The sequence below is a fragment of the Malus sylvestris genome, chromosome 2 (genome assembly GCF_916048215.2).
Source record: "Malus sylvestris chromosome 2, drMalSylv7.2, whole genome shotgun sequence".
In the NCBI taxonomy this organism is placed as follows: Eukaryota; Viridiplantae; Streptophyta; class Magnoliopsida; order Rosales; family Rosaceae; genus Malus; species Malus sylvestris.
In genome coordinates, this window is record NC_062261.1 from 14,737,758 (window position 1) to 14,809,846 (window position 72,089).

General features: G+C 37.9%; 4 protein-coding genes, 2 long non-coding RNA genes and 1 pseudogene across 7 annotated transcripts; 3 read left to right on the forward strand and 4 right to left on the reverse strand.

Annotated features, from left to right (window-relative positions):
• Window positions 1–3,752: 3,752 nt before the first annotated feature.
• Window positions 3,753–4,731, reverse strand: LOC126613717 (uncharacterized). The gene is made up of 2 exons (XR_007620175.1): window positions 4,348–4,731; window positions 3,753–4,102 (listed from the first exon to the last, which is right to left on the reverse strand). It is a non-coding gene; the product is annotated as an uncharacterized LOC126613717 (long non-coding RNA).
• A 6,243-nt stretch (window positions 4,732–10,974) lies between these two features.
• On the forward strand, window positions 10,975–13,996 carry LOC126598512 (cysteine proteinase COT44-like). Its single transcript, XM_050264882.1, has 3 exons — window positions 10,975–11,498; window positions 13,007–13,242; window positions 13,343–13,996. The coding sequence occupies exons 1-3, from the start codon at window positions 11,054–11,056 to the stop codon at window positions 13,760–13,762; spliced, it is 1,101 nt and encodes a 366-aa protein (XP_050120839.1). The 5' UTR covers window positions 10,975–11,053; the 3' UTR covers window positions 13,763–13,996.
• A 5,263-nt stretch (window positions 13,997–19,259) lies between these two features.
• LOC126603842 (UPF0481 protein At3g47200-like) lies at window positions 19,260–21,753 on the forward strand (annotated as a pseudogene).
• A 501-nt stretch (window positions 21,754–22,254) lies between these two features.
• Window positions 22,255–27,419, forward strand: LOC126603828 (phosphatidylinositol 3,4,5-trisphosphate 3-phosphatase and protein-tyrosine-phosphatase PTEN2A-like). Of its 2 annotated transcripts, none has more exons than XM_050270805.1 (13): window positions 22,255–22,409; window positions 22,829–23,119; window positions 23,434–23,535; window positions 23,624–23,680; window positions 23,899–23,964; window positions 24,549–24,725; window positions 24,861–24,947; window positions 25,044–25,108; window positions 25,378–25,454; window positions 25,922–25,968; window positions 26,087–26,217; window positions 26,586–26,652; window positions 26,786–27,419. In XM_050270805.1, exons 2-13 carry the CDS (start codon window positions 22,883–22,885, stop codon window positions 27,257–27,259), a joined length of 1,587 nt encoding a protein of 528 aa, XP_050126762.1. In that variant the 5' UTR covers window positions 22,255–22,409; window positions 22,829–22,882; the 3' UTR covers window positions 27,260–27,419. The 2 variants fall into 2 exon arrangements, with proteins under 2 accessions (XP_050126762.1, XP_050126773.1); XM_050270816.1 differs by lacking the exon at window positions 22,255–22,409 and adding an exon at window positions 22,416–22,561.
• LOC126603834 (small RNA degrading nuclease 3-like) lies at window positions 27,379–31,843 on the reverse strand. Its single transcript, XM_050270827.1, has 12 exons — window positions 31,678–31,843; window positions 31,223–31,405; window positions 31,046–31,135; window positions 30,832–30,900; window positions 30,249–30,389; window positions 30,031–30,147; window positions 29,858–29,927; window positions 29,584–29,684; window positions 28,936–29,070; window positions 28,733–28,840; window positions 28,395–28,502; window positions 27,379–28,155 (listed from the first exon to the last, which is right to left on the reverse strand). The coding sequence occupies exons 1-12, from the start codon at window positions 31,717–31,719 to the stop codon at window positions 27,754–27,756; spliced, it is 1,566 nt and encodes a 521-aa protein (XP_050126784.1). The 5' UTR covers window positions 31,720–31,843; the 3' UTR covers window positions 27,379–27,753.
• Window positions 31,844–35,550: 3,707 nt separating this feature from the next.
• LOC126605479 (F-box protein SKIP2) lies at window positions 35,551–37,531 on the reverse strand. The gene has a single exon (XM_050272893.1). The coding sequence runs from the start codon at window positions 37,396–37,398 to the stop codon at window positions 35,776–35,778; it is 1,623 nt and encodes a 540-aa protein (XP_050128850.1). The 5' UTR covers window positions 37,399–37,531; the 3' UTR covers window positions 35,551–35,775.
• A 19,032-nt stretch (window positions 37,532–56,563) lies between these two features.
• Window positions 56,564–57,272, reverse strand: LOC126585077 (uncharacterized). Its single transcript, XR_007610297.1, has 2 exons — window positions 57,143–57,272; window positions 56,564–56,968 (listed from the first exon to the last, which is right to left on the reverse strand). It is a non-coding gene; the product is annotated as an uncharacterized LOC126585077 (long non-coding RNA).
• Window positions 57,273–72,089: the final 14,817 nt, after the last annotated feature.

A 72,089-nucleotide genomic window follows, 5' to 3' on the forward strand; every position in this document is an offset into this window, starting at 1 on the left:
GCTAGGACCATCTCCTCTTGCTCTTACATCTCTTGCACGCCTCCTACGCACCACATTATCTTTTCCAAAAATATTTAGAATTTGGAGACTTCCCTTCTAAAGGTGTGTTCATAATCTCATGATCTCGTTGAGCCATTCTTTCTTCTCTAACCAGTTCTCTTTCTTGCCTAAGTAGCTCTCTTTCTCTCTAATTAGCTTGAAATTCTCTCTCAACAGCTGCAGCTTTTGCCTCTTCTCTGGCTTTATCAGCCTCAAATTTCGCCATTTCCCATGCCAAAGTTAATTCACTATGGTGAGTAAGTTCTTCCATGTACTTTGCATATTCATGCTTGGAAGCACTTCCTTTTCTTTTTGAAGCCTTCTTACCTTGAGGCCTAATTGGATAATGGGTCGAACCCGACGCTTGTTCAGAGATGGCCGTTTCGGGCACTTCTTCTGCATCATCTTCATGCGAGCCATTATCAGGTGTAGAGTATAGCGGGGTGCTGTTCATGACAACTTCTGGACTGACAGGCACAACTCTGAATTTAGGACAATCTTTGACAATATTCCAACATTCCCACCGGTTGAATGATTTATTTTTGGTTTTGATTTTGGCACCATACCAAGCTTGTGCTTGAATTAGCTACACAATGGGGGAGAAGAAATAATTATAATCAAAGTAGGTAACAAATAAATAATACAAACAAATAATTATAATTAAAGTAGGTAACAAATTATTGGTAACAAATAAATAATACAAACAAATAGTTATAATTAAAGTAGGTAACAAATTATTGGTAACAAATAAATAATACAAACAAATAATTACAATTTAAATTTGGGTATAGTACAAACAAATAAATAATATATTGTTACCTGATCTGTGTAATTTTTCCCACTTCGAAGATTACTACTAGCTTGTGCCAAGACGTCCCTCCAAATAGTAAACGATTGGCTAAGTAATTTCCAGCGACTAGGCATCGATTCTTTGGTTCTACTCCCATCCATTTTCTCAAGTAATTGGTATGAATAAGACTCCACATTTCTCGCAACTGCATCTCATTACCCGTACGCGAACTATGAGTAACTTCAACCCAACTAGTACACAATGCAACATCTTCAAGAGACGTCCAATTCGTACCTGCATCAGTAGTCATTTTATTGAAAAAAATTGGATTGAAACTTTGAGATAAAGATAGGAATGTGATTGAAAGTAGTTGACAACGTATGAAATTGTGGTGTAAGGTAGATGATAATGAGAAGGTATTTATAGAAAAGTAGAAACATTTTTTTTTAAAAAAAATTCAAATATTTTTTCGTATTTTTTTTCAATTTTTTAAATTTTTTATTCAAATAATTAATCTCTGCCATTGGATTTAAAAAAAATTGAATTCCAACACTCCAGATTGTGCTACATGTCACAACGGTAACTTTTCTTAATTTTAAAACTATTTTTTCTTTTTTTTATTTATAAAGCATATTAATATTGACCATTGATCTCAGATCGAACGGTTGATATTAAATAAGATTTTTTTTATCGTTGAGATCGAACGGTCCAAGTTAAATAGCCGTTGAGATCGAACGGACCGTGGGAAGCCACGTGGCTTCCCAACGGTAACATTGAAGTCTGAAAAGGCTTCTGTTTTTTTTTTAAAGTTGTCGGGCGACGCGCCCCCACGCTCGAGTGGGGTGCGTGCGCCTAACAAAAAAAAAATTAAAACAAGGCCCGGAGCTCGGGCTCTCAAGCTGTTAACTCTTCACAGGCCCGAAGCTCAGGCCTCCACCTCCGCTCGGGCTCCTTCACGCTAGAGCAAATCCACAGGGCCTCGGGCCCTTCTTCTCTTGCATGTCCCCCGAGCAATCCACAAGGGTGGAGTTGCTCTTAATCTGTGCATGCTCCTATTCATTTATGGTTTTTGAATTGAATAACTCCAAGAAAAACTAAAAAAGACGAACTAAAGATGTGGGGTCGGAGAAAATGTGTGCAGAAATTTCAAATTTGAAGGAGCACCTTGGCTCCAGCAAGCCAATCATAAGATTCCAGAGTTTCCAATAAACCATATCGTTATCAGTAAATTCGGATGGAAGCAATTCTTCCGAGAGTGGAATGGAATCTATGTGGATGAAGCAAAAACTTGAGTCTTGGGCCCATTTACTGGATAAAAAACTGTAGCTCTTAAAAGGAAAAGGTAGCGGGTGAGGGCAGTTCAGGGTGAAACTTTTATGTGTCAGAAATACAGCTCGATATATCAAGTACTATAATTTAAATAGTTAAATTTTTCTTAAGTTTTAAACCACTTGTATCATGACACTTGATGTACTAGATCTTATTCTCGACACACTAAAAGAATCTCTTTGACTGAGGAGACTTCCCCTCAACTCTGGGTGCCACGTTGCTCTTGGACCAATGATATCATTTTACAAATTTACATAAGAAAATTAAAATGGAAGCGTTTTCTATATAACCTTTTCACTTTATGGACATTAATTTTCTTTTGATTTGCTCAATGAATACTTAAAAATAGACGGTTTATATTGTTGAAGTTCGATATATAAAGTGAAGATCTCTTTATACAAAAAAGTGAAGATCCCTTTAAATAAATCATATATGGAAGTCGAACACGAGAATGTTCTTTCCTGTTTGATTAGATAGAATACAAGTCTACTTCACAATTTAACACTCCCCATCACGCCCCGTTTAGAGTATGGGTGAGTTAAATGTATGTAGGATTTGGTTTTGGAAGTTTATATGCTTCTTGTAGCTATCTAGGGTTTTCACAAACTCCATAACTGCGATATGGGCCTAATATATGGCCTCTGCTATACATTTAAGAACTAGGGGGTGGGATGGAACGGTGGAAAGAGAGTGAGGGAGGGAGATTGGGTATGGGTGCTTGCGAGGTCTGAGTTCATCAAACATCGATTGTTAGTTGGATATCGATTCGTATAATATAAGCGTGACCTAACATTCCAAGTGAAAGATAGTGTAAGTTGACCCATCACCTATGCCATATCTCATTTTTATCAATAGATGGACGATATAGGGTGATGCTATCTGCACACTCATTCTTACTTTCTACACACGCCTTAATTAATTTTTGTCCATTAATCTTCTTCATCTCATTAGATTCGACGGTCGAAAATTTAAAAAAAAAAATGTGTGGATAGCACACCCGTGTGATATATTGATCTTTTTCAGCTCATTAAATTCGACAACCGAAAATTTAAAAAAATGTGTGGATAGCACATCGGTGTGATATATTGGATGGATGGATGGATAAACAAAGCGTGTGGCTTGTGGAAAAGCAAGCCCAATTCTTTTGCACATGCTTTGATCTTTATGTGATTGGGGAGGAACATGCTATTATCTTCTTCTTCAAGTTCTCTTATCCGTGAAGGCAAATACTTTATTTATTTTGAAATGAGTGATTGAGCATGAAGAAGATGTTTCACAATTTGTAGGATTCAAAACTTTCAAATTAGCTATGTTTTCAATTTCAATATATTCTTTTGTCTATATTTATTTTTTGAAAATTCTATTATGCTCCACCATAATGACATGCACGAAATAAGTGAAGAAACAACAAAATATTCAACTAATAAAGCTCTCATGATTGCAACCGTCCAAATGCTAGGTCAACCTAAACAAGTTCTCTGCTAAAAATTAAGTGATCAAAATCATTGAGTGATATATCGATTTTCACTTTGATTGAATTTTTATTATATAAAGTATGATAATAAAAATGAACAATTCTGATCATGAAACCACATTGAGCTAAAAATAGTTAGCGTTTCTTTTGCAGTATAGTTGGGGAAATAATAATGAATTGGTCAATGAATCTAACTACATTTGCAGTCTCATGCGCCTCAAGTTGTCACTAAAAATAAAAATAAAATAAAAAAGAAAGAAAAAATAAAATGAAAACCATTATATATAGATTCAATATTCAAATAGTAGATGTCATCGATGACCACATGAATCTTTTTGTTTGGTTTTGTACCTTCATCTACCAAGCTACTTTTACCCTCGCGTCTTGCATACAGTTCGACCACTGCTTTGACTGTTAGATCGAAGAGTTTTTCAGTGTAATCGGCACACGAGATGATACATCACGTGTCACTGTATAAATAGTAAGATATGTGTGTTAAAAAGTTAATAACTTAAAAAGTAAAATTTCTCACCACTTACATAAAAATATATTATGTACGATCCGTGTTTCCATCACAATAAAAAATTTATCCGAAGATAGGAGGAAAGTGAACACTTTACCCCCAACTTAACCAGTAAACTCAAGAAAAAAGATATCCATATTCACCTCACAATAAAAAATTTATCGGAAGAGAGGGGGAAAGTGAACACTTTACCTCCAACTTAGCCAGTAAACTCAGCAGTTCCTTCAAGTTGGCAAATTCCAATTTCCAATCCCACAATTATTGGTTGCAGCTTGAGAGAGAGAGAGAGAGAGAGAGAGAGAGAGAGAGAGAGAGGGAGAGCAGCTCCTTCAAGTTGGCAAATTCCAAGTCCCAATCCCACAATTATTGGTTGCAGCTTGCAAGCTTGCGTGCTTCGTCTGTCGTCCATACTCCATACACAGTTGTAAAATATCTAGTGATTAATTAATTTACCCAACTCCCAGAAGGATACGATTTAGCCCTCCTTTCTGGACTCCTGCTCACCACCCACATGGCATGTTTGAAGAAGGTATGTTTGAAGGAGGTAGATTGTCCGCCCTTCTGTTTGTGAATATTTTTTATTTTCTCATATTTTGTACGGTCACGATTAAATCAAGTCAATATTTTATATTAATTTTTTATGAAGATAATAAAACAAAAAACAATAATAATATAAAATATTGACGTGGCTTAACCGTGACCGCATAAATAGAAAGGGATAGAAAGAACACCCAAACAGAAGGGCAAACAATATGTCTCCATGTTTGAAGTATGAACACGTTTTAATCCCAACCCTACATGATTCCCTTTTCCGGAAAGGGATGTAGAGGATACCTTCCTCCTAATCCACCAAATCAAAGAATTCGTACCGTTGAAAATTGATCAAACTGCTACAAACAGGGACTCACTTTAAAAGTAATAATAACTTTAGCCGTTAGATTAAATTTCAACGACACAAATTCTTTGATTTAGTGGATTAGGAGGAAGGGATCTGAAGATGATCCATTTCCCCCTTTTCCCATGAACTTGCCCTTAATTTATATTGATTTTTGGATTAATGACACCAAAGATCTTTTTGTTGTCAATGAAAACATAAATTACTAGAGCCGTGTGAACAAAAAGAGGTTATTGATTGTGAATCTGAATTTCTTAGACCATCTTCAAAAGAAATATCAAATTATAATTTATGTTTGATATGATAATTTGAAGTCTTATGTTAAATTTTGTACTTTTCTAACCGAATTGTCAAATGTTATTTTATTATTTAAATAGAGTTTTAAATAGTTGTTGTTAAATGTTGAAACAAAATTTTATTGGTTGAAATGTTAGTGGAATAAGGAACCCATCGCTAAAATGAATTAAAAATAAATTTGACATTGATGTCAAATTTGACTCCAAATCACAAAGCTTTCAAATCCAGTCCGCAAATGACACTTGGGTTGGAGAGATTTTTGATGTCAAATATGTATAGTAACATTCCACCTATGATTTTGACATCTCCTTTGGAGATGCTCTTACTAGGTTAATTTTTGTAAAAATGTTCGAAATAACTTGTATTTAGTATTTTGTTGCTTAAATTTATATGATTGACTATATATTGTTATGTGTCATTCAGTATTTGATTTAATATTAAGAGTTGAAATTAAGTTACTAGCCACTTGCAAAAACAGCGTAGTTACAACTAGGCCTGGCAATTCCTGACACGACACGACACGAAATTAACAAGTGTTCGGGTCGACACGATAACGAAACGGGTCGTTATCGGGTAACCCGATAAGCACCTGTTAAGATAACGGGTTTGTTCAGGTATACACGTGGGTAACACGATACACGATAAGCAGAATATTAATTTAATAATTTATAACCCTAAAAAAATACTATAATAATTATATATATATTAATTTAACAATTTTATACCCCTAAAAACTATAATAATTTTATATATATATATTAAATTAACTATAATAATTATAATAATTATATATACTATAATAATTATAACCAAAATATTAACTATAATAATTATATATATATATATATTAAATTTTATACCCCTAAAAACTATAATAATTATACATACAAAATAAATATATTTAAATATACTTAATAAATAAATATATATATATACACACACACACACCATTGAACTTCATGGGATACGAATTATACGAAACTAATTTCAACGATCCAACCGTCAAACATGTTTGTATATACTTCGAGATCGCATACGCCAAAAATTGTAAAAAATAAACATTCAGAGAGCAAGTAACGGGACAAAACTTTTTGACGGTTATAAACAAAAAATCACGATTTAACGGTCATTTTAACTCCGATTTTGATGATTTTTTACAACCACACTCCTTGACCCTATATGAATACAATGATTGAATTCGATCTTCAATTTAAAATATTTACACTAGTGGATACCACAAAATCTTATGTTATACTTAATAAAAGTATGAATAAACTCTTAAGTATTAGTGAATCTATTGTTTTGATGGGATACTCATTCTACAAAACTAGTTTCAATTATCCAACCGTCAAACATATTTGTATATACTTCGAGATCGCATACGCCAAAAATTGCAAAAAACAAACATTCAGAGATCAATTAATGGGACAAAAGTTTTCGACGGTTATAAATGAAAAATCACGATTTAACGGTTATTTTAACTCCGATTTTGATGATTTTTTACAACTACACTCCTTGACCCTATATGAATACAAGTAATGAATTCGATCTTCAATTTAAAATATTTACACTAGTGGATACCACAAAATCTTATGTTATACTTAATAAAAGTATGAATAAACTATTAAGTATTAGTGAATCTATTGTTTTGATGGGATACTCATTCTACGAAACTAGTTTCAAAGATCCAACCGTCAAACATGTTTGTATATACTTCGAGATCGCATACGTCAAAAAATACAAAAAACAAACATTCAGAGATCAATTAACAGGACAAAACTTTTCGACGGTTATAAAAAGAAAAATCACGATTTAACGGTCATTTTAACTCTGATTTTGATGATTTTTTGCAGCTACACTCGTTGACCTTATATGAATACAATGATTGAATTCGATCTTCAATTTAAAATATTTACACTAGTGGATACCACAAAATCTTATATTATACTTAATAAAAGTATGAATAAACTATTAAGTATTAGTGAATCTATTGTTTTGATGGGATACTCATTCTACGAAACTAGTTTCAATGATCCAACCGTCAAACATGTTTATATATACTTCGAGATCGCATACGCCAAAAATTACAAAAAACAAACATTTAGAGATCAAGTAACGGGACAAAACTTTTCGATGGTTATAAACGAAAAATCACGATTTAACGGTCATTTTAACTCCGATTTTGATGATTTTTTACAACTACACTCCTTGACCCTATATGAATACAATGATTGAATTCGATCTTCAATTTAAAATATTTACACTAGTGGATACCACAAAATCTTATGTTATACTTAATAAAAGTATGAATAAACTCTTAAGTATTAGTGAATCTATTGTTTTGATGGGATACTCATTCTACGAAACTAGTTTCAATGATCCAACCATCAAACATGTTTTTATATATTTTGAGATCGCATACACCAAAAATTGCAAAAAACAAACATTCAGAGAGCAAGTAACGGGACAAAACATTTCGACGGTTATAAACAAAAAATCACGATTTAACGGTTAATTTAACTCCGATTTTGATGATTTTTTACAACTACACTCCTTGACCTTATATGAATACAATGATTGAATTCGATCTTCAATTTAAAATATTTACACTAGTGGATACCACAAAATCTTATGTTATACTTAATAAAAGTATGAATAAACTTTTAAGTATTAGTGAATCTATTGTTTTAATGGGATACTCATTCTACAAAACTAGTTTCAATTATCCAACCGTCAAACATGTTTGTATATATTTCGAGATCACATACGCCAAAAATTACAAAAAAAAAACATTCAGAGAGCAAGTAACGGGACAAAACTTTTCGACGGTTATAAACGAAAAATCACGATTTAACGGTTAATTTAACTCTGATTTTGATGATTTTTTACAACTACACTCCTTGACCTTATATGAATACAATGATTGAATTCGATCTTCAATTTAATATATTTACACTAGTGGATACCACAAAATCTTATGTTATACTTAATAAAAGTATGAATAAACTATTAAGTATTAGTGAATCTATTGTTTTGATGGGATACTCATTCTACGAAATTAGTTTCAAAGATCCAACCGTCAAACATGTTTGTATATACTTCGAGATCGCATATGTCAAAAATTACAAAAAACAAACATTCAGAGATCAATTAATGGGACAAAACTTTTCGACGGTTATAAAAAGAAAAATCACAATTTAACGGTCATTTTAACTCTGATTTTGATGATTTTTTGCAGCTACACTCCTTGACCTTATATGAATACAATGATTTAATTCGATCTTCAATTTAATATATTTACACTAGTGGAAACCACAAAATCTTATATTATACTTAATAAAAGTATGAATAAACTATTACGTATTAGTGAATCTATTGTTTTGATGAGATACTCATTCTACGAAACTAGTTTCAAAGATCCAACCGTCAAACATGTTTGTATATACTTCAAGATCGCATACGTCAAAAATTACAAAAAACAAACATTCAGAGATCAAGTAACGGAACAAAACGTTTCGACGGTTATAAACGAAAAATCACGATTTAACGGTCATTTTAACTCCGATTTTGATGTTTTTTTACAACCACACTCCTTGACCCTATATGAATACAATGATTGAATTCGATCTTCAATTTAAAATATTTACACTAGTGGATACCACAAAATCTTATACTATACTTAATAAAAGTATGAATAAACTATTAAGTATTAGTGAATCTATTGTTTTGATGGGATACTCATTCTACGAAACTAGTTTCAATGATCCAACCGTCAAACATGTTTATATATACTTCGAGATTGTATACGCCAAAAATTGCAAAAAACAAACATTCAGAGATAAAGTAACGAGACAAAACTTTTCGACGGTTATAAACGAAAAATCACGATTTAACGGTCATTTTAACTCCGATTTTGATGAATTTTTACAACTACACTCCTTGTCCCTATATGAATACAATGATTTAATTCGATCTTCAATTTAAAATATTTACACGAGTGGAAACCACAAAATTTTATGTTATACTTAATAAAAGTATGAATAAACTCTTAAGTATTAGTGAATCTATTGTTTTGATGGGATACTCATTCTACGAAACTAGTTTCAATGATCCAACCATCAAACATGTTTGTATATATTTCGAGATCGCATACGCCAAAAATTGCAAAAAACAAACATTCAGAGATCACGTAACGGGACAAAACTTTTCGACGGTTATAAACGAAAAATCACGATTTAACGGTTAATTTAACTCCGATTTTGATGATTTTTTACAACTACACTCCTTGACCTTATATGAATACAATGATTGAATTCGATCTTCAATTTAAAATATTTACACTAGTGGATACCAAAAAATCTTATGTTTATACTTAATAAAAGTATGGTATAGTACTATTGTTTTATTTTTTTTCATAATTATTTTGGTAAACTTCTCATAATTTGAATGATTTTTAATGTTTGGTTTTTCTATGCTTAGTTTATGCAGAAGATAGTTATGACGTGGAAAACCTTACTGAAAACATCATCAACATAACTCTTGAAGGCAATAGATCAAGCCAAAGTTTCAATGCAATTTCATGATGATCGATGTAAATCGAGGATTTTGTAAATTGAGGTTTAAACTTTTGAGAAAGATTTCACAACCTTGAAAACAAAAACTGTTTCATTTTGCATATCCTTGCACATTTAAAATTTGTAATAGATTAGTAGTGTATGTATTATTTTTTTATTATGCTCTTATTTTCGAGTGTAGATGTAGTACTTAAACGACAAATGTGTTTTAATGTTTTGAAGTAATATTTATGTGGCAATGTGTGGTATGTGCAAATTTAAGAAAAAAAATATATTTTTCTTAACGGGTCATAACGGGTCATAACGGGTCGGGTCACTTTACCCGTTGGGTAAAGTGACACGACCTGTTAAGGACCCGTTAAGATAACGGGTGTGACACAACACGACCCGTTAAGATAACAGGTGTTACACGAAAACGACACGAACACGACTGACACGACCCGTTTGCCAGGCCTAGTTACAACACCAAAGCCTGGCATCGAACCTTAGTAGTCCCAAACAACGAAGTAAAGATAAATCTAACAGTTCTAGGCTATAGCTTTCAAATACACATACATTAATTCGAGTACTTAATGTCAAATTTAACTCTTAATATCAAATTCAACAGAGTGATCAAGTATTTATTAAGAGTTGAAACTAAGTTACTAGCCACTTGCAAAAATAGCATAGTTACAACACCAAGCCTGGCATCGAACCTTAGTAGTCTCAAACAACGATGTAAAGATAAATCTAACAGTTCTAGGTCATAGCTTTCAAATACACATACATTGATTCTCTACTCTTAATGTCAAATTTAACCCTTAATATCAAATTCAACAAAGAGTGATCATGTATTTATTGATCATCTTATAACTAATCTACCTTCTGTAATATAAATGGTTAGGTGAAATTAGACTTTAAGGCCTAATATTATTAACATGTTTCACGTTAAAATAATTATAATCTAGATTCAAAGTCTAACATCGTAAATATCTGTATCTACAAATACAAATCGGACAAGAAACTTATGGGACACCAATATTCTTGAATATTAAACTCCCTTGTTTTTTCTTTATAAACCCAAACTCTCCACCCTTTTTGCACACCTCTCTCCTCGGAGAAAACTCAAACACCACCCTCTCTCCCAAAAACCATGGCATCAACCATGTCTCTCGCCATGTTCACCATCCTCTTCCTCTCCTTCACCCTCTCACAGGCCTCCCCGATTGTCGGCTCTCGGAGCGAGGCCGACGTCAGAGCCATCTACCAAGAGTGGCTCGTGAAGCACCAGAAAACATACAACGGCATCGGGGAGGACGAGAGGAGGTTCGAGATCTTCAAGGACAACTTGAAGTTCATCGATGAGCATAACGCACTGGACCGTCCGTACAAGGTCGGTCTGAATGCTTTCGCTGACCTGACCAACCAGGAGTACCGTGCCAAGTTTTTGGGCACCAGGAGTGACCCTAAGCGCAGGGTCATGAAGGCCAAGAACCCGAGCCTGAGGTACGCTTTTCGCGCCGGCGAGACGTTGCCGGAATCTGTGGATTGGAGAGTCAAGGGCGCCGTCAATCCCATCAAAAATCAAGGAAGTTGCGGTGAGTAATTATTTTTTTCTCGTACTGCAACTTTTTGTTGGATTAAGGAACTTGGTTTACATGTTGATTGATTAATCGTGTCACGTTCAAATTGATTCTGGATTAACCACGCCATGTTCAATTTGATTCTTGAAAATTGCGGCGTGACTCAAAATTCATGTCATGTTCAAATTGATTCTCTGCATGACACAAATTAAACACGTAACTCAAGCCTCCGTACAATTCAATTAAACAGATGTGTCATATTAAAGTCAGATTCTTTGTATTTAGAACTAACCTCACTAGTTATTCATGATTAACTATTTGATAAATTTGATTAATCGTGTTACGTTTGCAACGATGAGTCTAATTATTCTGGTGTCATGTTCAAATTGATTCTTAACGTGACTCAATAAGCAAATCCATAACCAAAATCTCGACTAGTTTTGGTTTTTTTTTTTTTTTTTCAATAATTTGAGTAGCCCTTATCTTCTCGGAAGAGACCAGGCACATCTCCTGATCTCCATGGGCACGAGAAAAGGCCTCGTGATATTTATTAATTTTTTTTTTCATAAAGAAAGATAAAAAAAGAAAAAGGCAAAAAAAAAAGGTGTTTTGGTCGGTGGGAAAAGGTGAGTGTTTAAATGGTGGGAAGCCCTGCTCTGCGCTCCACCACTGTTGAATTTTAGTCATGCACGAAAACGACAAAGTGTTGTTAGTGGAATGTTAGATAAGGTGGCAGAGGCTTGCTGCTAGTAGTTTGGACTTTCAGTTGGAAGTTGGGATTCCTTACCCCTCACGTCAAATATAAAATTGGAATATCACTTTTCTTTATTAAAAAAAAAATTGAAAATGTTTTCTTAAAGTCTTTTATAATATTTTATGATTATTTTTTTTTTCGAACGATAAATTTTTTAAATTAGATGTTAAATTAGCGATAGACGGAGTTTGAACCAATATCGTCGTACAAGGCTTAATACATTTCCACTACTATAGTAAAGGATCACTTGCCTTTTATGATTTTAAAATTATATTTATTTCAACCTCCCACAACAAGTTGTATTATTGGAAAACGACTCTTATGGTGGTAACATCGTGATATTTTGTACTACTAAATAATATCACCTACAACGACTTTATATATAATATTATATCATTGAAATTGAAATTGGATATAATGTGTGTTTGTATTTGTATCATGAAATTCTTCTCGCAATATTGATTTGTGTGACATTATCCTTCAAACATATGTTCTTTAATAATGTAACATTCAACTTTTTATGACCGAGTTAAGTTCGCTCATTGTTACATGGTGTTATTAATTCATTTGCGTTATAATATTTATTATTTATCTATTAATACTATATCTTATAATAACATATGTTCTAATAAATTCATATAGTAAAGTTTATTAAGTACTCAAATGTTTCTCCAAGCTCACCCAAACCCGAACACGGCTACAAAAGTTCGGGTTAGGCCCACTGGATCTAATTCGTGCTCACGAAAACCTTTCCATTTCTTGGTTGCAGGGAGTTGCTGGGCTTTTTCAACAGTGGCAGCAGTGGAGGGCATAAACCAAATAGTGACCGGAGAATTGGTGTCTCTCTCAGAGCAAGAGCTCGTCGACTGTGACACGTCCTACAACGCCGGATGCAATGGCGGTCTCATGGACTACGCCTTCGAGTTCATTATCCTAAACGGCGGCATTGACACTGAATCCGACTACCCTTACAAAGCATATGACCAAAAATGCAACGTTGCCCTGGTCAGTCCAAAATTTTCAATGCCAATCCCCTATTTATACTCTTGTAGGGTAATATTTCATTTTTTCTAACGTCTTGCTTTGTTGCACTATAATTTTGCAGGAGAAAAATACGGTTGTTAGCATTGACGGGTACGAAGATGTTCCGTCCTACGACGAGAACGCATTGAAGAAAGCAGTTGCACACCAACCCGTTAGCGTGGCCATTGAAGCCGGCGGCTTGGCCTTACAACTCTACCAGTCGGGTGTTTTCACTGGTGAGTGCGGATCAGCATTGGACCACGGTGTCGTTGCCGTCGGGTATGGCACTGAAAACGGCACAGACTATTGGTTGGTGAGGAACTCGTGGGGCACCAACTGGGGAGAAAGCGGATATTTTAAGATAGAGAGAAATGTTGCAAGCACGTACACAGGCAAGTGTGGCATTGCAATAGAGGCTTCTTACCCAACAAAGAAGGACCAAAAATACCCATCGAGCTCCTTCTCTGCTGAGCAAGACATCAAGATGGTCACAAGTGCTTGAAGTTGAAATGATGGGGGCCATTTGGTCAATTGCGGTACAAAATGCCCAATGTGTTCCCTTTTGTTGTCTAAGTTTACGAAAATGGATGAGGGCTATTATTGGTATTATAGATTTGGGATGAAATCATTGTTTGTAAATAGATTTAAATTATGTTTAAATTGCACCTACTAGCAAAACTGATAATTTGTGCAATCACATTCCAAGTTTCAATCAAAAGTTACTTTTATGTGCTCATTACTTGGGTTAATGTTGTTTGCCTACTTTTTATTTTTTCGTTATTCGTAAATCAAAGGTATCCATCAAGAAAACTTTTTTCAACCGGGAATTAAAACACATGAGTAATATGATAGCAAAAACAATAGTTCTATTTTTTTTCAAAACTAAAAGCGAATAACAATGACATGATCAACTTAAAAAATCCATCACCAGAATTTAGGAACCTGTATAATTTACAAATCTCATGCCCCGATCTCGACATATGTCCATGATCGACATGTAACGTCACCAAATACTCGTATATCTCACATACCCCATCTCCGGAATATGGCAAATCACAACTTGAGAATCAAATTGCAAAGTAATTTTTTGTTTACTTTATGGCTACATCTAACCTCCTCGTTAAACTGCTTACGTACCCTCAATAGGGATCAAGCCATTCGTAGTTCACTTATCACAAAATCAGACATTTATTCCACTAAGTTTAAGCAGAAAAGCATAGCATTCCTCAATCTTTTATTATAAACTGACAACATGTAATTCCTGGACTCAGGCTACATAACCAACTCCCATGAAAACATGATTTCTCTCTCATCCAACATATAAATCATTATGTCTCATCATGATATCGCAATTCACAACATACATCATATTTAAGAACCGACGAAACACAAAATCATTCTCTAGCTGCATTAATTAATTAATTTGATCAAAGTAATAACAATTATTCCCATATCTTCTAAATTCATACCTTATGAAATCATAATCGAATCGTAGAAAATCCCGAAATAGTCACTCAGACGTCCAACATATTTTCTAACTCAATTCACAAGATTCTCGAAATTATTGACACAAATATATATAAAACTAAGGCTAGAGTGACACAGTTAGACTAAACCTACTTCTCCAAATAATGGGTTTTTCGACTACTCCACGAAATTCAACAACCTCGGGTTCCGGACCACTCAACGGAACCAAACTTAATATGATTGCCTATTAAATGTACTAAGTACAACTTGTTGATGCACAAAACCGGATGTCTTGGAACAACGTAAATCCGACCGTGAATCTGCATAAAATGTAAATGACACAAGAGTTATCGTGGTTCACCCCAAGGTTTGGGCTACGTCCACACTGATTGTATTATGTTTCTCTGTTGAAGAGGGAGAGAGAGAGCTTAGAGCTTAGGGGGTGTGAGGAAGCTCCAGAAATGGCCTCTGAGAGTGAGAGTGAGGCCTCTCCCTAATTGTGAGGATGAGGAGTCCTTTTATAGAATAAGGACTCCTCACTTATTACATATTTGCCCCTTCCCTTATTGCATAATTACATTTGAGTCCCCCGAGTATTTATACGAGGTCTAAATACGGAGGCCCTAAATATGGTATAAACACAACTAATCATCATCACCTCTAGAATGTGTATGGTCCTTAATCGCGGATATACCAAGTAGAACCATATGCATAATCTCATCGTGCAGGCAATGATCACCCATCGCGGATATACCAAGCATGATCACCCATGAATACATATGGTCCCCCATCGCGGATATACCAAGTACGATCACCCATAACAGTTTCCCATCACAGATATACCAAGCAGGATTGTATCATATAGCTCTAGGTAGTGATCACCCATCGTGGATATACCAAGCATGATCACCCATAACATGTGCATGGTCCCCCATCATGGATATACCAAGCAGGACCATCTATGTACCACTACTACATGGTGCTATCTCATCATCACACTTTATACATAACTATACACATACATGCTATCGATTCCCCATATCAACCAGCATCTAGTCATATGGAGCACAACACAAGGAATTCCCTTAATTACTATTTCTACTAAAAATCTAATAAAGTACCTAACTCATCTCCATCTCATGCTAGGTAGTAATGCCAAGTTCAAATAGGTATTCAGTTGGCAATCATATCCAAATAATTATCAAACAATATTTAGATCCCATAATTGTCATAACATTCATCATAATTATCAATCACATTATTAAAGAGATAATTAAACACATAGATATCACAAACATTATCAGTACACACGCCAAATCCTATTTAATAAACATAGGTCTATGGCTAAATATATAAAATCACATTTCAATAGAATCGTAATGATAAGACCAATTCATATTCACAAATGACACTAATATAAGAAATTAAGATAATAATCATATCTCATATATTCAAGTCACTATCTAACCAATATAGGCCCACTAGACTTCAATTAGTCCCCTAGTACTAATTTTATTATTTATAACGTTTCGAGACGTGTTAACCACAATTCAACTCTCGGTCAACGATAGGGTCCATAACTCTACGTAATTTGATCTTGATGATCCACGCATTGATTTAGGATCCATACTTCCCAAAGTCCACATTATGCTTCTAGAACAACATACTAAAATCTCATCGCGATCCGACGGTCAGATCTCCGCCAATTACTAGAATTAAGTGGCGATCAACAATTTATTTTACAAACTTAGAAATCCAATTAGGGAAGATCCATACGTTGGATTCCTGATCCGTAAGTTTCTATGATCCACAAATATTATGTTCTATCATGCATTAAGGTTTGGTGACGATCTAACGGTCGGATCATTGATTCATATTTTGACCAAGTAAGGTATCGTTATGAAACTAAGTCCAAACAATCAAATTACGTCATACGGATATCAATTTTGAAATCAAGGCATCTATTTGAACTTAAAAGGACATCGTCGGCCCACTAGCAAGGCCGCCGCGGGTGGCGGTCGGCCGCCTCGACTTATCGGAAAATTTCAACTATTTTTAAAAATTATCAAAAAATTACAAAAATGAAGATATCTAAGAGTAGAGCCAACTTTATACATGTGGCTAAGTCCAATTTGGCCGGGAAAATATCCAATTCTACTAAAACCCACAAGAACCTTATAATTATGAGCATTTCATCAATTCATCTTCTTTCGGTGCTCCACTGCCCCCAAACTTGTTTGGGGTTTGTTTCTGGCCTCAAGAGGATGTCAAAGGTGGTAGTAATTTAAAAGAAACACTTCAGAAATGGTGGCTTTCCATCAAAGTTCCCTCGCACCCACATGTGCGGTTGTCACGAAATCGAGACTAATGTCTTCAATTCTTGGATGGATATGAAGGAGAGAGTGATGCCAAGTTGTTTCCAAGTGGTTCCTCACCACAAATCACCGGAATAACGCTCGATTTGGCGTCGGAAAAGCTTCGGGGACACGGGTCTCCAATTGGGTCACGGGTTGGGTGTGGGTCGCAGGGGCCCGGGTTGGGTGCTCTACACCTCCCTCATTTCCTCTCCTTTTCCCCTCATCTCATTGGTCTCTCTCTTTTCCTTCTCCCCCGATCGGGCAACCCCTCCCCCCCCCCCCCGTTTCTGATTTTTGTTTTTTTTTCCTTTCTCCTTAATTAATTAAAGGCAACTTTTTAATTGTAGCTTTTTCACCTTAATATCTTTTGAATACGCAATCTCAACACTCTACCATTAATATAAATTCCAAAAATAATATAATAACTCCTTAATACACATACGTAGTTTGCAATAGTGAAAACCAGAAACGAGATTTCACAACAAGAGTACCTTCAGAGAATCAATTGATTAATAAAAAATGTGACATATGATTAACGAGAAAATTGTGTTATTTGGTCAATTTGGAGGTTCCTTAATTACTTCACCTTCGTATTAAGGTCTATGACTTTTTGGCCCTTGTTAGACTGAATAATAGAATATTGAATCAAATATTTAGTTTAGAAATTAAGGTCTACAATTATATTCCTACATTTATATTCGTTAATTAAAAATAAAAAAAATGTAAAAAAAAAAAAAAATTCTTATAAAAACAGAAATAATTTGCTTGCTGCATTTGCCAACAACGTGGAAATTGAGAGCCACGATGAATTGATGATGATTGAACAGAGTAGGTAGGCCTGGTTTTGTTGAAGTGTTGGTTCTTCCCACCTTTGCTACCACGTGCAATAAAAGGTTGTAGGACCTTGTTTGCTGCAATTAAAATTCCTATGTCTATATGAAATCCTTTGAGAAAATTATAAGTGAATAACTAACTACTAATAGTGATTTTGGCATATCAATCTTCACTTTTTTGAAGTTTTAACATTAAAATGTCAAAATATTATTATGTTCACCCGTCTGTTTTATTTTAATTTGTCATTTATATTTTAGTTATAACATGAATGAGAAAATGTGATAAGTAAGTTGGCATAGTTATAATGCTTACAATTCATAGATGATCATAATGCTGAAGTGATTTTCGAATACAATTTTTCTTCCCAGCACAAATTTTTAACTTTTAATTGAAGTGGTTGGATTTTGTGAGCTGTTCCAACCACTGCTAGAAGTGATTCCAAGAGCCGAACGAGAATGAATACCACATAAAAGAGAATGTTTAACTGATTTATTCCAGATCAACTGAATTGGTACGAGAGTTGTAACATGAGAAAACCACAGAAAATACAACTTATTTGAATATCTCCGTGACCTACCAATTGTAGAAGTAGGATCTTTGGCAAGCAATAAGCACTTAAATAGTACAATTCTAGTGTACCAACTTCTTTCTCATTTCGAGAAAAAGGTGGAGGAAAAGGAAATAGCAGAGGGATCCGAATCAAACCTAAATGGGAAGGATATGAAAAGTCTTTTTCAAAACCTAGCAGTAAGGGTGTTACGACGATATATGAGAGGAATGGAGAAAAAACTTGTGATTGGTGTGGAGGGGAGGATCTATTTATGATATAGCTCAAGAAAGAGTCGTCTCATTTCCTTACTTCTTCGTTCTTTCTAATTCATTCACTTTAAGGCTGGTTCTGAATGTCATGTAACATCATCTTTAACTAATATTAAAGGACAAAATAGACATATAAATGCAGAAAAAAGAAATGAACGTGTAGTAATCACTTTCTATAAATCAATACTATATTGAGTTGTTAACTTTGTGAGATGACTCCCAAGTTGATATTCTCCAAGTCTTTGAGTTCGACAGATGTAGTGGGAATTTTTAAACAACTGTGTGACAATATGATAATGGAACAACAACATACATACCCCCATTAAGTTAAGAGACACAAGAATAGAACATTGCACCTAAAAGCCACATTAAAAAGGTTCCACGACAGCTGCACCATTGGTCTACATCTATTAAATTATTAAACAACCATTTAATCCACTTTAAATCATGTTGTTAGCAACAACCCCATCATCTTTAAACCCTTGATAGTTGACCCTTTGCAAGCGAAATCCAACGGTCCTCTATCACTCAGTTTACGTTGCTTGATCAAATCCAACGTTCAAATATGTATCCGCACTAAGTGATTGCGGGTATTCAAGAAACAATTGCCTTGCAATCTCTGTTTTTTTATTGCTTAGGATTCAAGCAAAAACCAAGCTCTGGACATCATTTTTGAGGGAAAAAAAGAAATGGTTGCTGTGTTCAACAAGGAGCTCCTGAGCTGGTACCTCATTACAGTCAAACTCCGAGAAACAGTGGAATCCGGAATTGCAAAGACTTCTACTTCCACAAACAGATCAATTGAACTCTATGAAGCATGGATACGGATACGGATACGGCGATACGATACGACACGACACGGCGATACGGAAAATCTCTAAAAACTAAGATACGATACGCTATGGATACGGCAAATAAAAATGTATATAGCAACAAAAATATACATTTTAAAACATAATTCATCATTCAAATTCAAGTACATTTGAGTCGTTAGATAAGGAAAGTTCGAAATCTAATCCTCTTTATACAGTAGAAGAAGTGTGAGAGTCGTATTCATGGTTTTAATTAGAGGGAAGCTCTTTGTATTTAGCAAATTTCAATTATCGATGTCTCCTATTAATTTTCTCTTCTTCATTACATTTTTTTGAAAGTGTAAATGTATCTTAAAAGTAGGATATGTGTATCCTAAATGTAGGATACACATATTCATCATGTCAAATTCGTGTCCATCAACTAGGATACGTGTCGGACTAGTATCCGAGAGTATCGGGCAAGTATCGTATCCGATCAAGTATCGGATACGGGATACGGGACCAAACAGAAGTATCCGTGCATCATAGATTGAACTGCCACACCAACATGTTCATCAGCAGCAGCAGCAACCGTCTGAGCCACTCCAAATTGTGATCCAAAATGGTTGTGATCAGAAATTTGAAGAGGGACCCAAGTCGCCAGAATCCGAGTGGATGATCAACATCAAAGACAAACTTGATCAGGCCGGCCAGGACGACGCGGTGAGTTCGTGGGCAAAGCACTGCATTTACAAAGTCCCACATTACTTGAGAGAAGGTGATGATAAAGCCATTGTGCCTCAGATTGTGTCATTGGGGCCTTACCATCACGGCAAGAGGCGTCTTCGCCAAATGGACCGCCATAAATGGCGGTCGCTTCTTCGGATGCTGAAGCGGACAAACCAGTGCATTGAGCTGTATCTTAATTCTATAAAAGAAGTTGAAGAAAAGGCTCGAGCTTGCTATGAAGGGCCAGCTGCAATGGGGCTCAGCAGCAATGAGTTCGTTGAAATGATGGTGCTTGACGGTTGCTTTGTGCTCGAGCTGTTTCGCGGCGTTGGTGAGGGATTTAAGCAACTAGGTTACCCTCGAAATGATCCCATATTTGCAATGCGTGGGTCAATGCATTCGATTCAGAGGGACATGATCATGCTTGAGAATCAGCTTCCGCTTTTCATTCTTGATCGGTTATTAGGGCTGCAGTTGGGAGATCCTGAGCAGAAAGGACTTGTAGCTAAGCTAGCACTTCGGTTTTTCGATCCATTGATGCCAACTGACGAGCCATTGACAAAGAGCGATAGGAACAAACTCGAGTCATCGCTTGCATACGCAACCACGTTTGATCCGCTGTCTGAACAAGGTGGCCTTCATTGTCTTGACGTGTTCAGGCGAAGTCTATTGCGCACGGGGCTTCAGGCTGTGCCGAGAGTTTGGATCAAGAGATGGTCACACTCGAATCGGGTTGCAGATAAACGAAGGCAGCAATTGATTCATTGCGTTACGGAGCTCAAGGAGGCTGGGATCAAGTTCAAGAAAAGGAAGACGGATAGGTTTTGGGACGTGAAATTCGAGAATGGGATTCTTAAAATTCCCAGGCTCTTGATCCATGATGGTACCAAGTCTCTCTTCCTCAATCTGATTGCGTTTGAGCAGTGTCATCTGGATTGCAGCAATGACATAACATCCTACGCGATCTTCATGGACAACTTGATCAACTCTCCACAGGATGTAGGGTACCTCCATTATTGTGGAATAATTGAGCACTGGCTTGGCAGCGACGATGAGGTCGCTGACCTCTTTAACCGCCTCTGTCAAGAGGTGGTTTTCGATATCAATGACAGTTATCTCTCCCCATTGTCAGCGGATGTGAACCGCTACTACGACCACAGGTGGAACGCTTGGCGTGCCAGCTTAAAACACAACTACTTCAGCAATCCCTGGGCCATCCTCTCCTTCATCGCCGCTGTCGTGTTGTTGTTTCTCACTTTCGCACAGACCTTCTACGGAGTCTATGCTATTACAGGCCGCCGAACTAAGTTCAGCATGCAAATGCCTTTCCTCTCTGAGTTTCGGGTTGCAGAGTGAGAGTGTTTTGTATTGTGACACAAAATTTCATATCATATTCTGGTTTCATCCATTTTTACAAGTCAGCATGCTAAACACACAAGTTTGTAGATTGTTTGGAAACACATTGTATTTGTACCTAATGCATATAATTTCTATGATCTCGTGATTAAAGCAATCAAGCATGACAACTTTTTTTTTAACCCAAAGCAACCCTCGATCATCGGCAAAACAACGTCCTCTAAGCGAATAACCATCACAATTACAACATAAACGAGTCTTCAATATGAGTGTATGAGAAGTATATTCTTGAAGCATTAGGTGTGTAAATTGAGAAAACACTTTTGCCTAAAAAAGGCAAGGCCTTTAAGTTTAAGGGAAGGAATCCTCAATTTTTTCAAAAAATAGGGATTAGTTATGGAGCCTACTTCATGTCGAACATTTTGCAAGAATAGTCTATCTATGTAGTGCAACTTAAAAAATAGACGGATCGAATTGTTAAAATTCGATGTGGTGTGGGTCTCACAACTAATCTCTATTTATTTTTTTTTAGAAAAAAATCCCTTCCTTGAAGCTTCCAAAAAGTATTCGACTCTTGGAAGCATGCAAAAGTATATACATAATGAACTAACGATTAACGAACAACGGCCAGTAATTGAATCTTCCTGCCTGGTAAAAGGTAAATGGTAAATGGTAAATATCAACATTTCATATCTTGGGCAGCTTTCAATCCAACATTTCAATAAAATTTCAAAAGCCTGGAAGGATCTCGGCCTCTATACAAACCCAAATCCTCCGATTCAAACCTAGACACCCGGTAAGCCACTTTGCCCACTCTATACGCATATTTACACAATTTGGCACCAAATGTTTTGAATTTGTCAATTCGATTGGTGATAGCCCATGAAATTTTCACATTTGCCATTGTAAAGATGAATCTTGGCACATCTTCCTACGTGTATTTGTGAGGTATGAATCTTACGATGCATTGTTGTTCATCAAGAACTTGAATGCTACAGATTTAGGCTAGAACCCATGTTTCTGATTGACTCCATTATTTGTTTTGTATGTTGAAATGTATTATTCTAACCGTTAATCTTCGTTTTCAATTGGGTTTTTGCGATCCAGCTTATATTCGAAGCAAGAAATCCTTTTGCCCAAGTTTTGATTCGTTTCTTTATGTTGTAATGCAATCACTTCACTTGGTTATTTGTTCCTGTTGATGTGCTGTTGTAGGATCTCCATTGAGTTCTACCTGGGTAGTGTTAGGATCTCCATTGATTTCCCTGAATGGAGTCGAAGGCTACTGACCCGTCAACTCAACCTCCTGCTAAAGATTCTGGGGTTGAAAATGCTACTGCTGCTGCTGCTGCTGCCTCTGGTCAAGATAATACTCAATATGCAAAAGCGGTATCTGGGGTTTTTCTATCATTTACAAAGGGTTTGGTTAACACGTCTCAGAGTGCAGTGAAGGCTGTGCAGGTCAAGGCGCGCCATTTGGTCTCCCAAAACAAACGAAGATACCAGGTACCTTACCAGAATTACAGAGTGTGCTTCGGTTTTGTTTCTTGATTAATAATGCCGAGCCTATCACAAATTCAATTCAACTACTTTATTTGCATTTCAAATTCTGGTAGAATGTGCCTCGGTTATGTGTATGATTTTCCATTTTCTTTTGTTAAATTCTTAATTGTTGCAGTTAGTTACATTCAGTTGATTTGATTGCAACTGCTCGCATTTTTCTTACTATGACTTATTACTACCTTTATCTTCACCTAAATAAAATGGTGAGTCTTCCACAAAGAATGTTTCCTATGACACTGATTCTGCACTAAATTTAGGAGGGTGGTTTTGATTTGGATCTGACGTACATTACTGAGAATATAATTGCAATGGGTTTCCCAGCTGGAGATATAAGTTCCGGCCTATTTGGATATGTTGAGGTAATAAACTGACGTGGTTTATGTTTGAAATTCAGTAGGCTAAGCTTGGTTGTATCATTTTTAACGTACTAACTAAAACGTGATGCAGGGTTTTTATCGAAATCATATGGAAGAAGTCATCAGCTTTCTTGAGACCACTCACAAGGTGAGAAAAGGTTTTCAAATCTGAAGGCATAAATTTTTTACTAGGAACATGAAAATCTGTTTACAATTCAGGAAATGATGTTGGGCTTAAGGACATGGTTTTACATTTTTCTAGCTTATCTCCAGTTGCGGTTCTGTTCCTCTTTTATAATTGAAACTTTGTATTTCCGGCCTATAGCTGGTTCAAAACTTTCTGTCAATTTGACATTTGTTTTGCAGGGAAAATATAAAGTGTACAATCTTTGTTCAGAGAGGTTGTATGATGCATCGCGATTTGAGGGGAAGGTGTGTGTTTCATCTTCACTTGCTTTGTGTTGAAAGCTTAAAGAAATTGAAGGAATATGATAATCTGCCTTAAAGAAATGTGACAAATGAGTAGGGAAATTGCGAGATTTAAAAACTTTTCTTGCATATGTATTAGCTTAAATACAAAACTTGCCCAACTGTCAATTACCTAGTGAGTGCACCAAATTGTGAGGGTGTCCCAGGTTTTTGGTTCTGGATGTTTACAAAGATGTGAATCGAAAAATAAGGCATGATATTGCTGCTAGGTGAAGTGGTTGGCACTTTTTTATATGCAAAATATAAAATAAATAAAGAATTCTGTATCATTGATGGAGCTATTAAAGTTCTTCATTTTAACATGTTAAATAACAAAATGGCCGTTGATGAAATCATAAGATAAATATGCGAATGATGTGATAGACTTAATGAGGGCTATCTTGTATGTGTTAATATATTGAGAAAGAAGAAAGTTGAAAGTATAGTCAAATAGATTAAGAAGTTTAACTTTCCAGTGCTGTAATTCTGTTTTTCAGTTATGTTGAATAACAGCTTCATCTATTTTTCGCTTCTCTGAATGTTTTAAGGCTGCAAGTTTCCCATTTGATGATCATAATTGCCCCCCAATCGAACTCATAGAATCTTTCTGTCGAAGTGCTCATTCATGGTTAAAGGAGGGCATCGAAAATGTTGTGGTTGTTCATTGTAAAGCTGGTATGGCAAGGACAGGAGTAATGATTTGTAGCCTTCTCTTATTTCTTAAGGTGAGATCAATAATCAGCACCTTAAGACCTGGGGGTTATATGGTGGAAACGTTGGTGCTTCTTTTGGCTCTATATTATTATTACTTGCACTTATGACTATAACTTTTTCTTGTTTGTTTTTCCATGTCTCTGCAGTTCTTCCCTACGGCTGAGGAGGCCATGAATTACTATAACCATAAAAGGTGTATAGATGGAAAGGCTCTGGTTCTCCCAAGTCAGATTGTGAGTCAGTTAAATTTTTGGATTTCCTTTTTAAGCTTGATGTTGCTTACCTATCTACATCATTGCGATTAACAATTTTTTCTATGATTTTCCCAGAGATACGTCAAATACTTTGAGCATATCTTAAAACACTTCAATGGAGAAACTCCTCCAGCTCGAAGGTACACTTCTGACAGACTGACCATTCACTTGTATATATGTATCTAAGTGGTACAGTGGTCTTGTAATGAAGACCTAGGTTGAGGAGTTAAGTTGAGTATTTGAGCTATTGAATCAGATATAGGTTATTAAGGTGCACAGGTGGGTGAGATGCATTTCAATCGTCCATATCTAAAGTTCTAAAAATAGATTGCCTGCCTCTGTCTGTGTTTGTGTACATGTGTGTCTGTAAGACTCCATTTTAGAAGGTACTAAAGTTGCAATATTATAGGTGCATGCTCAGGGGATTTCGGCTTCACAATTGCCCTTATTGGATTAGGCCCTCCATTACAATCTCGGATCATAAGGGTAATCTTTGACGCTATCATCCTTGCAATATTCTGTGATGTTTTGAACCATCAGTTTTTATGATAGATATTTAATAGCAGAATATAAGTTGATGTACTGTTCTTTGATTCCAAAGAGGCATTTTTGTTTATAAATAGTGATCTTTTTCTAATATTGTTCACTTCCTGAACTAGTTACTTGTTGAACCTTGAGTTTGTTTGGGTAGAAAAGAGCACTTGTGATAAGGGAATCGAGTACTGGGTTACAGATAACGCTTCACAGAGTTGCCGTTGAGTACTAGGACAATACTTGAAGTTGTGATGATAATACAGTTTCATACTAATCGATATGATTCATTGTGTCAATGTTCTTGCATGTGCGGGTTTTTAGAGCCATGCATACATGTCCATTCCTAAAAATGCCTTCACTCTTTCCATGTTTAGAAGCTGTTTCATGTCACTTATCAAGATGTTTATCCCAATGCACAGGAGTTTTGTTCTCATCAAGGAAGCATCCAAAAACGAAAGATCTAATGGTAAGCGCTTGTCAAAGTAAAACAGTTTCATACTAATCTATATGCTTTTATATTTATTATATACATATGTAGAAATCCATTGAATTTCTAATTTAACCGCATCAACTCATTCTTTTAGCCAGAAGATTTCTGGATCAATGCACGGAAGAAAGGGTTTGTGGTTTTTGCTCTACCAGGGGAACCTGGTCTGGCTGAGTTAGTGGGGGATTTCAAAATCCAATTCCAAGATAGCCATGGAGATTTCTATTGGTATGTACATCGGTTCCCCTATCTTACTCTTGTTTATGTTATGTTGTAACTTTCCTTCACTAATTTAATGACGAATGTTGAATCTGTCATGCATTTGTTTCACAGAACCTGCTCTGTAATATTGCTATTTTCCTATCCAAAATTTTACATTGAGCAATTGTGGTACAAGAAATAGGAAAATTATTCCATGCTACGAAGCATTAAATGCGATGAGCATTGGATGGCCTGGATTAGTTTGAATTATTGCTTTTATTGTAGTCCCATGAATCCAGGCCATCCAATGCTCGTAGCATTTAGTGCTATGTAGCAAGAGACTAGACTGCCAGATTGAATGATTGAATTCCTTTATATTCTTACCCCTTTTTCAGCTGGTTAAATACAATGACGGAAAACAGAAAAGTTCTGACTGCAGATGACCTCGATGGTTATGAGAAGGTAAATGGTTTGACTCTAATTACTTATGAATATGATATACGTCAAATGTTAGATCATCTCTCTGTTTCTCTACCCTACATTTCTATTTCTTTGCGGCGCTTGCTTGTGAAACACCGTTGGTTGTTATTTGCAGAGAAAATTACCTTGTCCCGGATTCCAGGTTGAAGTTGTGATGATAGACTATGATGGTACTACTTTACCTACAAAAGCTAAAGCAGATTCTTCCGGTAGAACACCTGAGGGTAGCGCAAGTGATGCCAATGCTTCAAGTCATGGTGTTGCTGGAAATCCCAACCAAAGTAAAATCTCTCAGCGTGAAGATGGTGATGATGTATTTTCGGATAGTGATGGAGATGAGACTGAGGATAAAATGAGCAGGCAAGCGGAAGCGAATTCTAGAGCTGGACTTCCTGCATCTAATCATCCATCTAACACCAGAAGAGTGGATAGCCCGCGGAGTAATTCCAGAAAACCAACTAACGACGGGGCTGAAAAATCTCACCCGGGCCACTCCCGCAAGTTGAGCTCATCTGGGGGAGATGATATTAGGGCAATGGCCGCGGATGCTTCAGTTTTCTCTTTCGGGGATGATTTTGATAGCGAATGAAGCAGTTGAGTTCTGCTTGAAATTGTACAAGAAACACCAGTGTATTCACTATTCCAAACAATAGATAACGCAGAGTTCCGGGACGAACATAGGAATCAGATGTTGGTTGATTGACCTCATTGTTTTCAATGAAAAGGCGTTATCCCGCCATTTTTCTCAATCCTTTAACGATAAAAAAAAAACAATCGAATGTTGTATCACCAATAAAAGTTACATATAAATATTACATTGCACATTAAAAATCTGTATCATTGGAAAAAAAAAAAAAAAAAAAAAAATCCCACCAGTCAAAATTGATGAGCAGCAAAACTGATGTACTTCTCGACGGGAGCCATGGGGAAGCCATAATTTCCGAGAATGAGGCCTCCAACCTTTCCTTCGCGAGGCCTGATGTTATCTGTCCATCAGTCCATCACATTCAAAGAGCTATAAGCTGTTCCAACGCGGTGAGCATTGACGTGCCTTCCAGAGCTGAGATAATTCTCGGGGCCATACTAAAGTCTACTTCCCTTTTTCTTGCCCCCTTGGAGTTTGGAAACAATCTTATTCAGCGTAGAAATTTCAAACTCTTTATTTTGGAGTTGCTGCTTCAGTCCTTCGATCTCTTTTAATTGATCAGAACACTTCTCTGAGGCCTTCTGTTCTTCTTCCTTTAACCTTTCTATCTCTTTAAGGTGATCGCAGCACTGATTTAGCTCTGCCGCTGTCTCGTCTTCTAATTTTTTACCCGTCTTTTGTTTCTTATGTACACCTGAGTTCTCTTCAACTTCTAAAGCTCTCTTAGATGAGACTTGGGCAGATGACTCAACGTTTGCCATTTTACGAACAAATAAATCAGCAGTTACACCCGTGCTAAGCTTAAATGCAATAAGTTTCTGGGGCCGTCCACATGAGTCCTATAATAACATAGATTAACAACATTATGTTTCTTTATAACCAAACAAATCCGAGTGCCTTGTAGACTACAAAAACACCTTGTAATGAAAATTAAACTCATCACATGAAAAGCACACAAATGAAAATCAATGGGGTATAAAAATATACTCATGTGAAAAGAACGGCATGTACAAACTAAGATATCGTATATATGTGTTCAACATTGTCAATGCTATAAAGATATATCTGTCATATGTACCTTCTCCTGGCTGCCTTGGACTTTTTCATATGCCTGATGTGCTTCTTGTGGACTCGTAAAGATAGCAAAGGCAGAATATTTATCTCCTTGTGCTTTCACAGATGGTTGCTGGATATGTTTTAACTATATTAACTTCACACTAACAAGCAGGGAAGAAAGTGGGAAGGAAGGAGAAAGAAAAATATGAGACTGAGACTATTTTACCCAAAATGAAAGCCCAACCTCAGTATCTATGATATGACGTGTGACGGTCTTTCGGAAGTAAAACCATAACATTATACCTCTAAAGCACACAGAACATGTATTCTATTAAAAACATTAAGGCATATATATTGAACCTTGACTTGTATCTTATAGTTCCCGGGAATGACATTGCGCAGTTCTTCACTAGGCACTGTTATTGGTATCCTGTGGAGAAGTAGCCTTGCCATATTAACTTCCCGTACCTACAATTGAAAGAGTTATTAAGACAATGATGATGTACCTGGATTCTGGAATCCTGTCTTGAAGTTTAAAAAACGATGAAAAACTAAAAACTCACATCCTCCTGAGCTGGGGGGGGAATAAATCCAACTTCGCCCCTTATCTTAGCAAGAACAAGTTTCATTGCAGCACAAGCATCATCTAGACAATTGTGTGGAGAACCTTGCTTCCGGACTTCAGAACCCAATACAGACTGGAAAAGATAATATGGAAATATAAGTCAACCATCTCAAAATATCCCAACCCATGATTTCTTTGCTTTCATTCTTGGGATTTATGCAATGCCAAAAAACAAATAACAATATGCAGACCACCATCCTAAATTGCCTAAGTTAATACATAATTGCCCACATTGCAACAATCAAGAACTTAGGTCGTACCCAGTGCACAAGGCTCCCGCTTTACGCAGGCTCTGGGAGAGGTGAATGTCGGCTAGCCTTACCCCCATTTTATGGAGAGGCTGCTCCCAAGTCTCGAACCCGAGACCTACCGCTCATGGGCGAAGGCACTTGCCATCGCACCAAGTGCAACAATCAAGAACTTAAAGGTCAAAAAATTCCAAGTCATTCCTAATTAAAATGGACAAAGAAAGACTGACACTGAATTGCAGAATCATGCAATAGACTAATTACCAGATTCCAGAGCAAGAGGTATGTGAAAATTCGACCGATATATAACAGTGATAAACCAGCTTCTTATAACTTACCTTACACAAATTATTTAAGGAAGGTTTTCTATGGATAGGGCCATCAGAGTATTGGAAGATATATGCAGTATCAATCACCCTGGCATGTTCCAACTTCAATGCTGTGAGCAAAAAAGAGCAATATTAACAACAATGAACAATACAGCAACAATAAAAAAGAAATACAAAGTCATACTTAAATTGCAGAAACTGAAAAGGAAAACAAGAAGATAAAATGAGTTGTTTGAGACATCAAAAAGGCCCAAACATCTACTTATAGAACAACAGAACTTACCTTGCAGGTCATTGCATAAGCTATGCCCCACTAAAATGGTACCATCCGACAACAACTTCTTCAAGCGTTTCTACAATATAAACCAAAAAGTTCAGGTAAAAAAGAGTCATGCATAATCCCTTGAAATCAGATTGAAAAAAAATCCACTTGAAACGTATAAATAACCTTAATACCTGTATATCCTTCAATGTGCATGTAACTCCATCCAAATCCGCTACTGAAACTCCTGTAATCTCAGATCTGTAGTCAGCAACTTCTTTGCAAGGGTTTACAAATTCATTCAGTTTGACCTGAAAAGCCAAAGTCCAAATTCATACGGTTATAGAAAGGGGAGTTCAAAAAGGTCTAGGCACTAATCAGATAACTAGTCTAAGTTGTAGAGCAGCTATACCTGTAATTCTGCATCCACAACGCACACCTTTACTAAAGCTTCAGAGCCATCTTCACATAGAACCATCTCACAATCAACAGCAACCATTGCACTTGAGGTCATCATCTTAGACTTTTTACCTAGCTTTGTAGCTACCCAATCCTGCTTCGCCATTTATACAAGTTAACAGGGAGACAAACCACGTGACCAGGTAAAATTTACAGCCATTTGAAAAGCTATGATTTCTACAGCATATCACTTCTAATTTAGTCAAAGTAGAAATGCCAAAAGTTTTTGTAATCAGTTTTACAAAATCAGGGCCATGAAAAGTATAATAGCGACAAAACAGTTTGCTAAACAAAATATCACAAGTTATCCTTTTCCAACAGATAAACGTAGACAAACAACACCGTAAAATACCTTAACCTTAAAATGGATCATAGGCAAGTAGGAAAATGCATATCCTGTGTATGTAATAAAGAAATCTGAAGCAATGCAGAAAGCGAGAAGCAATTTCACCACAAGGATTCATATGGATGTTAAGACAGTCACACATTAATGCAACTTTAAAACAAAAATGCAAGCAGAGATACTGCCAGATAACCTGATCATTTGATGCGAATGAGTAATCCAACAGATATTGTGGGTGTTCCAGAGTTGCACGGACAAGCTTCTGCATGGCCACCATCATAATAAAATTAATACTAACAAATTGTGCATGTTGAAAATAAAAAGGCAATTAACAACTAGGAAAGCCTGTCCCTTTAAAATTACAGGCCCATCCAAACCAATAACCAAACTGCAACAAAAAAACATACCTGCTCCGGAGATTCATTTTCCGGAAAATTCTTTAACAATTGCTCAACGGCTTGGCGATTTGTATGGCATTGGACAACTTTAGCCAAAACCTGAAAACACGAAAGGGGCAACAGAAATCATTGGAGTTAAACAACTGTTCCATCAAATTAACATACAAACTGGACACAGCTGATTACCTTCAAATCATCCTCATTGTTCAAAGTCTTTAAAAATGCAGTCAATACGTCATTAGACCGCCTCCCGGGATCACTCAAGCTAGCCCCAAACTTCTTATCATAACTACTTAAAAACTGCTTCCAGTCTCCCTTATCACCCTTCATTCCTCTCTGTTGGGCCAATTTCACAATTTCCACAAGAACCTATCGACCACAAATTTCAGAAAAATCAACAAAATTCACACAAAACAAAAGCATCCAACTTTTCCCACAATTAAACCAAAAAAGTTACAACCAAATAATGCTTAGGCTTAAAATTTGTTAATTTGTTAGCTTAATTTGCCTTTTAATCAGTTTTATCGGCAGCCCAGAAAGTAGAACAGGCGAATTATTCGAATTGAGTAAAAATTTGCAAGGTGAAAGCTCAGCTGAGAGACTAAACGTATGAAGCTGTGATATATAGAGAGAGAAGGAACCTTTTTCTCTGCTGTGGCGAATAAATCATCCATTGGAGGCATTTTCCGGTGACGACCAAATTCAAGGCGGAGAGCAACGGCGCGAAGTTCGTGTGGCGGGCGGCTGGTGAAAAAAACAAAGGGTACTGAGAGGGTTTATGGTTTTTCGTATATAGGGTTTAGCCTATGTTCCAAAGAAGGATCCTCACCTCAAGGGTGTTTTTGATATTTTCAGGTGTTTGTGGGAGAGTGGGTTAAACCGTAAGGCTAGCAACAAGGTTTAAAATATCAATATTATCTCGATATTTTCATCGAAATTTTCGTATTTTTGGACTACCGATATTTCCGATATCATCGATAATTTAGACCTTGATAGGAATTCTATGTGTTACTAAATCACTCATGTATCTTATCATGCAATGTATAAAGTGTAAAATATTGTACTAATTCATTATATATAAATGATTATGGTATGTTTAAACTTCTTTCATTAATTACTACATATTTTCTACACTTACAATGTTTGTCAGCTCGTTATATAATCAACTTAAATCAGTTAAATCTATCATGCAATGTATTTCCTTCCAATTTTTTGTGATAAACTAATAAATAATTAACTAAATAAATATAATGCAAAGTTTCAATAAAAATTTCCAAGTTTTTCTTACAATTTCCATGGTTTTTATTCAATTTTTATCGATATCGATAATATCCCGACATTTCCATCGAAATTTTCATGTTTTTGGAATACCGATATTTCCAATATGATTGATATTTTAGACCTAGCAATAACATAATTTAAATTCGTTTTTGAAAAAAAATATCATTAGACCGTAATACTAAGTAACTCTTTATTAATTTATTTGCCCCCTTTAAGCTATCTAATCTCATTTTACCTTTAAAAACTAGTATTGTCTTGCTCTTTAAAATTGTTATTTTCGTATAAGTAAATTGTAGCAATGGTCCCTCAGCTTTAATCAAATTGGAGCAATGATCTTTCAACTAAAAATCCATTACCATTGGTCCCTCAACTTATCAAAATATGTAGCTATAGTCATTTTCATCAATTTCATCAAAATTTTGTCAAAATAAGTTATGTTGGAATGACCATTTATACAATTAGGATCCCTCAACTCATCAAAGTGTGTAATTATGGTCCTTTATGTTAACTACGTCAAAAATTTTGTCAAAACGAGTTATGTTGAAAGAACTATTGCTACAATTGGGTTAAAGTTAAGGGACCATTTCTCCAGTTGAATTATAGATGAGTGACCAATGGTAATGAATTTTTAGTTGAGGGACCATAGTTGCACGTTTTGATGAGTTGAGGGACCAATGGTAATGAATTTTTAGTTAAGGGACTATTGTTCCAGTTGAGTTAAAGTTAAGGGACCATAACTACAATTTACTATTTTCATATTATTAGTCTCAGTTCACTTTGTCTTCCTCACCTCAAGGGTGTTTTTGATATTTTCAGGTGTTTGTGGGAGAGTGGGTTAAGCCATACAGTAAGGCTAGCAATAATATAGTTCAAATTCATTTTTTAAAAAGAATATCATTAGACCGTAGTATTAAGTGGCCACTTATTAATTTATTTGCCCCCATTAAGCCATCTAATCTCATTTTACCTTTAAAAACTAGTATTGTCTTGCTCTTTAAAATTGCTATTTTCGTATTATTAGTCTCAATTCACTTTGTCTTCCTCAACTTCGTCAAATAAACATTAAATTAAAGGTTAGTATGAACATTTCTTCTTTATTTTTTTTGCGAGCAAACGATAGTATCTACACTTAAGAGGATGGGGGAGTGGGCTAAGTCTTACAATGAGTTTACCATAATAATGTGGTTCAACTTCGCCCTTGCCAAAGATCGAACCTAATACCTTTCACTTACAAGTGAAAAGGAATACCATTAGACCGTAGTACTAAGTGGCAGTATGAACATTTCTTTGACACATCTATTTGTCCCAACTGGCCTACTAAAACAATCCCAACTCCATTGTTTATAACTCTAATTCAAACTCCACATGGATTAGTTTTGCGGAAATGTAGCTGCAGCCATTGGACTCAATGAGTGGCTTGGATTACATTTTGAAACACAACCAATTATTTCTTTTGCTAACAGTTGCAGCTACAACTCCATAGCAATTCGCAAGAGAGACGAACTTGGGTTTAGTTTAGAGTTGTAAAAATAGAATCAGGATTGTTCTTGCTGGTAGGTTTAAGGCAAAGAGTTGTGTCAAAAAATAAAATGTTCATACTACTCTTTAATTTAACGTCTATTTGACGAAGTGGGTGAAATAGGGTGAACGTAGACTAAATGAGACGAAAATGACAATCTCAAGAGGGCAAAGTAAGACAAAACCAATTTTAAAGGGTAAAATAAGCCATAAAATCTGAAAGAATACAAAATTACATTAGAATGATATGATCCAAGAGGCAAGCCACTCTAAGGGCCAACTAGGTTTTGTCGTGTTTAAAAAAAATTGTGTCTGCTGTGTTTAAAGAATAATCAGTTGTAAATGAAGTAGATGGACATTTGATAAATTGTATTTTTAAAAAGTTGTAAGTATGAAAAGCAACGTAAAGCGTTTGGTAAATTTTAATGCAAAAATGATAACATTGTGTATAATGACAAAAATGTACATGGTAGGGCGTGACGACAACAACAGTGGTGATGGTAGCGACAATGGTCGAGGTATGAAGGTGGTGTCAATAGTGGGAAGGTGGTTGAGATGCAAAGGTAACAATGATCATAAGGGCAGCGGTAGCAGCTGTGGTGGGGGTTGTGGTGGCAGCAAGATTTTACAAGACTAATTTCTATGAATAAATCACGATAATTCATAACTAAACATCTTAAAAGATGATTACCAACTTAAAAAAATATTGCTAAGTCTGAAGGTAATTTTTTTTCAAATAAAAAACAATTGAAACTCACTTTAGTAATTTTGTTCCACGGGCCTAGTGAGGTTTATTTTTGTAAATTTCCTTAAAACTAATGTTAGTACGAATCACCTTATACATAACTTTTCCATACGTCCACAGGAATCGGAAAAGAGTAAATTTTCTTTTAAAATTCATAATCAAATACCTGTAAGCGTGACCTTCAAATTCAAATTGTGGTGTGGGCGTTTACCCCGGACTTGGATTGTCTACCCTCCTATTTCGGTGCCCTCCTCGTGCCCTCCTGTTTGTGTGGTCACGGTTAAGCCACGTCAACATTTTATATTACTATTTCTTTTTGTTTTATTATTTTTATAAAAAAACAATATAAAATGTTGACGTGGCTTAACCGTGACCACACAAAACAGGAAGGCACGAGGAGGGTAGACAATCCAAGTCCGTTTACCACCGTATTAACAGTTCACATGGAACATAACCGCAATTGGTGTTGCACAATCGGCTGATTTGACTAATCTATACGCGTTACCGATTACCTATATATATATATATATATTTATTTGTTTGGAACGTCACCGATTACCTATTAGTACTACTATTCAGAGGAACATTCAATCCAATGGCAACAAACGATACATGTAACGTATGGGAACAATATTCTCATCACCCTTTCACGTGGGCAAAGCAATACTACTGCTGCCAATTCAAAAGCAGTAACCATGTGCTTAATTAAAATGTTTCAAGAAATTCAAAACTAAGAGTATTTAAAAGCACTTTTAAAATGCCTGGAAGCACTTTTAACACGAAGCAGTTTCGAATTCTCTTGGAATGGTCAGAAACCGATTAGTGAACACTTGGTGCATCAAAACTGAACACCATCGGCATATCGTGAAAGCAATTGCACGAAACATCGGCACATTAGATTGAGCACTATTGCTTGGATTGTAAGCAAGACATAACCAGATTGAGCTCAAACCAAACAGGCATCCTAAACTTAATCAAAACGAATGTAGTTTCGAGTTCTCGCATAAATGTTGAAATCATGGAAAGAGTAAACAAGTTATGTAACGAACAAATTACCAAAAAATTCAATACGACATCACGAAAAGGCCCGAAACAGGCCATGAATACAGAAGAATGTTCATTTGACGAATACACAGTAAACAACGTACCAACGTGAGCTAAGGCCGGCAACTTTTGCAGCCCACAAAAACTCGACCTACAAGTTTGCACTGGAACTACTCTGACTAACTGACCACCTTCTGAATGTGCATGGAACAAAACTCCTACCTGAAAAAAAACCAAACTTTGTTCTAAATAATGCCATTGGAGTATTGCTACTTGCTGGAGCATTGCTACTTGCTGAAGCAATGGCAACTGCTCCGTGATCAACCGGAAACTCCACATCGCTTTGTACAGCTCCACCTGCATAGCCACTAGCATCCATTGATCCAATATCACCAGCATCCCAATTCACAATCAATGATCCCCTTCGTTCCCTCAACCACTCCGCCACCTCGCCACTCACTCCTCTGCACTTCTTGACCTTAATCTTGGCCAAACTGGGACAACCCCAAGCAAGCATTTCGAGCCCGACATCGGAAATTGGGCACCCCTTAATACACAGTTTCTTCAACGCCACGCATTTCGCAGCAATGCAAGCGAACTCTGCATCTCCAATTGATCCACTACCGCAGAGCGCCAACCTCTCCAATTTTTGGCAATTGGAGGCAATTGCAGTTAGGCTCAAAGAGGTAGGATTCACACCAATCAGAACAAGCTCCAGTATGTTTGGGCACTCTTTGGCTATGGCAATCAAACCTTCGTCCCCAATCCTATTCGTCCTCCATCCATCAATGTGAAGCTTCCTCAGCATCTTGCAGTTTTCGGCAACACAGATAAGCCCGAAATTTGAACACTCAGGAGCCTTAACAATGTGCAAAACCTCCAAATTCGAGCATTTCGAAATTGCCGAAAGCCCCAAATCGGTCACCTGCAACCTCTCCAGATGAACTTCAATCAAACTCTGGTTTCCATTTTCAAGCTTTTCCAGAACCGTATCCCAATCCCCCAAACAGCGGATTAGCTTCAGGTTCTTGAGATTCTTGGAGCCGACGATAAGCGGCCCGAAGCACTGACCGTTCAGTATCTCCCTCAAGGTTATCGATTTCAGCGACGACGACGCAATTTTGTCGCCGATCGGCTCCGAGCCGTCGTGGACACCGCGGAGCCGCTTCACGGAGAGCTCCTCGAGCGTCGGGCAGTGCTCCAAGACGGCGTTCATGGCTTTGGCGCCGAACATGCAGGAGCCGCAGGAAAGCTTCTTCAGGCCCTTACAGTTCTGCGCGAACGCGGTCATTCCGAGGTCCGTGATTTCCCGGCAGCCGCGGAGCTTGAGGCGCGTAAGGTTTCTGCAGCGAATCGAGATCAGGACCAAAGTGTCGTCGTCCAGGCTGATCGATTTGCGATCGCATCGAAGAGCGAGCTTCGTGACCGAGTCGAAGCGGGCGAAGAGAGCAGGCAGGAAAGTGAGGAGCCCGGCCTGGGCGTTGAGAGAGAGGCGGTGCCGGCTCTGGCCGTCGACTCTCAGCCACCGGTGGCAGACGAGCGAGCTTCGTTTCCGGTCTCCGGCACCGAGGAAGTGAAAAATACTCGCCAACAACTCGTCGGGAAGATCGGAGGTGTAGTCACGGCCCTGGGTGACTTCCCCGTGAAACTCGGAGTCTTCGTCGTTCAAGGATGAACCAATCGCCACCGATTTGAAGCCGAAACGGCGGCTCGTTGATATTTCTCTTGGACTGTGCTCCGCTGGAGACTCAGGAAACGAATAGGACTGTCCCATAGCGCAGCTGCGATTGAACTGAACGCGCCGCCAGAAGGAGAGAGAGAGAGAGAGAGAGAGAGAGAGAGAGAGAGAGAGAGATGGTGGTTGTTTTTCTCAAAGTTATCTAAAAATGTGAGTGTGTGTGTGTTCTTCTTGCGAGCATATAAAATAACACTCTGAGAAATAGGCGCGTAGAGAGTGGGCGACGGCGTTGAGCGTGTTTTGTGCGACCCGTCAAATGGGATGCTCCGTGGCGTCCTCGAAATCTCCACGGGCCACGGCCGACCATCATTATTCATCCTTGGCCGTCAGATACGCGCCTATTTTACTGTTTTTACTTTTAATTTTTTGGGGTCAAATTTAGGTTTATCGCCTGAACATTATGGATTATTGCAACTTGGTCCTTCATTGTTTTTCCTTCCCAAGTGTGTTTAACAAGGGTCTACCCCGTAGATTCGCTTCGTTATAAAAGTTGACAAAGTTAATGACGGATGAAATTCAGTTTGATTGATTTTTTGGACAGAACAAGCCGTTATCTGATCTATGTCGTTAAAGAAACATCTCATATCGAGCAAGAACAATTGTAATAAATGTAGAACTTATCGAGATTAGGACTCCACGTTAGAGTACTTTTGCTAACAATGGTATTGAAAACATTACTTAGATTGCGACACATGTAGATAAATAATTTAAATCATATTGTTTAGTCGTGTCAGTTTTCGTCAATTTTCTAAACATGATCACGGCTTTTTATTGATTATGTCATGTTTATTGTAGATATAAAATTTACAATATACCAAATGGGAAAATTCAACTAAGATGATTTTGAAAGCACCAAAATGAAGAAAACCCAAATATTTAAAGGGCGAATTTTGCAATTAACCATGTCTGTTAAAATTTTCAAGTACATGACTTTAGCGGAATTATTAAGCATGTGGATTATTATTAGGATTATGTGATTCAGTGATTGTGTTTCTTGATACCCCACATCGTGCTTTATTATTACTTTTCCTTCTTTTGGGTCAGCAGTCGGTTGTTCGACTTCGTCTTCTGATTGCCGTCCGAATTTGTATGCTACTTTTGATTTATGTGATTTCAAGAGCATTAGGAAACAAGTTTATATACCCATTGACTAGGACTTGGTCTACGATTAACCCAAGCTTTAATTTAGATTTGTTGTCACAACTTACTGTAGTCTATTTTACTTAGGGGAAGAGAGGGAGAGGTGCGACACAAAAGAAAAAAAAAAAAAAAGGCTTAAGAAATTTCGTGATCAATATTTTTTGTTTTTTGAGGCATTTCGTGATGAATATTTAAGACAAGAGAAACTTGCTTCCTGAGTAATTCAAGTACTAATAAGAAATATATTCTAGATCTAATAGGATTCATACATAATCTCTATTTAAGATTTACACAATGAGACATTTGCCTATAATTCTAATTTCAAACTATAAGAAAAGAATTAAATAGTATAGTAGTGGTATTCATATTCAATTGTAAGTTAGAAGTTTTAAGTTCAACTTTCTTGGATTGTGAGTTTGATACCAATTTGTTATGGTTGCTCATTGTACTATGACTTATGAATACAACTGTATTATTTACACTAAAGGGATAAGGGACAAGACTGAACCACACAATAGGTCAGCCATTTAAATTGATATCGAATTCTTTGTTCATGAGATTCAAACCTCAAGTCTCCCACTAAGTACAAAGAATATTACTAGATCATATTATTAAATGACTACTATAACAAAATATCTAGTTGATGAGTCATGCATGAATGAGTATTGTTTTGGGTGGATGAACATTTTTCTTTTGCTTTTTTGGTTTCTGAAAAGGGAATAAGTAATGAACGGAAATGGAGAAAGGAAAAAAAAGGAAAGAGAATAAACTCTCAATTGCTATCTCCACCACTTTTCTTTCTTTCCTTATCCCTTTATTTAAAAGCCATGCCATGACTCATTCTATATTTGGAAATTACTTTGAGACCCTACCACACTCATGATTCATGAGTCACAATATTTCTATTTTGTATAAAATCGTATTTGGTATTTAATTTTTTATTATTTTTAAGTGAATCAAAATAAAAAGTAATGTTAGAGAGATTACAATTTGAATTTATATTAGTGTACTATTTTATATGGTAAGTGATGCATAAACCAACATCAGATAAGATATTTATTAATTAATGTGACATATACACATCACTTGTCACATCAGATAACATATCAATGTAGTATAAAGATGTAGCCTCCTTAGCATTTTCTCAAAATAATCTAATTCAATTTGTTTTGGATCAACCTTAACTCTTGGGGTAAATTCAACTAGTGAAGAATAATGCGATAATAAATTAAGATTATGATATGTTTAAGATTCGATTTTTTTCTAATATAAGATACAAAAAAAAATATGACTATAGTCTAACAATATTCTTCACTCAAGTTTGATTCACTTGTATGACGAGTTCGTTACTTAATTATTATGGCCAACTCATTGCAATTAGTTGATTGATTGGTTTCGTGAAAATGTACAACTTGAGAAGAAGCTTGGGGTGACAATGAGTCACTATATATGGGAGTTTTTTTTTACTTGCTTTGAGCGGAAAGAAGTAACCTAATATTGTAATTAATGACTAATGGTTAGTTTGAAAGTGCTTCTAAAATGATTGAAAATGCTCTTGGAGAAAATGATTTTGGGCTCCAAAAGCACTTTAAGTGTTTTTTGGAAGAAACACCAGATATATGATTCTTACATGAAGCAAGTATAGTGTTTTTACAAGATCCACTTGAATGTTTACTAGGGATTGATTTCAAAAATATTTTCACTAAAAACCGCTTTTAATCATTTTAAAAGCATTTTCAAATGAGCCATAAATCCAAGAATATTAGTTCTTCCTCCCCATTTTGTAAGGGTAAGAGCATAAGGGTACAATAGTAGTCCAACAACCAAACTTCATGAGTAGTTTGATCCACCTAATTCTTCAACATCCCCTTTTTGTTTGTTTTCATCTTTGTATTAATTTTTTTCTTTTTCAATAAATATAATATCGATTTTCTTCATGAACAAAAAGAAAATGTAAAACTTGGATTTCATGAAGAAAAATGGCATCGATCAACGGTCAAGGTCCAAGAGTTAATTTCAACGAATGGTCACATACGTTTGTGATCAATTATTTATAACTACACTATCAACTTCAACATTTTGAAACGTCCAATTCGGGAACGATCGTTTTCAAGTAAAGTGGGTCAAAAAACAAATATTAATATTTAGTACCATCCTGCCCACCATTATTCAAACAGGAGGCCCTTTTTCTGATTAAAATCTTACCAAATCAACAACTCAATCAGTGACTAGCCTTCAACTTGTTGAAAAAATATTCAGATGATAGGATGATCGCAACAAGAACTTTAGGTTGAGACGTCTAAAAACAAGAGAGCAACTTGCATAGAAGGTTTATTTAAAGAAAATTTTATTTGAACTCATGTAACCTCTTTCTACACCAAACTTAAATTTAAATTGTTAATTGTTTATTTTACCATATTGCATAATTACTATTAAGTACAAAATGAAATTAATAATAAAATTCAAATTTATCAATAAACCCATTAAACCTTACCATAACTTCTTGTTTATCCTATGTTCATTCTTAGCTAAAACCTTAATAGGTCTTGTAGAGAAAAACAAACTTTTTTTTATTGATGGATGGTGATTTTGAAATTTTGAATCCACCAACTAAGATATGACTCAATTTATGAATATTTTGTTCGTTTGATTTCAATTTTTTTAAAGTTTAGAATATGAGTATTTGGGTTTCAATTTTTTTCATCAATCTCGAATGGTTTGTTAAACTTTATGTGTCACAGCCCGTCCCGAAATAAATTATCGATGGCGTGGAAGTTACTAAATGACCTTTAGACGTTGAGATATAATTGAGTTATGTGGTGGTGTGGTTTAAGTTTAAATTTATTTGGACAAATTCTAAATTTTTCCTAGGTTTTGGAACACTTAGGACTCAAAGTGTTTTCTTTGGTTTTGGTTGGTGACTCACATGGACCACACACACACACAAACTCTCCCTCTCTCCCGTGCCTTCTCTCTCTCCTCCCTCTCGGATTTTTCAGAAAATCCGCACAAAACGTATGGATGAACTTCAAAACCAACCATACACGCACAGATCGAGGGTTCAAAGGGCACCATTGTGTTCCTGAGGTTCATACGAGTTGAATGGTACCATTTTTAGGTAAGAACTTCTTCGAAAACTCGTGAAAACCCTAACCCGATTTTTGTCACTATTCATGCAAACGTAAAATCGTGTGTTTTTGGGGATTTCAAGCTCACATGAAGCTTTAGGAGGTTCTCACGAAGCTCGAAGTGGTTCGTTGGAAGAAGATGGACATCAAATCATCGAGAACGACAGGTTTTAAGATTTATCGGAGTATCGAGGCTTTTTCCGGTGGGTTTCTGGTGGTTTCTGACACACCCCGACCGAAGACAAGGCATGTTGGCCGTCACGTGAGCGTGACGTAGCCATGTGCGCTGTGCGGAAGCGATATTTTTAAGAAAAGTACGAATAATTAAAACCAAATACGATAGGTTCTAACGTAAGTTTAAGTGTGAATACACAACTAGAGCACAAGGTGTAAGTGCAGTCAAACATAAGATGTACTAATTTACAACACTCGAAGATAGTCCTACATGAGTGATAGTCTGTCAGAACTTCAGCTGGAAACCTCGAGATCCAACAACAAACGCTACCTAGAACCTGGAGGGGCGCAAAACAAAGTTGAGTGGGTCAGCAAAACAAACTTATTCAAAACCTTCTTTTCTCTTGAATATATTAACCCCTCGCCGTAAAACAAGTATAGTTTCCCAGAAATAAAGTATATAATCATATACGTAATATATCTCAAATTCATGCTGGACAATATGAATGTATGACATGCCAAAGTATCATAACTGAATGCTCATCGTCTCTAAGTGAATATGATGGAATAACATATAATCAATTCAACGCTCGGCTATAAGCATAGTTCATATTCTTTCATCAAAATCAACTCAGCCCTCAGCTGCATATATAGCTCATAATCATCTCATCACATCATGTATATATGTATATCCTGCACACATTCAATACCACCTCACGTGGTCTGCAATTCATCACTGTATATAACATAATATGCTCTAGTGCTATAATCACATGAAGACTGTGCGATAAATCGCGGGTCACCTACGAGTCGAACCCACATAAGTGGTCTATACGACAGGACTGTGCACCTAACTTGGATCCAAGGCGAGCATGCGGTGCGGGAGGTGAACATCACGTGAAAGACTGTGCCCCAAACTCTGGGCGGGAGCACTAATATACGTGTGTAAGTAAATGAGCTTTCAATCACATCTCAATCATATGATTCATCATATCTCAATCATATCTCAATCGTATTTCAATTATATCTCAATTATATCTCAATCGTATCACAATCATATCTCAATCGTTTCACAATTATATCTCAATCGTATCTCAATCGTATCACAATTATATCTCAATCATATCTCAATCGTATCACAATCGTATCTCAATTATATTTCAATCGTATCTCAATTATATCTCAATCATATCTCAATCATATCTCAATCGTATCACAATTATATCTCAATCATATCTCAATCGTATCACAATCGTATCTCAATTATATCTCAATCGTATCTCAATCGTATTTCAATAGTATTTCAAATGTATTTCAAATGTAATATACTCACATATAGCTTACCTGGGCCTCCTCAGCACCATGCAACAATATGCATAATTATGGTAATGCATATACTAAAATATGATGCATACATAACAAGTTACTTAAATTGTATTTATTTTAAAATACATTTTCTGGGAAATACGTCAAGTATACGTATATATATATACTAAAAAATAACTGCCCACTCACTGATAAGTAGCCGGTTCGTAACCCCCACGCCTAGTTTGGTTACGCTCGTCCTTCGTATAAGTCTCACCTATAAAAGAATAATTATAAAAACATCATTTAAACGCACATACACAACATTCGTTAATAACTTCTCATATATTGCTCAATTTGGATATGTGAATATACCACCGTGACCTACACGACGTCACGAACACGTAGCAAATTTTAGAACCCGATTTGGACACCGCACGCGCCACCAACAGCTCGGCCCACGCACGTGCGTCGTCTTCTTCCTTGGGTCGCCGGACTGGTTTCGCCGGCGGTGGGGTTTTGCCGGAATTTCTGGGTATTTTTCAAAACTTCTTCATTTCTTCACCATTTTCAACGTACTTTATATCAAAATGAAGATATTGACGAGACAAACACATTCATACCTACCTCGACCCCTAACGCGCCGGGGATTCGCTGGAAAAAGCCTCGAAAGCTCCAGCCAAACTTTGAACTTGTCGATCTCCGTGTTCTTACGTTAAAAAACTTCCAACAAACTACTCCGAGCCTCCTAAGGACCTCAAGAAGCTTTCTATAAGCTTGAAAAGTCCTAAAAATCAACCAATAAAAAGTTGATGAATAGTACCTAAATCGAAGTTCCTGATTTCGATGTGAAAACGTTGTAGTTCTTACCTGAAATTGGTATGGTTGGACTCGTATCGTCGAGACGAAGACGAAGGTGGTTTTATTTTCTTCGATCTATGAAGATTTGAGAGAGTTCTAATGTTGTTCCGTGTGTTTGGCCGTGTGGTTTGAGAGGGAGGGAGAGTGAATGAGAGCTTGAGAGTTTGTCGGGGAGAGATAGAGAGAATGAGTGAGAGGACAAGGTTGAGGAAATCACGGATTAAAGAAAGTAAAAGGGAAAAGGAATGATTTCTGTAAGCCCCGTGAGGGCATAGGATTCCAAAGTTTAATCATTCAAACATATACGGCCGAAAACGTCCCTATCCGTCCATTATCAACCAACTTAAAAAAAAAAATTAGGATAATTAAACACACTTCACATAAACGAAAGTGTTAATGCGGGACGGGCCGTCACAACCTACCCTCCTTATAAAAATTTCATCCCCGAAATTTACACAATCAAAATACAACACTAATAATCATAAAATAATCTCGGATACATCTCTCTCATCTGATCCTCTGTTTCCCAAGTAGCCTCTTCCACCGAGTGGTTCTTCCACAACACTTTTACCAACTGCACCGTCTTATTTCTTAGAACTTTCTCTTTCCAATCCAAGATAGTCACTGGTTCTTCATCATAAGTCAAATTCGAACTAATCTCCAAAGGTTGAATTGGAATCACATGCGACGGATCTGCAACGTAATGACGAAGCATCGAAACATGAAATACATTATGCACTTTAGACAGCTCAGAAGGCAACTCAAGTCTGTAAGCAACCTCACCAACTCGCTCGGTGATCTGGTAAGGTTCGATGTATCTAGGGCTCATCTTACCTTTTTTCCCGAACCTTACTACTCCTTTCCAAGGCGATAGCTTCAAGAATACCCAATCATTAACCTTATAAACTTGATCAGTAGCATGCCTGTCCACTAAGCTCTTCTGCTGATCCTGGGCCACTTTCAAATTAAACTTAATTACTTGAACATTCTGAGTAGTCTCCTCCACTATCTCAGGGCCCATCAAAACTCTTTCACCGACCTCTGACCAACACAAAGGAGTACGACACGACTTTCCATATAAGGCTTCAAACGGAGCCATCCTGATGCTGGAATGGTAACTGTTATTATAAGCAAACTCCATTAAATCCAACTTTGCATGCCAATCATCGCTAAACTGCATTACAGAAGATCTTAACATATATTCCAAAGTCTGTATGGTCCTCTCTGATTGACCATCTGTCTGGGGATGATACGCCGTACTATATAGTAATCTCGTACCAAGAGCTTCCTGAAAAGCTGTCCAGAACTTAGAAGTGAATCTAGGATCTCGATCTGAAACAATACTCACTAGAATCCCATGGTACTTCACAATCTTAGTGATAAACAGCTCAGCCAATTTATTCAGGGAATACTTTTCTCTCACTGGAATAAAGTGCGATGACTTAGTAAGTCGATCTACAATCACCCAAACGCCATCATAACCGTTCTGTGTACGAGGAAGCTTGTACACAAAATCCATAGTGATATTCTCCCATTTCCACTATGGGACGGGAAGCGGTTGCATCAAACCAAACGGTTTATTCCTTTTAGCTTTAACTTGCTGACAAACTGCACACCTACTGACATACTCTACAATTTCTCTTTTCATACCTGGCCAATAGTAAAATGGCCTAATGGTATGATACATCTTAGTGCCTCCTGGATGCATTGCATATGCTGAAATATGCGCTTCATCAAGAATCTCTTTCTTCAAATCTGCATTATTTGGCACGTACATCCGCTTATCTTGCATAAGCATGCCATCAGATTCCCGAACATTGAGATCCTTCTTCTTTCCTTGAGAAACTGCAAGAATTAAACTCTGAACTTCTTCGTCACTTCCTTGAGCTTCGAGTATGCGGTCCATCAAAATAGGCCTAACTTGGAAACTAGCAAGTAAGGCTTCTTCTCGTCTTACCACAATTTCTTCTTGTTCATCCAATCCCAATTGCACTCCAGTGGACCTCAAATCTACAAGAAGTGGAACACGAGAAACATACAAACCGTTAACCCGACCTTGGGATTTCCTACTCAAAGCATCAGCCACCACATTAGCACGACCAGGATGATACTCAATAGTGCAATCATAATCGCTAAGCAGCTCTAACCACCTTCGTTGCCTAAGATTAAGCTCTTTCTGGGTGAAAATGTATTGAAGACTCTTATGATCCGTAAAGATCTTACACTTTTCACCATAAAGATAGTGTCTCCAAATCTTCAAGGCAAATATAATTGCTGCTAATTCCAAATCATGAGTAGGGTAATTCTTTTCATGAGGCTTTAACTGACGTGAAGCATAAGCAATCACCCTACTATGCTGCATCAAAACACATCCCAGGCCATTCAACGAAGCATCGCTATAAATCTCGAAATTACCACTGTCATCAGGAAGTGCCAAAACAGGTGCATGAGTGAAACAATACTTAAGCTGTTGAAAACTCTGCTCACACTTACTATCCCACTCAAACTTAACTTCCTTTCTAGTTAACCTGGTAAGTGGTAAAGCGATAACTGAAAAATTCTTAACAAACCGTCGATAATAACTTGCTAAGCCAAGGAAACTCCGTACCTCGATGACTGTTCATGGTTGTTCCCAATTCTTCACAGCTGCAATTTTCTGAGGGTCTACCAAAATACCTTGAGCTGATATGACATGTCCCAAGAATGCCACTTCATTTAACCAAAATTGGCACTTGCTAAACTTAGCATACAAATGGTGCTCTCTCAATTTCTCCAACACCAGAGTGAGATGTCGAACATGATCTGCTTTAGACTTGAAATACACCAGAATGTCATCAATAAAGACAATGACAAATCTATCCAAGTATTACTGGAATACTTTATTCATCAAGCCCATAAAAGCTGCTGGTGCATTCATCAATCCAAACGGCATCACAAGGAACTCATAATGGCCATATCGAGTTCTAAAAGCTGTTTTGTAGACATCATCACTTTTAATCTTCAACTGGTAGTAACCTGACCTTAAGTCAATCTTTGAGAATACACAGGCACCTCGAAGTTGATCAAATAGATCGTAGATACGCGGCAATGAATAACGGTTTTTAATCGTTACCCGATTCAATTGCCTGTAATCGATACATAACCTCAAGGTTCCATATTTCTTTCTTACAAACAAAACTGGAGCTCCCCAGGGTGAAGTACTAGGTTGAATGAAACCTTTATCAACCAATTCTTGCAATTGAATCTTCAATTCTCTTAACTCAGTAGGAGTTGTACGATAAGGAGTTAAGGAAATAGGATTTATACCTGAAAGTAAGTCAATAGAGAACTCCACATCTCTGTTTTGCGGCAATCCAGGTAAATTATCTGGAAATACGTCAGGAAAATGTCTGACTACTCCCACTTCTTCCACACTACTAGTAGCAACATCATCTAATATCACATGAGCCAAGTACCCTTGACAACCTTTCGATAACAACCTTTCAGCTCTCACAGCTGAAATAACTTCATGCCTCAATCCACTAGGCTTACCTACGAATGTAACTTCAGGTAATCCAGGACAATGGAAAGTCACTGTTTTCTCGTAACAATCAATTTGGGCATGATTAAAATGCAACCAATCTGTGCCTAATATCACATCAAAATCCACAATATCTAACGGGACAAGATTAGCTGACATAACTACATTCTCTACCATCACTGGACACCCTAGATATACACAATCTACATAACATCTTTCCCATCTAGGCATAGCAAACTCTAACTCAAACCCTAGAGGCGTATATCGAGGTTGAGTCAATTGGGCAAATATATGAGAAATCACAGAATGTGTAGCACCACAATCAATCAACACTTTAGCATGATAACCAAGAATGTTTAACATACCCATAATCAAGTCAGGATTATTCTGAGCATCCTGTAAAGAAATGTTGTGGATACGTCATTGGGCTTGCTGCCTTCCTCCTCGACCTCTACTAGCATGAACACCTATACCTTGCAAACTATGTCCTTGACTGGACTGAATGTGCTGCCTAGACGATCCAGCACTACTAGTAACCATATATATCTGCTGTGGTTGTCCTCTTGGCTGCCACTGCGATTCACCAGTTGAAAACTGCTGACCAAGGTTGTTCTGCTGATAAGGCATATAACCTTCTGAATATTGACCAAAACGATTCTGCTGGTAAGGGTCCTGAGGGTACTGATACTGTCCTGAAGGATAAGAAACTGAATCCCCTTGAAGATAATAAGCGCTACCACGACCCGTCTGAGTGAAACCACTAGGTCTTGAAAACTGTTGAGTCGGAGCTGGCTGTGGCACAAAAAGCTGTTGAGGTCTCTGCTAGCTTTGGGGACAATACTTAGCCAAATGCCTCATCTGACCACAAGTAAAACACCCACTGCTACCTCGACGACACTCTCCAAAATGTCGATTATTGCACCTACGGCAAAGAGGAGCACTTGAACCTCCAGAACCACCAAAATCTCTCTGTTTCTGGAATCTAGGGCCTTCATAAAATCTACCTCCTCGCCTTTGATCTGTAAAACTAACACCTCCACTAGAAGAACTTGAACCCATACCACTTCTTTTGAAACTTAGTGTTTTCTTAGGTCCCTGAGAAAACTGACCTTTACCCTTATCATTTCTCTTTTGACTCTTATCTTTTTCTTCTTCTTCACTGTCACTGGGTAGATTTTCTGAGTCCTCAACCCTCAACAAAACCTCATAAAATTCCTGATAAGTGGTACAGTTTGCAATGGTAGTCATAGAACGCCACTTCTTTTTAGTACCCCTATTGAAACGTCTAAGCATCTCAACATGATTAGTAGCAGTATCAGAATCATATCGAGACAAATCAGTAAATCTCCGATAATACTCATTAGCAGACAGCTTTCTTTGCCTCAAATTGACGAATTCCTGCTTCTTCTGGTCAAGATAGGCTGGAGGAATAAACCCTTTATAGAACGAATCCTTAAAATTCTTCTAGTCTGCTACTTTTTCAGGCAACCATCCACGAGATTCCTGTTCCCACCAAAATGCAGCCTCTTTACCCAAAAGTCAAGTGGTAGTCTCAACCCACCTTTCAGCAGGGAGATTGTCTTGACTCTGCATAACTCGATAAGTCTTCTCTACATGCTCAGGCCAACGCTCGGCCCCTTCATGTCCTTCATTACCCATAAAAGTAGGTAATTTCAAATTATACACTGCCTCTAAAGGAGTTCTCTGAGGAGGGCGAAGTGAAGCTTGAATGGCATTAGCTATAGCTTCCCCTAATTGAGAGATATCAGGAAAACCAGATTCAGAAGAAGAACGTGGATCTCTACGAGGCGGCATAGTTCTGACAGAAGACACCAAAAATAATTAGGGAAGTTCACAAAATATGCAGGACTGCAACCTAGAGCTCTGATACCAAACTGACACACCCCGACCGAAGTCAAAGCATGCTGGTCGTCACGTGAGCGTGACGTAGCCATGTGCGCTGTGCGGAAGCGATATTTTTAAGAAAAGTACGAATAATTAAAACCAAATACGATAGGTTCTAACGTAAGTTTAAGTGTGAATACACAACCAGAGCACAAGGTGTAAGTGCAGTCAAACATAAGATATACTAATTTACAACACTCGAAGATAGTCCTACATGAGTGATGGTCTGTCAGAACTTCAGCTGGAAACCTCGAGATCCAACAACAAACGCTACCTAGAACCTGGAGGGGCGCAAAACAAAGTTGAGTGGGTCAGCAAAACAAACTTATTCAAAACCTTCTTTTCTCTTGAATATATTAACCTCTCGCCGTAAAACAAGTATAGTTTCCCAGAAATAAAGTATATACTCATATACGTAATATATCTCAAATTCATGCTGGACAATATGAATGTATGACATGCCAAAGTATCATAACTGAATGCTCATCGTCTTTAAGTGAATATGATGGAATAACATATAATCAATTCAACGCTCGGCTATAAACATAGTTCATATTCTTTCATCATAATCAACTTAGCCCTCGGCTGCATATATAGCTCATAATCATCTCATCACATCATGTATATATGTATATCCTGCACACATTCAATACCACCTCACGTGGTCTGCAATTCATCACTGTATATAACATAATATGCTCTAGTGCTATAATCACGTGAAGACTGTGCGATAAATCGCGGGTCACCTACGAGTCGAACCTACATAAGTGGTCTATACGACAGGACTATGCACCTAACTTGGATCCAAGGCGAGCATGCGGTGCGGGAGGTGAACATCACGTGAAAGACTGTGCCCCTAACTCTGGGTGGGAGCACTAATATACGTGTGCAAGTAAATGAGCTTTCAATCACATCTCAATTATATGATTCATCATATCTCAATCATATCTCAATCGTATCATAATCGTATCTCAATTATATCTCAATCATATCTCAATCGTATCACAATCATATCTCAATCGTTTCACAATTATATCTCAATCGTATCTCAATCGTATCTCAATCATATCTCAATCGTATCACAATCGTATCTCAATTATATCTCAATCGTATCTCAATTATATCTCAATTATATCTCAATCGTATCTGAATCGTATCACAATTATATCTCAATTATATCTCAATCGTATCTCAATCGTATCACAATTATATCTCAATCATATCTCAATCGTATCTCAATTATATCTCAATCGTATCTCAATCGTATTTCAATAGTATTTCAAATGTATTTCAAATGTAATATACTCACATGTAGCTTACCTGGGCCTCCTCAGCACCATGCAACAATATGCATAATTATGGTAATGCATATACTAAAATATGATGCATACATAACAGGTTACTTAAATTGTATTTCTTTTAAAATACGTTTTCTGGGAAATACGTCAAGTATACGTATATATATATACTAAAAAATAACTATCCACTCACTGATAAGTAGCCGGTTCGTAACCCCTACACCTAGTTTGGTTACGCTCGTCCTCCGTATAAGTCTCACCTATAAAAGAATAATTATAAAAACATCATTTAAACGCACATACACAACATTCGTTAATAACTTCTCATATATTGCTCAATTTGGATATGTGAATATACCACCGTGACCTACACAACGTCACGAACATGTAGCAATTTTTAGAACCCGATGTGGACATCGCACGCGCCACCAACAGCTCGGCCCACGCACGCGCGTTGTCTTCTTCCTTGGGTCGCCGGACTGGTTTCGCCGGCGGTGGGGTTTTGCCGGAATTTCCGGGTATTTTTTAAAACGTCATAACTTCTTCATTTCTTCACCATTTTCAACGTACTTTATATCAAAATGAAGATATTGACGAGACGAACACATTCATACCTACCTCGACCCCTAACGCGCCGGGGATTCACCAGAAAAAGCCTCGAAAGCTCCGGCCAAACTTTGAACTTGTCGATCTCCGTGTTCTTACGTCCAAAAACTTCCAACGAACTACCCCGAGCCTCCTAAGGACCTCAAGAAGCTTTCTATAAGCTTGAAAAGTCCTAAAAATCAACCAATAAAAAGTTGATGAATAGTACCTAAATCGAAGTTCGTGATTTCCACGTGAAAACGTTGTAGTTCTTACCTGAAATTGGTATGGTTGGACTCGTATCGTCGAGACGAAGACGAAGGTGATTTTATTTTCTTCGATCTATGAAGATTTGAGAGAGTTCTAATGTTGTTCCGTGTGTTTGGCCGTGTGGTTTGAGAGGGAGGGAGAGTGAATGAGAGCTTAAGAGTTTGTCGGGGAGAGATAGAGAGAATGAGTGAGAGGACAAGGTTAAGGAAATCACGGATTAAAGAAAGTAAAAGGGAAAAGGAATGATTTCTGTAAGCCCCGTGAGGGCATAGGATTCCAAAGTTTAATCATTCAAACATATACGGCCGAAAACGTCCCTATCCGTCCATTATCAACCAACTTAAAAAAAATTAGGATAATTAAACACACTTCACACAAACGAAAGTGTTAATGCGGGACGAGCTGTCACAGTTTCAGGGCTCAACTCAAGTATGGTTTTGTTCGTCTTGGTGAGATCTTCAAAATGGTTCAAGTTTCATGAAGTTTGGTGTTAAAATGAGAGAGAAATTAGGGTTAGAAACTTTTCCAGAAACCGACAAACAGTCGTCGACGTCCGGTGACTCGTCGGGGAAAAAGAAGCATATTCCGTCAGTTTTGACGGAATATGCTAACGGCGTAAGGTAACGTCGTTAGTTTTTAGACGGAATATCCTAGATTTTAACGGAATATTCCTGACGGCATTAATTGCCGCCGTCAGTGTGCCAGGCATGTGCCCGTTTGATCAATGTATAAGAAGTTATTAGCTAGTGTTTGTACCATACTTGACCAATCCCGAAACTACCGAGCACCGGCCAACGCTATACTGTCAAGGACCCAGAAGAGTTCCCCTCCGACCAGGAGGCCAATCACTACTCGACACGTGTCAAGATTAGAAGCCAATCAGAGCGCAGCACGTGTCGACATCAAGAACCAATCATAACATGACACATGTCAATGTGACAAAGCTACAAGTTTTTCTATAAATAGGGGTCATTCCCCCACAATATTGCCTAATGCCATTTGTGTTAAATCATTCACAAGAACTCACTAAATTGAGAGCTTGATCCTTTGTACTTGTGTAAGCCCTTCACTACTAATAAGAACTCCTCTACTCCGTGGACGTAGCCAATCTGGGTGAACCACGTACATCCTGTGTTTGCTTCTCTGTCTCTATTCATTTACGTACTTATCCTCACTAGTGACTGAAGCAACCAAGCAACCAAGCGAAGGTCACAAAACCTGACACTTTCTGTTGTACCAAAGTCTTCGCTGATTTTGTGCATCAACATTTGGCGCCGTCTGTGGGAAACGACACTTATTCCTACTCTTTTCAGCTGTGTCAAGCTGGTTTCTATCATTCGTACACTTTCTTTTGATCAGGCATCCCTCTCCAGCATGGGAAGCGAAGGAAGCCACAGCACACAGAATGACACCCCCCTTGCACATAGTGCGAAACAACGAAAGAAGGAAGGAAAACGAGTTCTTCTTCAAGCTAAAGTCGATGAGTTGGAAGCTCAGAACAACAAGATAGCAATGAGGAATGAGGTCCTCCAGGAGCAATATGAGAAGCTCTTCGAGACACTCCACGAAGCTAGGCAAGCTCAGACACGCGAGCTTGTTGCCCCCGTGGAAGTCAACCATCAACTGGGTGCCCTCCAACATGGAGGGTCACATGCATTCGACATAGATATCCCTGATAGGGAACAGATTACCCCTCGACTTGATAATCAACATGAGGCTTCTCTTAACCCAGTTGCTTCGACCCGAACCATGAGAAGTGGAGGGAGACACCTCTTTGCTGAAGGGGCAGAAGGATCGAAAGCCGTCTTTCGCGATTGTCGGGATTTCCTGAAGCAACGTCGAGAGAATTCCATCCATATAAGCTCAAAGATTAATGACCCAAGGATTTCTGAGAGACTTGGTCCCCTACCACGGCCCAAGCCGGCCACCAATTTGGGGAAGGGGCAACAAGTCCCAAAGAGACATGAGGGTACAGGGGACTCAGAGGTGTTCCGACAGACATACCCTGGAAGCCAGTACAGCGAGTCCAGGGAAAAATCACATGCCCTTGATCAAACCTTCCTAATTCCAAGAGGAGATGGAGATTTACGAAAGAAAGCTCCAGTGACACATAACTCCGCTCAGAACCCCCTTGTCCTACAACTTCTTGAGGAAGTAAACAAGTTGAAGGCTGAACGTCAGGCTGAAATACCTGACTGGAACCAACCCAGGCCTGGCCCTCTTACAAGGAGGATCCTCAACACCCCCCTTCAAGCAAAGACAAAGCAAAAGCTTGGCTTGCAACTTTATACTGGAAAAGAGGACCCGATTGAGCACCTTAACCTCTTTGAATCCACCATGGCATACCGGATGCACACCGACGAAGAGCGATGTCTTCTCTTCCCCTCCACCCTCTCTAGTGGAGCTCTAAATTGGTATTGTCGTCTTACACCTGAGACGGTAGACTCATTTGAGGAATTGAGGAAACTATTTGTTTCCCAACACATTTTCCAAACCGATCGCTTGCACTCTGCAGATGACTTGTACATTATCCGCCAGAAGCCAGACGAGTCATTACGTATGTATGTTGGCCGCTTCAGCCATGAATACTCCCGGTGTGCCGAGGCAGACGACAAGACTGCCCTCAAAGCCTTCACGGCAGGCCTACGTGATTGTTTCTTTAAATACATGATCAATGCCAATACTTGGAAGACTTACTCTGAGGTGATGGCGCAGGCTTATAACCATGCCTCCGCCGAGGCAAAGACATATCAGGAGAAACCCCCTACAACCATCCTTTATCAACAAGTGGGAGGTGGAAGCCATACTCACCTAAATGAGAAGACCTCGACTTTCCAAACAGCAGTGGCACCTCCCCATGCCTTGCATAATGCTTCACCGAATCAACAGACATATCAATTTCAAGGCAAGAGGAAGGATTTCCATCCTCACCACTCTCCTTTCAGTAAAAAGAGTAAGGGACACTATCCCGATAACCAAGGGTATCGCCACAATAGCGCTCGCCCCCAGGCAGTCAATGCAGTGGGTCAAACCCGCGTCAAGGGTATCGCCACAATAGCGAGGTTTTAGCCTGCCATACTTAAGGTGTCTTACGCCTGCCGAGGCGGAAATCGTCCTTCGGGAAATACATGAGGGAGTCTGTGGAGATCATGCTGGATCTCGGTCCCTAGCACACAAGACTTTTCGCCAAGGATATTACTGGCCAACACTCCACCAGGATGCCATCAAAGTATCCCGCTCATGTGACAAATGTCAACGATATGCGACTATTCCTCATTCCCCTCCAGAGCCTCTTACTCCTATGATCAGCCCTTGGCCCTTCGCCCAGTGGGGACTTGATTTGATCGGCCCAATGCCGGCAGGGAAGGGCAAAGTCTGTTACGCAGTCGTTGCAGTGGACTACTTCACAAAGTGGGCCGAAGTAGAACCCTTGGCAACCATTACTGAGGCAAAGATAGAGGACTTCGTGTGGAAGAACATCCTTTGTAGATTCGGCATTCCCAATGCGATAGTCACTGACAATGGGCAACAGTTTGACAACAAGAAGTTCAGGTTGTTCTGCTCTAAGTTCAACATCAACTTATGCTTTGCCTCTCCAGCTCATCCCCAGTCTAATGGACAAGTTGAGGCCATCAACAAAATAATCAAGCGCACTTTGAAAACCAGCTTGGACAAAGCTAAAGGCTGTTGGCCAGAATTTGTACCCCAAGTTCTTTGGTCATATCGCACTTCATATCGGACTTCAACAGGAGAAACTCCATTCTCACTTGCCTTTGGCACAGAGGCGGTTGTCCCTGTTAAGCTCGAGCAAGCAACATTCCGAGTCCAGAACTACATTCAAAGTGAAAATGATAAACAACTCACCCTCAACTTGGATTTAGTCGAGGAACACAGAAACCAAGCTCACTTGAGGAATGTCGCCTACAAGCAGCGCATCTCCAACTATTATGACTCTAGGGTCAAGCCTCGTTCTTTCAAAATAGGAGACTGGGTCTTAAAGAAAAGATTACTCTGCGACAGAGTCCCGAGTGAAGGCACACTTAGTCCAAACTGGGATGGACCGTATGAAGTCATTGGCATCAGTCGCCCTGGCTCTTACACACTTAGAAGCTCCGATGGCAAGACCCTTGGCCATCCATGGAACGCTGATCACTTGAAGTACTACTACAAATAGACTCACGATGTACAAGTGTTGAGCTATAGCCGTTCGGCATCCTATGTAATGAAGGCCATTTGGCAATGAATTCAATAAAGAGGTAATTTAGCCAACTCAGCCCTCACTCTTTTACATTCATAGCAAGCGATGCCAGAACCCTTCTCAATCAGAAAGCAATCCGTCTTCCACAGTCACTACAAAACAAGCAAATGAAGACCGTGTCAAGCGCCAAAAAAAAAAAAAAAAAAAAAAAACAGCTTCATCCAAAAAGCTTCACCCGAAAAGCTTCACCTCCAAAGCTTCACCCACAAAGCTTCACCTAAAAAGCTTCATCCAAAAAGCTTCACCCGAAAAGCTTCACCTCCAAAGCTTCACCCACAAAGCTTCACCTAAAAAGCTTCACCCAAAAAGCTTCACCCGAAAAGCTTCACCTCCAAAGCTTCACCCACAAAGCTTCACCTAAAAAAGCTTCACCCACAAAGCTTCACCTAAAAAGCTTCACCCAACAAGCTTCACCCGAAAAGCTTCACCTCCAAAGCTTCACCCACAAAGCTTCACCTAAAAAGCTTCACCCACAAAGCTTCACCAAAAAAAAAAAACTTCACCCGAAAAGCTTCACTTAAAAAAGCTTCACCTACAAAGCTTCACCTAAAAAATCTTCACCTAGAAAGCTCCCTCTACATACTTTCACCATCAAAGCTTCACCATCAAAGCTTCACCTAGAAAGCTTCACCTACAAAGCTTCAACACAAAACCTTGCTCCAAATAAACAAATTTTGTTCACAAAACCCAAGATGCCCTTGAACTTGTACAAAAACACTTGGGTAAACATAAACATTTTTTGTTTTACACCCACAAGGGCCCAAAATTTTCCTTCTTATTTATTCACTTATATATGTTCCCAAACATATTATAATAGATCCAACAACAAGCCAAAGTCCCACGTTTCATAATGGACAAAAGTACAAGCAATTCATCAATAATGAAGGTGCTACAAAAATTGGAATCTGCCCCAAAATAGAAATCCAACCCAAGAGACTTTTTCTCTCTCTCCCTCTTCCGCCTCCTTTCATCTATCAAATTTCTGCAACCTCTGCTCTTCTCCAATGGAGCTGAATTTTAGACACCCTATAGTTCTTGAGCATATGAACAACTTTCAAGAAGGAACCATTTCTGTTTGAGCGACGGAAGTTACAGTGTTGAAGCTCCAAACATGATAGTCGGCTTCTTGCAGATTTCGAAGCTGTTGTGATGTTTCGAAGATCTGGAAATATTTAACCGTTAGTTCATCCTGAATTTTTGATATGTTATGAAAGAGTCGATGAGGAACAACTTCAATGAAGAAAGCATACCGATCTGAACAAGAGAAAATGGAGTTTCGAAGCTCACAACAAATCTGACGGGTTGACAAAAAATAATAACCAGTCATTCATCATACCTGGATTTCTGGAGTTATACTGCTCCGAGGGATCTCAAATTTGGATATGTTGTAGTTCACGAGCTGAGGAACAACTTCAATGAAGAAAGCATACCGATCTGAACAAGAGAAAATGGAGTTTCGAAGCTCACAACAAATCTGACGGGTTGACAGAAAAATAATAACCAGTCACTCATCATACCTGGATTTCTGGAGTTATACTGCTCCGAGGGACCTCAAATTTGGATATGTTGTAGTTCACAAGTTAGGGAACAACTTCGATGAAGAAAGTATGTTGATCTGAACAAGAGAAAATGGAGTTTCGAAGCTCACAACAAGTCTGACGGATTAACAGAACATTGATGAACAGTTACTCATCATACTTGAATTTCTGAAGTTGTACTACTCCGATGGATCTCAAATTTGGATATGTTGTAGCTCACAAGATAAGGAAAAACTTTCATGAAGACGACTTTGCAATCTGAGCTATAGAGAAAGGTGTTATCTTGCATCCACTCAGGCTGATTAGTGGAAACGAAAAGCAATTCCACCAAAGAAAAGATGAAAAAGAGGGAAAAGCTACTAATTGCACTTGATCTTGTCTAGTCAATAGCATGCAGCATCAAACACACAAAAGTTGGAAATATTTTTAGATAAAGCATATACGAATGTGTGACATCGAAACAAGGATTCGTTACTTTGACAAATTAGTAACACGCGAGACACCTCATTCGGCAACTCTCTTTGCCTGAAGACTTGGGGGACTCCCACCATATGCTACTGCACCTTGATACTCGGCAGTCTCACAACCACTCAGTGACTTGGATTTTTCAAGTCTCCAACCGAGAAGTTTTCCTCACTCGGGAAATTAAGGGAACACTACCTCAAACTACATGCTTCACTCACAAAGCTTCAACAATACAGGTTTCAACAAAAGCAAAAATTCAAAGAACTTTATGAAGAAGGCTTTGGTGTATTTAACACAATATGTTGAAATGAAGCAAAGCTTATTTATTAATATTTTCGATAAGCCACAAATATGTACATATACATGAGTCAAAATAAACAAACAAAAGGGAGCCTTCACAAAGGTTGCTTAGGGGAAGTCTCAGCAGTCGGTAGAGCCCCAGAAAGAGAAAGCACCGGAGGGTGGTTATCCGGAGCCTCAGTACTTGACAAAACCCCAGAAGGAGGAGGCATTGGAGGTTCATCATTTGAAGCTTCATGACCAGGTACAACCCTAGAGGACGAAGGCAATAAATGCCTTTGGAACAAACCCACAAACCGCTGATGATCAAGTAAAACCTTACCATCAGATTCCTTCATCTGGTCAAGCTTCCTCTTCATGTTTGTAGCATAGTCATGGGCGAGCCGGTGCAACTGCTTATTCTCATGCTTGAGCCCTCTAATCTCCTGTTTGAGACTCATCACTTCAGCAGCCAATGATTCAACTTGGCGGGTTCTAGCAAATAGGCGTTGGGCCATATTAGACACAAAACCTGCACACTGAACACTAAGAGCCAGAGAGTCCTTAACAGCCAACTCATCAGACCGTTTGGAAAGTAGTCTATTATCTTTGGGAGTGAGAAGGTTCCTGGCCACCACTGCAGCGGTCATATCATTCTTCATCACAGAATCCCCAACGGTAAGAGGACCAGTAGGGGATATGAAGGATGGGCGCCATATGTTGTCTGGAGAAGGCGTGGCTGTCTCTTCTCCAAGGTTCAAGTCAAAACGACGGTCGGAGGGTCCAGACATTTTCAAATGTGTTGAAGAAGGAAGAGGTCAGACAAATCAAGATCTTAGAAGTGCAAGAAATGAGCTTCTACTAGTAGAGATTCAAGTGTGCTGTGGAACTTAATGCCAGCCTCTATAAAAATCTGCACTCGACGGAGCTTCAGAAATCGAAGAGGCGTTTGCTTTCTCAAAAGCTGGGCTGCTCAGAGACCACGAGGGCCGATCTCAGAAATCGAAGAGGCGTTTGCTTTCTCAAAAGCTGGGCTGCTCAGAGACCACGAGGGCCTATCTCAGAAATCGAAGAAGCACCTGCTTTTTCAGCCTCGTCAGCACCTGTCACATGCACAATCAGCTTTGCGGAAATTACGGGCAATCTGTCGAAGATTTCTGGTGAAGTAGAAAGCACGTGAATCTTACTGTTCAATCACCGCTCTCCATATGCACCATCAACTCCTCGGGTACCACATATAACTTTGTCAAAGATCTCTGACAAAGTTTAGGCACGAGAATTTCGAAGTTCCAGCTACCCTACTATTACCCATAAGGGTAAAGGAACAGCACCACTGCTTGACAACTGGAAAGTCCATATGTGTGTCGACCTCCGTGTTTTGCGGCAAGACAGGTTGGCAAGAACGTCCAACCTTTACTCACATTCGAGAAAAGATTCCCAACATAATTACTTTCTAAAAAACCGGAGTAGCACCGCTTTCCAAATCTCGAAAGTCAGATCCTCGACGGGATTGCTTGTTCGAAAACCGAAGAGGCACAACTCTCAGAACTTCGAGAGCCAAATTTCCTTAGATAAAGCTTGTCTGTAATCTTCACACGTAACATCAGCTTTCCAGATACCACATACCACTTTTTCAAAGTGCTCTGACAAAATTAAAACACGTGAAGCTGGCAGCTCCCACTACATTGCTGTGACCAAGAAGGGTAAAGGAATAGCATTACTACTTGTTATTGGGAAATCCCTATATACATTGACCTCCCTCCTCAAAGGACAGAAAAACCTGCAAAAATGCTCAACCCTTTCTCGCATTCGAAAAGGCACCCTCAACATAACCTCTCGAAATACTCAGCTTTATTTCCCCCCGATAATACCTCAGCAAATAAGCCACACCAAGAACAAGAGTATCTCATATCATCAGGGTCGAAAGCAAGAGTATCCCATATCATGCTTTCTCCCTATCTTTGTCTTTGTCCTTGTCCACACCTGCAGGACAAGGAGAAAGAGAGCAGTCAGTCGGAACCTGAAATCAAACCTCCAATTTGGAACTGACTGCCTGGAGCCTTTGCCTGGTTGCTTACTTAGCATTGCTCTCGAGTACTCATCCTCAACTGCTGTCAAGGTCACGAATTCCACCGGCAAATACCTTATGACAGTTGATCAGATATTGGCTCTTTACACTGAAGCTGCCAAGCGTGGATGAGTCACTATGAAGGAATGTTCTGAAGGACCATTTAAATGCAAAGGTTGCACACCACTTCTGCCATGCAAAAGATTGAAGCAGAAGGTTCAACGGTGAGCTGAAACAGATCACTACAGCACGACACCTTTCCATACCACATTCATTATTCCGTCAACAGCAAAAGTATCCCATATCATCAAGGTCGAACGTACTCTAGATTTGATGGACTTGTTTTGACCCTCAAATTTTTGAGTCGGCCTTATACTCTGAAGGGCACCAGAAAACCCTCCAGCACAGTTCAAGAATAAGCCTGTGGAAAGTTACTTCTTCAAAAGCAAAAGTACCTCATATCATCTCTTATCCATTTGCTTCTCCTTATCCTGGCAGTTGAATGAGAGACAAGGAGAAGGAGAACAATCAACCGGAAGCCGAAGTCAAACCTCTGATCCTGGGTTGCTTACTTGGAAGTTTGACTGCTTATCTTGTCTGTCACCTCTTTCGGCAGATCTCCTAGCTCGGCGACTTGGGGGACTCCTACTATAGGGTTTGTATCGCACTTGACCAAGCCCGAAACTACAAGTAAGCTTCAAAGTGAAATTGATACATTACCTTGTGCATCTTCATCAGCTAAATACACCATTCCCGGATGGAGGAAAGGTACTTCCAGAGAAGGGCAGATGAAGATCAGACCACACTTCGGTACTTAGAAGTTTTGTGATTACTCAAGGGATTGGATCTTGCAAGTCCCCAACCGAGGAGTTTCCCTCACTCGGGAACTTAGGGGAGCACTGTTTGTACCATACTTGACCAATCCCGAAACTACCGAGCACCGGCCAACGCTATACTGTCAAGGACCCAGAAGAGTTCCCCTCCGACCAGGAGGCCAATCACTACTCGACACGTGTCAAGATTAGAAGCCAATCAGAGCGTAGCACGTGTCGACATCAAGAACCAATCATAACATGACACATGTCAATGTGACAAAGCTACAAGTTTTTCTATAAATAGGGGTCATTCCCCCACAATATTGCCTAATGCCATTTGTGTTAAATCATTCACAAGAACTCACTAAATTGAGAGCTTGATCCTTTGTACTTGTGTAAGCCCTTCACTACTAATAAGAACTCCTCTACTCCGTGGACGTAGCCAATCTGGGTGAACCACGTACATCCTGTGTTTGCTTCTCTGTCTCTATTCATTTACGTACTTATCCTCACTAGTGACTGAAGCAACCAAGCAACCAAGCGAAGGTCACAAAACCTGACACTTTCTGTTGTACCAAAGTCTTCGCTGATTTTGTGCATCAACAGCTAGTATTTGTTATGTGCTTTAAATTAACGTTTTTATAGTTGTTTCGCATATAAGGGAGACTTATCCTGAGGACGATCGCATTCAAGGGTGACTCGGGGGCTACGACCCTTCGACATACCAGTGAGTGGGCTTTTGGTTTTCAGTATATACTTATATACTTGATATTTTCCCAGAAAATACGTTTAAATGAAAGTATGCCTTGAAATGCCATGCATATAAATTGATGTTCAGTATATGAATTAGTATATGATGCATAATATATAATTGGATGCTCAGGTAAACCCAGGTGAGTTCATGAATTGTGAATGTGAATAACGGTTGTGATTAATTGAGAAGCATAGAGCTCATAAACCTGCACCCCGGTGTTAGTGATGATTTAGCCAGAGATATGGCACATGCCTGTTTATAATGTCACATCCTGCACCATATACTCACATTAGATCTAATTTAGGTGCACAGTCTTGTCGTATAGACCATCATAGGTGGTTTCGACTCGTAGGTGACTATCGATTTATCACCCAGCTATCATGAGAGCGTAGTATTGAGCATAATTATATTACACCCAGTCTTGTCGTACAAACCCTTTTAGTGGTTTCGACTTGTGTGCAGTGTAGTGTCGTATAGGTCATTGTAATGACTCCGGCTATATTGACTAATGAGCTATGAATTCAGCCGTACAGACTTTTACAGGTGTAACATCCCACATCGCCCAAGGGAGTGATCCTTAAATGTATATTCCCATCCCTACCTAGCACGAGGCCTTTTGGGATTTCACTGGCTTTGGGTTCCATCGGAACTCCGAAGTTAAGCGAGTAGCGCACGATAGCACTCCCATGATGGGTGACTAATTGGGAAGTTCTCGTGTGAGTTCCTAGAAACAAAACCGTGAGGGCATGGTTGGGGCCTAAAGCGGACAATATCGTGCTACGGTGGTGGAGTGGGCCCGGGATGTGGTGGATCCCAGGCCGGGATGTGACAATTTGGCATCAGAGCCTAACCCTAGCCGTGGTGTGTCGACGAGGACGTCGGGCCCTTAAGGGGGGTAGATTGTAACATCCCACATTGCTCAGGGGAGTGATCCATAAATGTATATTCCCACCCCTACCTAGCACGAGGCATTTTGGGAGTTCACTGGCTTCGGGTTCCATCGGAACTCCGAAATTAAGCGAGTAGCGCACGATAGCACTCCCATGATAGGTGACCGACTGGGAAGTTCTCGTGTGAGTTTCCAGAAACAAAACCGTGAGGGCGTGGTCTGGGCCTAAAGCAGCAATATCGTGCTATGGTGGTGGAATGGGCTCGGGATGTGGTGGACCCGAGCCGGGATGTGACAATTTGGTATCAGAGTCTAACCCTAGCCGTGGTGTGCCGACGAGGACGTCGGGCCTCTAAGGGGGGTGGATTGTAACATCCCACATCACCTAAGAGAGTGATCCTTAAATTTATATTCTCATCCCTACCTAGCACGAGGCCTTTTGGGAGTTCACTGGCTTCGGGTTCCATCGGAACTCCGAAATTAAGCGAGTAGCGCGCGATAGCACTCCCATGATAGGTGACCGACTGGGAAGTTCTCGTGTGAGTTCCTAGAAACAAAACCGTGAGGGCGTGGTCGGGGCCCAATGCGGACAATATCGTGCTACGGTGGTGGAGCGGGCCCGGGATGTGGTGGGCCTCGGGTCGGGATGTGATAATTTGGTATCAGAGCCTAACCCTGGCTGTGGTGTGCCGACGAGGACGTCGAGCCCCTAAGGGGGTGGATTGTAACATCCCACATCGCCCAGGGGAGTGATCCTTAAATGTATATTCTCATCCCTACTTAGCACGAGACCTTTTAGGAGTTCACTGGCTTCGAGTTCCATCGGAACTCCGAAGTTAAGCGAGTAGCACGCGATAGCACTCCCATGATGGGTGACCCATTGGGAAGTTCTCGTGTGAGTTCCCAGAAACAAAACCGTGAGGGCGTGGTTGGGGCCCAAATCGAACAATATCGTGCTACGGTGGTGGAGCGGGCCCGGGATATGGTGGACCCCGGGCCGGGATGTGACAACAGGGGTTCCCGTTAATATGTTATTTTCCATTAATTTATTCTCACCTGAGTTACTTATTCTATATTATGTTTTGGCATGGCATACTAATGAATATGGTTATGTGAAACATGATTTGAATTGAGATATTTATATAAATATATTAGAGCGTTTGATAAATGAAATGGTTTTGAAAACTTTTGTTTTTGCCCACTTACATTTTCTATTTTGCGCCCCTCCAGGTTTTAGGTAGACTTGCTGTTGGTGGCATTGAAGATCTCAGCGGTTCTGAGAGAATAAAATATTTGTAGGATATCTTCTGGTATTGTATAACTAGTACTTGTCCTACTAGACTGCACCTAGACTTTCTATGCTCTGATTAGGAGTATTTACACTTGTATCTCACTCCTAGCACTTCCTGTTTATTAGTGCACATTAATAGCTTTCAGTTTTTATTTATTCGTATATTTCTTATCTTTATTGCTTCCACACTATGCACATGGCTATGTCACCCTCACGTGACGGCCAGCATGCCTCAATCTCCGTCGGGGTGTGTCATTCTGCAATTGGAAAATTCTAAGGAAAAACTTCTTACCAATATTCTTAGATTATAAACTTCCTTGCTTGTTCATAAATATAAGGGGATGAATTGTTTGATTTGTTGCTTATGCACATCAATAGAAATAAAAAAGGCAAATGTTTGAGTTTGGTAGCAGAAAGAAAAAAAAAAAGTAGTCATGAAAAGGCTATTGGGAAGAGGATGTGGGGCAAGGACACCTCTCTTTTTAAAAAAAAAAATCAATTACAAATGTTATTTTATAAAGGGAATGAGTGTAAAGATAATTTAACATTTTGAATTGGGTTTGAGAGTAGGGCTGGGTTCGGTTCAAATCGGTTCGGTCCATTTTTTTTTCAATTTGGTTTTATTCGGTTTCGATTTTATTCGGTTCAGTTTTGGTTTTTTTTCAGTTCTTCATTTTTGCCTTGAATGGTTGTGGATATGATGTAACCGGTCGGATCCATACCGCCTACAACGGGAGCAAAAATTTCCTACACAACACATAAAGTTAAAGACTTTGAAGTAAACAAATTTACATTAACATATATGGAATTCACCATTAGAGCCACCAGAAACATGCAAACACACCACGGATCACCAAAAAAAACCCAAAAGCTTCATGAAACGAAATCCCTAAAAGATCACCCAAAACATAAACAAATATTCTGCTATTTTTTCACAGATCGGTAGCACATGATGCAAGTGCGATGCTGATTGAAAACTTCCAAATTTAACCCAAATTACACAAAACCTTCCAAATTTAATCGAACCCAGTTGATTCACATCACTGTGATCTGAGCTGAAACTGGAAGTACCCTAATAAAAACTTTGAATTTGAAGAACCCAAGCTCATACCAAAATCCATATGAGAGAGAGAGAGAAAGAGAGAGAGAGAGAGAAGCAAAGGCAGAGAGGAAGCAGCGGAGGGGGGGATAAAGACAGCGTTTGAGAAAAGGTGAAAGTTGAAATTGGAGTGAGATGGCTAGGGTTTGTAGAGTTAAGAAATTGTATAAGGCATTAAATATTAGAAACTATAAATAGTTGCTGGTACAAAGCTTGCAGTCAAGTTGGATTGAAGCAACTACACCCAACTCCAGGTCAGGGGTTCAAACCTTGACGCCAGTATGTTTTTGATTATTTATATATGATTTTTTTTTCGGTTTGGTTCGGTCCGGTTCGGTTTTCGAACCTTAAAAACCGAAACCGAACCAACCAAATTCGGTTCGGTTCGGTTTGGCAGTTTCGGTTCGGTTTTTTTTCGGCTTCGGTTCGGTTTGGTTTTCGGTTTTTTGAACCAACCCCTATTTGAGAGGGTGATTTTGGTAATAAATTTGGGTTTAAAGAGAGATTAATTCCTTAATAAAAAAACAATATAGGTAAAAAGAGTAAGTTGAATGTAGAAAGAGATTATATGAGTTCAAATAAAATTTCTCTTTATTTAATTGTTGGTCGTGATGAGTTGAATATCTCCTACTCTTATGTTATTTTATTATTTTAATTTTTTTTTGTCGAGAAATCTCTAATGGGCAGCCTAATTTTAACAAAACCTTAATACCAAGTCTTGTATAGACTACAGTTCTTGGTCTTGGGTTATGTCTTTCTGATTTTGCTACGATACAACCATCGATCTGACTTTCATTTAAAGCCTTGTTAGTTTCTGGTTTTGATTTCATGAAACCATTTTCTAATAATATTTATATATTGTCGGTGTTTCCTTGTTCATCAAACAAATATTCATATGTTTGGAGCTTTGGATTGTTACTTTGGAGGTGTTTGAATTGCTAACTTGGTACAAATACATATATTCCAATATTTGGTTGTTTTTAATTCTGAATGACAAATCTTTTTTCCTTTTGAGATATTTTAAACTAACATGTGCAAAGTCATGAACTCTAAACAGTTAATAATGTTAGCGAAAAATACTTAAAGAATCAAACTATATAAAAAACTTCTCAAGTCTCACCTGATTATTATAAATTTATAATTAGTTGTGAAGAACCCAAGTCTATTTGTTAGGCATAACTTCTTTTTGATGGAAACTGGAACATACAAACAAATATCGTCAATGTTTGGTCGATATGTTGTCAACGTTAGATTGATTTGTTGTTAATATTTAATTTTTGGCTAAATTGAATTTATGGTCTCCGTGGTGAGAGGGTAATCGAAAGATAGCCCATGTGGTGAAAAAATTTAGATTTAAACCCTCGTGGTGAATTCCGTTAGGATTTAAGTCCAAAATTAACATTTATGTGAACTCTCCGTTAACCCAAAATTAACAATCCCACCCTTCCCCCAATGATTTCATTGGATTTTAAAATTTCTGGTCCAAAGCAGTGTCACTTTTTGTGTTCTCTGGGTTAATTCAATTCGAGCATGTTTTTAAATTTCAGCTCTTTCTCTGAGTAGGATAACCAGAAGAAAAAAAGGAGCTTTCTTTACGGTAAAACCACAAAAAGGAGCTTGCTTTCACTCTCAGGTGGCATCTGCGGCTGAGATTTGATCTGGGTTGGGAAGTTTCAAGCTTTTGGCTCCAATCCCTTATAATTTAGGGAACTTTAACGAAAAGCACTCGGTACTGTTCACTTTAACGAAAAACCACATTTTTACACTAAAAAGTCAATCCTGGTACTATTCACTTTATCTTTTATTTTGTCCTTATCATTAAAACTCAAAGTTTTCAAGCCATTTTCATTAGTTTTCCTTATAATTTATTAACCTTTAGATTTTGTAAAGTTTGAGTAAGTTTATATTTACCACCCAAATTGCGGTTCTTTCTTATTTTTACAAATCCTGACGTTTCTTTTACTGGAGAGAGGCTCTAACCACACCATCCTCAATCTGTAAGTCAGTTTTCACAACCCAATATTCGTTTTTTAGTATTTGAATGGAATCGTAGTATGGATCAACAAATTCATAGTCTTGGATGAATGAGTTTTTTTTCCTCTTTTGGTTATGAAGGTTGAATGGGTTAACAAACAGATGAAAAAGATGTTAATTTTGATCTTAAATCCTAACGGAGTTCACCGCGAGGGTTTAAATCTGAATTTTTTTACCATAAGGACTATCTTCCGATTACTCTCTCACCACTGGGACCATTAATCCAATTTAGCCTTAATTTTTTTCAACTTAACAATTAAAAGTTGTGCATTCATCATTTCAAGCTGTTAACCTATAAAGAATTATTAATAGAAGATTGCTTATTGCTCCCTTTCCGTATACATGCTCGTTTGAGAAGCTTAAAAATAGAAAAATACTACTAAAAATACGCAGTATTGAAGTCAGACCCTTAATAGGGAAGATGATCATCTTCGGATCCACTTTGTGGGGATCTTAGGGATCTTCACATACTAGCCGTTCATCGTATATCATACGATCAGTTTTTGTTACGTACTATTTGTGTTTAATTTTAAATAAAAAAGTCAAATAATTATAACCTCACGATACACAATGAATGACTAAGATGTGAAAATCCTTATAATCCACACAATTTGAATCCGGATGGGATCCAAATCCCCTAAATAGAATGCAAGCTTCTAAAAGAATGACCGGGTCATACTAACCCAGGTTAACTATTCTGTTGATTCTGGTTGTGAAACTCAGAACAGTACTAAACTATAAGCATACACACTTACATTTTTACCCCCCAATCACATAACCCACAAGCCACATGCGCAAGTGCCGAAAATTGTCGTCGTTCGCCGTTATTGGTGCCGAAAAATTTCAACTTATTGTTCAACGATGACCTAAAAATTTAGCAATAGGTGAAAATTCATCATCTTAAATTATGTTTGTTGGGTGGTTTTATTGTTTTTATATGTATACACAAGAAAATTCATCACTTAACATGTTTTATTTTATTTTAAAGCCATTCTTAAACATCGACGGTCAACCTTGAGACCAAAATTTGACTGGCCGGTTGGAAAATGTGGTAGGATTTAATAGTAATTAAGTAATCATTTTGAGTTATAGTGGTATTTTTTGCTTATTTATTTATAATTTATACTTGTATAGCTTTTTATTTTATATTTTATCGTCATGTACCTAGTCGAATACTACCCCAAATGAGATACCTAATTAGGATTTTTTGTCCTACAAGTTTGGAGTTGTTGATCGTATCGAAAATTGTCAATAATTTTTTTTACTCTCTGTTTGGTGAATAAATCTTCTAGAACTAACTTCAAAGGATTGGTCAATGGAAAACGAGCAAAGATATAAAATTCCCAACTCAAGTTCAAAAACACCGATAAATGCATTTCTTGGGGCCACCATCTCTGTTTTGGGTACCGTTTGACCCAGAGGCCAAAAGTTTGTTAACGGACGGCTCATATTATACGACGTTACATGAAAAAGGGGATCATTGTATCATTAATCTGTGGTACGTAGAGTATCTTCAATACTAAAAAACAACAACTCCTAAAAATTGCCTGGATATTGTTTATGGGCTTTAATTCCCTTCGGCGCTTTGGGGTCTTCGGCCCAAAAACATATTAGTAACTTCAGCATGAAGGGGAAAAGGATATTATTTAAGAAGGAAAAGCTTTAGCATGCACGCCAGATTCTACTTACTGTTGTAAATCTAATTACGGTTGAGTATGGCAAGAGATTTGTAGCTCGGATAAGAGCGTTTACAAAATCTTATATTCAACTCCCTTATGTTTTAATATCGTTTATATAAAAAAACATACATATAAACATATACTAATTCAAGCATCATGTAAGTGTTAAACCACATTATAATCCGTATTATGTCGGTATCATGTACAAAATACCAACAGAAAATGGACCAAATTGATGTCGATATAGTGTTTTAGCTTAGACTGTAACAGTCACTCTTTGTCATAAGAAAATGTTAAGAGCTATCCTGTATGATAGCGATTACTCATGCAGAAAGAAAAACAAAAACCAACTTGTTTATAATTACTCTCTTCTTTTTAACTTTATCTCTTTGCGCAAATAACAGGTTATTTTTATCAGAACTTTGGTTGATAGCAACAACAGTATACCTTTATCGTGCAAACACAAAGACCTTTGCCCTAACCAAGCTGCCATATATACACAAGTAGCAATATTACCAAGTTGAAAAACTTAAAAGAGGATCAGTCTAGCTGCTCTGAGCAAAAAGAGATCTGGTCAGTGCATGCTGCATGCTGCATGCTGCATGTATACATATATCTTAAAAACTTATTAAAAGATTTTGGAAACGATGGAAAAAGCATGCATAAGAGAATATCATTATCGTGTAATCTTTGTAAAGAGTCTTTTTCTTCTAATAAACAAAAGGAAATTAATTATAATACATATTGCAATTCAAATTTAATTCCTTCTACGTATCTAGCAAAAGAAAATTAAACCTCTCTCAAAAGGGAGGAAAGTCCTCCTTCTACGTACCCTAATGTGACATTATACTAGCATATAAATATATCGGTATTGTCAAATTCTCTTAACATTATGTAAAGACCATCTCTTCAAGAAATTATGAAATGTGGAGGCTGTTTAGTCATCCATATATGTCTGTCAAAAAATCAACAATTCTAGTAACAGGTAGATCTATTTTTTGCTGAAAAGAAAGAAGGGAATGGGATGATAATAGGATGGAAGAGAATCCGATTCCTTGTTTGTTTGTATAAATGCCAAGTGAGAAAGCAGTAAAATGTTGGTAACAATCAGATTCGGTCATTGAGTAATTGTAATGAAACAGGTCGCAGCAGCAGCAGCAGCAGAAAGCATGCAGGGAGCAGGTGAGGTAAATCGAGTGTATTGTTTGCAACAGTTTATAAATAAATGCCACAGTAAATAGTAAATCTATATTTTCTACGGCGCAGAATGGGCGGACATCAAATGTGGCGTAGGGGCATGCCGTTTCGGACAGACAATACGGCAACAAATGTTAAGGAAATTGTGTCACTCTGTCGCTGTCTCCCCTTCCCAGTAAAAATCCATTGGCAAGTTTCGTCTTCTCTTGTTATTATTTGTCATGGGGCATGAGATGTCCCCTTTGTACAATGAATTCCTCTTTCTTATTTTTACAACTTAATCAAAACCATGAGATTAGTTGACCATTTTAGCAATTGATGTATACTTATTGCATTAGATGTTATGAACTTATGTGGCCAATCGACTCGTATGAGTTTGTCCGGTTATAAAATATGGTTTTTATCATTTGAGAATAACTTTAGTGAGGTTGTTTTGATTATATGTGAGTGTCGATTAACATATTGACAGTGCAACTAAAAGTAGGAACACAAATAATATTTTACATGTAAAGAACCATTAATCAAATTGTATCCTATGGCCTCTCTCCTCTCCACTCTTGTAAATGCACGAAATTATCCAGTTTTGAAATGAAAGCTAATTTCCAAAAAACTGAGAAAATGAAATGAAAGCTGTGTAGCGTTCTTTCAAACGGACCAAAAGTGTTGTTGGGCCTCACTTAACAATGTCTCGGTGGGAACTAGGAAGCTTCACTTTTGATGCACATGACAAGATCCCCTTCCTAATTTCTTAATCAATCTCCACAACATGCTTAAAGAAAAAAAAAATTATGAACTTTCCATACACTAGGAAATTTCCCTTTGCTTTTTTATTGGAAATTTTATGGTAGGATTTAACTTTCTGTTTATCATGACTTGAAATATTTACATGAAACAAATTTTATAAATATGTGATACTTAAGTTCTTATCTACTGTACTAACATGATAATAAATTACCGCCACATGACAATAGTTCGAGTTTGACTGTCTCATTCTTATGCCCTAAACAATAGAATCTTCATAAAATATAAGTTGAGTCATTTGGATGAATTTATAAGTTTTGATAAAGTGAATTTGAACTTGGGTTAACCCTTTTTTTTTTTCCTTCTATATGCCGCATAATTAGCGATTCGACAAACATGACGAACTCTAGCAGATTCAAAATCCCGTAAACTGAGCTTAATATCCTCAATTAACAATCCATCAACAGAGGTTTGATAATTAAGACTGCTAATAACTTGAACAACCTGAAGCGCATTACACTCCAGTATAACCTGCGACCAATTTCTTTGAGATGCCAGCCGAAGACCCTCAGGAGCAGCTAGAATCTCGTGCGAGATTTTCCGAACGAAACCTCTAGCATAACTACCGGCATTGTCTAAAAAAATAACACCGATTCCCCCAGAACATGTACTTGGGATTTTAATTTTTCTTCCACGTGAAAAAGAATTGGTAATATATTTTTCACTGACATTAGCATAAATGACCTAAAAGCTGCTTATAATCCAGTAGTAAAGTAAAGTAAGCTGTAAAAGCTAAATAATAAATTCTTGTTTGAATTCGAGAGCAAGAAACCGAAAGACCAAAAGAAGAAGAAAAAAGAGGAGTTGTCAGTTGAGCATCTCTGATGAATCCGAAAAATGACTGTCGGTTATTCCAAAATTGCACTGTTTCTGTTACCGGGTTGACCATCTTTTACTTTGTATTGGTACACGTGTCGGTCTGTATTACATCCCCCGGTAATTTTCTTACGGCGTTCCGGTTATACGGAGTCAACGCTTTTCCCATTACAACAAAGACCTTCCTTAATTTTTGACCGCGTGACAGTCACGTTTCCATCTCAACCATCAAAATCTCCTATCTGACGGTGTTGAAACTCCCAAGATCTAAACTGTGCTTCACGTGATTCTAAGGAAAATCATTCTTTTTTTTGAACGTAAATCAGTAACCAAATAAAATTAGGGCTCCTCTGGTAACTGTTTTTAATAACTGAAAATATTTTTAAAGAAAATATTTTTTATTTCAAAAGTATTTGAAATGTTTTCTTAAGATGCTTCAACTTACAAAAAATACTTCGAGTGTCTTTTCATAATCAATTCGTATTTTTATTAAAAATTAATTTTATAAACATATTCTATAGAATTCGCTTTTAGTTATTTAAGATACTTGTCAAACAG

Coding starts and splice junctions, on each gene's coding strand:
- LOC126598512 (XM_050264882.1), top strand. CDS start 11,054: ATGGCATCAACCATGTCTCTCGCCATGTTCACCATCCTCTTCCTCTCC. Junction 11,499..13,006: donor CAAAAATCAAGGAAGTTGCG/GTGAGTAATTAT, acceptor TCTTGGTTGCAG/GGAGTTGCTGGGCTTTTTCA. Junction 13,243..13,342: donor AAAAATGCAACGTTGCCCTG/GTCAGTCCAAAA, acceptor ATAATTTTGCAG/GAGAAAAATACGGTTGTTAG.
- LOC126603828 (XM_050270805.1), top strand. CDS start 22,883: ATGGAGTCGAAGGCTACTGACCCGTCAACTCAACCTCCTGCTAAAGAT. Junction 25,969..26,086: donor CAAAAACGAAAGATCTAATG/GTAAGCGCTTGT, acceptor TCATTCTTTTAG/CCAGAAGATTTCTGGATCAA. Junction 26,218..26,585: donor AGCCATGGAGATTTCTATTG/GTATGTACATCG, acceptor CCCCTTTTTCAG/CTGGTTAAATACAATGACGG.
- LOC126603834 (XM_050270827.1), bottom strand. CDS start 31,719: ATGCCTCCAATGGATGATTTATTCGCCACAGCAGAGAAAAAG. Junction 29,071..29,583: donor CCTTAAATAATTTGTGTAAG/GTAAGTTATAAG, acceptor TATCTTTTCCAG/TCTGTATTGGGTTCTGAAGT. Junction 28,156..28,394: donor TCCAAGGCAGCCAGGAGAAG/GTACATATGACA, acceptor ATGTTATTATAG/GACTCATGTGGACGGCCCCA.
- LOC126605479 (XM_050272893.1), bottom strand. CDS start 37,398: ATGGGACAGTCCTATTCGTTTCCTGAGTCTCCAGCGGAGCACAGTCCA.